Genomic DNA, 72,089 nt, shown 5'->3' with positions numbered 1-72,089 from the left:
GTAATATGTTCGCATTTTACTAAAAGTATACCAGGAAACCTGTCAATTCATTCATTAAAGGCCTGCAAATTCCATTTTTAACTGGATTGCGAATAATTTTTTTACTCTCAAATAAACCTCAAATTTGCAAAAAATATTGAATTTTGTTGGTACCTACAAACGGAACAGTCATTAAAACTATCGATAAATAAATGTAGGTAATTAAATTAGTATTATTTTCACGTAAATAATGCAGCAAGAAAAGCAGTATAAAAATGTTAAAAAAGTGAAAATAATAATTGTTTTTCATTCAGGTAAAGTAAGGTAGCCTGTGGCAAATTTTTCCCTTTCAATCTGTTCCTTGCAAAAAATAAGCAGTTTTGTTACGAAATTCGTGGACAAACCAATTGCGAATAACCAAAACCCTTTCAGTAGTGAGTCATGAACAAGTGACCTTGAAGGCTTTAACAGTATTCCAACAAATAAGCTGTAATTTCATCAAAGTAGAACTCTATAGCAGATCAGTAACCCCATTGACTCTGGACTCATTTATTTAAAATCTACTTCAGTAGTTTTAACAAAATAATAATAAAATAACTAACTAACCATTTCACCGTTGAAGGCGGAGGAAGAGAAGACAAACCGCTAAACAACTAAAAATAACATTAAAATCCAAATTCCTCTAACACACACTACAAAATATGGGATAAAATCTCTTAACTACGAGTATATTGTCAACAAACCTATTTATTTATTTGTACTGGGATTGTACAGATGATCTAACGGGAGAACAATCCAGTTATACAACTAAATACACAAATAGGTACACACATCTACGCAGACACAGGATACATAATTTTGCATACATCTAAATAAAGATTTAATTTCAAAAATAAAAATACAAAATTATATAAAATTTCACTCAATTTACAAATACAAGAAAAGATAGCTAAGAGACAAAAGAGACTTGAAAGATTTAAATAGAGATTTTCAGCACAAATCATCAAAATATTATTATTATTATGAATCATCATCATCACTTTTGGCTCTACAACCCCTGGTGGGTCTTGGCCTCCTCAAGAGTCTTCCTCCACTCATCTCGGTCCCGCGCCAGCTCTCTCCAGTTTCGAAGCTCCGAGGCAAACAAATCTTTGAGGACGTTGTCGCTCCATCTTAACCTTGGCCTTCCCAGGCTCCTTCTCCCTATCGGTCTTGAGCTCAGGAGGGACTTTGGTTCTTGATGCTCGGTCATTCTATTATTATGAATACATAATATAATTAGCCCAACATATTTTTTAGCAACAGTAGAACATATTTTTCTGAATCCGTATAAATTATGGACGAAAGTGTCTACTTCAGCACACTCTATCTTATTATATAGTCGACACATTTAGGTCAGAGGGCAAAAAATGGCGATATTCTTTTAAAATGTATTCAGGTGAAACATGGTATGGCGTCTTAAACAATGGGAATTGGGAACATTTTTTTCAATGTTATATTAATAATATATTAGATCAGTCAATTGGCTTCCAATTTTAAGTGCATTAATCTTAAACTATTCAAGATGTACGTCGAATAGATCTGAATATTCCATACTCTCTTCTTCTTCACCAATGTTAAGGATCATGACTCTCGCTCCGATTGCCCTCATGAACCAGTCCTCTACCAGATCCAAGAACACCAACTTTCTGGACGCCTGTAATACTTCATCAGTCAAAATCATCAATGATTTTCCCCTGCTTCTCCTGTCTTCCACTTTGCCAGTGACCAAATACTTCTCCACGCACGAGTTATCAGTTTGCTAATTATATTGTTGTTACAAATATCTAGTTGAGATAGTTCTGAAAGTTAGTCATAGATGGCGTTGATCGCACTCTCGGTTCCCGAATGGTTCCGAAGGCACCCGAAGGGTAGCCGATTGACAGACCGGGAGCTCATTGTATTTCATCTGCTTCAACAGAATAACTTATGGACTCAAGCAGATTGGACGTGTGTCCAGTAATCGCAGACATTATACACCGACCAATATGTCAAAATATTTTGAAATGTCATGGCAGACAGGTTGTCAATCCAACGACATATACCACTATTTGGACACCTTAATCCCACTGGCTGTTAAGACTCTTGTGCTGTAGGACATAAAAAATAAATAAAAAGGTACCCACGCGGATAATTTTGCAGAAGTCGAAACAATAGACGGAAACATGTTTTACGTTTTGGATTATTCAACCATAACTATTCAATCAAGCAAATGCGAGGTGTTTTTCGTAGGACTCCATTACATATTATTAGAAACGTGACAACACGATGTTTGCAATGGTAAAAGAGATAAAAGATTGTATTTTTAACGGGGAGTGTAAATATATTTGCACTTTAGATTAGGTAGTATTAGCACAGACCCGTGAAAAATCAGGTGATATTGTAATTGTATGATTTGGGAAGATAAAAGTATTTATTTTTTAATAAAATTGAGACGCCTCGTTCTAGAGGTCAACAGCTCGGCATTGGAACGATTTACCGACCTTTTTGTTTTCTCCTCTTCTCTTTAAGACACATGTTTAATCCTTACTTCCAACATAAAAGTTTTTAAAAAATTGCTGAATCCTCCATCATAAGCATTTTTTTCTCAGTATAAGCATTTTTTTCTCAGTGTAATTATCATGGTAGTAATATTTCAAATATTGTCAGGTTATTTCAATAATTACCAACCTCCAATTTATTAAATTTACGTTTGTTTTTTGGAATGCCCAGTTGTGAAGGTTTCACCTTATTCATGAGTCAACGCTTCTAGCAGCCCATAATTATTCCATCATCAGGGCATACGTTAGTCCTGCCATGATGATGTCCAATGTAAGGTTGTCCGAAAGTTGTCTCGAGAAGGAGGAGGGACGATAATAGGTACGATTCAACACACCAGAAACACAACCTTCAAAATATCATTATCATTAGGGATAAATATATTGCAGGTACAATGCAGAGAGAAGTTAAACATGTTTATATTCATTCATCAACTATGCCGCAGAAAATTTTTGTGTACGAAATGGCAAAACCAATGAAATGGATTTATTAAATTTTATTTATTTGATATTATAGAAACAAACAGTATATGAGTTACATTGTTTATTTTTATATCTTAATTACCAGGTGACGTGTGTAGTATATAGGTGTATGTGTAATGTATGTGTAATGTATGTGAGTGGGTGTGTGTGTGCATTGTAAGCGCATTGTACACTAATTTATTTAAATAAAGTGGTTGAAGTAAAATATATTTTTTTAAATTAATTAGGTAGGTATTAGTAGAAGTCTCCAATATTGTTCGGACTTTATTCTGGTATTTCGAAATCTCATATAAACAGTGACCTTTTCCTTGTTTTGAAGATCAAGTGTGAAAAATTTCATCAATCCCGGAATAAATAGAAAGATTTGTATTTAAAACAAACCCACAAATATTCTTCTTTACATAAATAGTCTAGCTGAAGTCCCGGCGTTTCCCGGGCTTAACACAAAGATTTCAACGTCAAGTGTGCAAATATCATCCAGAATTATCAAAATTCTGATTTAAAGGGTGGGCAAAGTGGGTGTGGGTAGTTTTTAGAATTCTTATGTAGACAGTGACCTTCCTCCTGCTTTAAATGTAGATTTTTTTTAAATTATAAAAAATGAAATAACATATGTAAATATCCATTTCATGACTTTATTTTAGCTACATACATTATTTTAAAATAAAACGGAAACATTTTTTTTTTCATATCTTCAGTAAGAAATAAAACACCAAGGCGATATGGGTTAAATTCCTCTGCTAGCAATTATTGTTTTACTAGTATTTCAATGGAAGATGCTCCGAGGAACTTGCGTCATTGATTCTTTTTGGCAACGGAGCATGGTCCGGAAACACACCAAACGCGCACCCAACATTTGTACACGTGAAAACGGGTCATTTCTGCGACTTTTCTTGAGTTCAACAATTTGCCGATCTCCGAGTTTCATCTTTTCTACAACATAAGTATCTTGAAGACCCTTGTTCACTCTTTCCTCTCCTCCAAACGACCCTCCACACAGCATCCCCAAAGATGACAAAATGATGATGATGTCCCTACAGTGTCGAACCCATAAATTAGCAAAATAATATTAACGAGTTTCTCGGGTGATGCCGGGTGGTAAAGCCGGCAATAAATAAGTCGGTCCTTTTTTGTCTGGATATTGTAATGTTGACAGTTGTTTGGATGTATGTAAATTACAAAAAATGGCTTTAAAGTCGTCGTTAAAAAAACAGTTCATAAATTAAATATTTACGATTGACAGTTTTGCCGCTTTCCATGGGAATAATTCACGTAAAACCAATAATAGATAAAATACATAAACTAGTTATAACGCCGTGATTTATTAATATTTTATACGTAAAATAACTCTTGGCCAAAATTATTCATAAGTTTACTAGGACTGGTAGATAACCTGTAGGTAATGCTAAGTTTAAAAATTTATTTATTTCATGCAAAAAAAGTATGCAGTAGATACATTATTAGTATTATTTCAACCGGCTGTTATGGCGGGTGAATGTTACAGATAGAAATTGTGCAGTAGATACATTATTAGTATTATTTCAACCGGCTGTAATGGCGGGTGAATGTTACAGATAGAAATTGTGCAGTATATACATTATTAGTATTATTTCAACCGGCTGTAATGGCGGGTGAATGTTACAGATAGAAATTGTGCAGTAGATACATTATTAGTATTATTTCAACCGGCTGTAATGGTGGGTCAATGTTACAGATATAAATTGTGCAGTAGACACATTATTAGTATTATTTCAACCGGCTGTAATGGCGGGTGAATGTTACAGATAGAAATTGTGCAGTAGATACATTAATAGTATTATTTCAACCGGCTGTTATGGCGGGTGAATGTTACAGATAGAAATTGTGCAGTAGATACATTATTAGTATTATTTCAACCGGCTGTTATGGTGGGTGAATGTTACAGATAGAAATTGTGCAGTAGATACATTATTAGTATTATTTCAACCGGCTATTATGGCGGGTGAATGTTACAGATAGAAATTGTGCAGTAGATACATTATTAGTATTATTTCAACCGGCTGTTATGGCGGGTGAATGTTACAGATAGAAATTGTGCAGTAGATACATTATTAGTATTATTTCAACCGGCTGTTATGGTGGGTGAATGTTACAGATAGAAATTGTGCAGTAGATACATTATTAGTATTATTTCAACCGGCTGTAAGAAATAGAAATTCGTTCGCAATATGCATATAATAATTGTTATCAACTCCTCAGGCTAATTTATTCAGGTTTGGAAACAGCTCATATAGTCTCATGGAAATCGTTGTGTCTCCTTTACCGTCATAGTTAGGAGTATGAACTAAACGATGTTCGAGAGAGAAAACACCAAGCTTTATATTCAAACATAGAAGTAAACCCCAAACTAATTAAAATGTACAGACACCTCTATGAAACCAAAGGTTCAGACCGAAATTTAGAAAAAAATTGAAACTCTGAATGAAACTATGAAACAATAAAAATGTGAGGTTGCTGTAATGTTTAGGATACATTCGTCTAAAAAATAGTGTTTTTTTTTGTTATCAGTAATTTTAAGTCAGTGATTAAAAAAATGTAGGATGAGCCGTTTTTTAGTTGGATTTTAAAATTTTATATGTTGTTTCTTGTTAAAAAAATTCAAAGCGTATTTTATCACCTTTCCAAAATAGTTAATTAATAATTTTCGGGTACGTTAATATACGGTTGATCCTCTCCGCCTACCTCTTTGGAGAAAAGACATTGGGTTAGTTAAATAGAAGTGTGGAAGAAGGAAAACATGAGATGATCAAGTAAATCGATCTGATAGAAAAATATCTATCTATTATAAAACAATGTATTTTTGTGTATGAAGCAATACAAAGAAATCATCCTCTGTGTCAATCCTTGAGAACAAATATCAGAATGGTTTAGTTATGGTCGTTTTACACAATACTTTTTTTTGATACCTATCCCTTATGGAAACTACATCGGATCCATATGAAAAATCTTTGCTCTACCTCTACAGTCTACACGATCATTATTTCCATACTTACGATTTCGTACAAATAGCCTTTAGAGAAATAATATGATGGGACGAAGCACCTTGAATACAACTATATTTCACATAAATACATTTGTTATTTGCCTTTGCCTTTGCCTTTGCCATTGTCATCAACAAATTATCGAAAATACACACGAAATAAACACAATACCGCACAGTAAGTACTGTATTCACAATACAATACTGATCTTGACGTCATCCGTGGTCGAGGGCTAAGGCAATCCGGAGGTCGTGGGCTTTAATTCGGGCGTACGGAAGTAAAATTAAACTGAATAACCAGTTCTGTTTTATGATCCAGCCCTCGATAGGTTCATTTGTATTATTTCGCAATTTATTCATTTAAAATAACATATAGTATAATTGCGGTACGTTCCAGAGTGGAAGATACTCTCAGTATCGCCCTGGTGTAAGATCATTCGGAATTAAAACATTGCTTTAAATGGCAGACGTCAGATGTCAAATAATGTCCTCTATTTTAAATTGAACGAAAATCGGTATAAAAATAGAAGACGTCCCTTTTTTCTTCTGGAATCCATGAGAAAAGACGAATCGTGTAAAGAATTAGCAGTGACGTATTGAGCTTTCATATCCTCTCACTACAAGTTTCCATTACGTCTTTATAATTAATATTTGACTAGGCGTAGCGAATAGCCGAGTCTTGATTTGACTCCGTCCGTCTATACATTAGTTTTCAATCCTGTCAAGATGGTTGCCGTGTTCGATAGTACCTTTTTATTCCGCCAGAGCGCATGAGCGCTACGACCGGTGCGAGCTGTCAAGTTGGAGTAATCAATATTAAGTTACCTATCGGCAGTACACAATAAAAAGGATTGCTAATTTATTAAGAATCTCTCTAAATTATTGGTAAAAACTATTAAAAACGGTATTGCAGGCCGTTTCCTCGTGCAATTTCAATAAATTCCTAATATATCGGAACACGTGTTCATACGAATTTCGAAAAGGTTATGAAATGAAATGGTTTACTTAAAGCTTAGGCGATGCACTACGTCGTGTAATATATTAAATTGAGCCGCTATAAATAACAACCCTTACGTAGATGGCGATAAGGTTTAAATTCCCGCTTAACACCATCCGCCTGTTTTGATTTATGCAAGAAAAAAACATGGCCAAAAAGTGCCTTTTATTTTATTTTGTGGATGTACAGGCATAAATTTTTTTTTTTTTCGATCATTTTATAAATAACTTATTTTGTCACATTTTACAATAAAATCATAACCTAAAATAGATTCGTAAGTAGGAGATTTTGAACTTTAAAGCAGTTTTCATAGGCCTTTACATTATTTTTTTCTGGGCTTATAAAAAGACTTATCTAAAAAATGCTCGATTATTTCAAAGGCCAATATGTATTCTACTCGCAGTATTTAATTAAAGCATCTGAAACATTTCTAGGCGAACAAATTTTCAAACCAAAAACACATGATTTTGAATTACTATGTATGGCATCGCCTTAACCTATAAATTCATTCGTTAAGGGCCTGCAATCCCATTTTAACCGGATAAACAAACAGATTAAGAGATTTATAAATTAGCAATACTCATTTTTCTCCATGTAATTTGAATATATGATTTTTATGAACATGTGTTCCGACATCGTGATAATACATTCGTTTTTTACTTAAAGATTAACGGTAAATCTATTAATTTATTCGTTAAGGGTCCGCAAATCCGTTTTTACCAATAATTTGAAGAGATTCTTAACCACTCGAGCATTTTTTGGCATATTATTGCAAATTAGAAAAAAGGATTGCTTGGCATAATGTGCCAAAATTATAGAACCTTAAAATATGGGATAGACGGCGAAATCTAGGTGAATTCATTGGCTTGAAACCGCAGTAAGCAGTTTCCTATTAATATTTTTAAGAATGGCATTAATTAAATTAAAGTAAATGTAAATTATATATTACAACCTCGAGTTGTAATTTAATTAGCAATATTCATTTTTCTACGGACATTGTTGGTTTTCCAATAAGAGGTGTTATTTTGAATAGCCCGCTATTTCGGATGTTAATTTTGAAGCAGTCATTTTTTGACATTTGACAAGTAAAAACTACGCCATTAATAAAAATGGAACAATACACGCTTCAACAACGCATTGAAATTATTAAAATTCACTTGAGTGAATCAAATGCAAATCATCTTGAGTGTTGAGGCCCATTTCCACCTCGGTGGCTTCGTCAACAAACAAAAATTGTCGCATCTGGGGCTCGAAAAACCCAAGAGTTATTATTGAAAGGCCTCTCTATCCTCAACGTGTGACTGTTTGGTGCGGTTTATGGTCCGGTGGAGTCATTGGACCTTACTTTTTCGAAAATGAGGCTGGAGCAACAGTTACGGTGAATGGATTGCGCTATTGAGAGATGATTAATGATGTTTTATGGCCGAAATTGGATGGTATTTATCTGGACAACGTTTGCTTTCAACAAGACGGCGCTACGACGTGCCACACAAGCAACGAAACCATTGATCTTTTACGATTAAATATCAAAATAACACCTCTTATTGGAAAACCCTGTATAACTAACTACTAGTAATTTTCACAGCCATAACGCGATGTCCAGCATAATAAACAAATGACGTAGGTGGTCTTATTAAATCACAATAATTAATAAAAACGTCAAACATAAACGCGTAAATACACAAGTCCATAAAATAATAATGTTATTTAATCAGCATATTTCTATTCCTACCGCGCTCCGTTCCGTCGAAACTGAATAATAATAATAATAATGATATTTTGTCATTGATTTCTTTATTAAAGTGTCCGTTTCGAATAGTTGCACGTGATGGGTGTTGGTCGTGTGTGTGTGCCGGGTGTGTCGCGGTGTGTGTGCGCAGCTAAACGCGCAAACCCACGTCCGATGTTCCTACCCATATTTACATATTATTTCTCAGGGAATTTAGGCAGGACAGGAGTTAGATATAGATATAATATCATACTCATAATGGAATATGTTTCAGTGCAACTTTTATGTTGAAGAGAAACAATAAATTTTTTTTATCCAAATTCATTTCTTGTTAATATCACATCAGATAAACTCAGGATCTTTCACTTCCCGGATCCTCTAATGGGCGTTTTACACGATCTTTTTTTTGGTTTGATCGAGGATTAAACCTTCCTCCCCAGTTACTGCCTCTTAACTGCTGCGATCTTTTAAAATGTCTTTTAAAATTTTAAAATATATGTAAATACGAATTTTTTTATGTTTGACTTTGGGTTGAACTTTCTTCCCCAAGGACTGGAGTAAACAACGCTAACACCTAAGCCAAATTGGATAGCACCGACGTTTATTTCGTATATTAACTTCAACAAGTAAACTTGTATACCATGTATTGTTTTATAGTGCTTTCACACAGACGAAGTATCGAATTTCGTAAGTCTAAATTTAAACTTAAATGTACACAGTTTACACTCGCGCAGTGCAAGCGAGTTCCCTAAAGAGCTTTGGAACATACTTATGTATAATGTCAACAAATTTTAAAAAAAATGCGAGTGCGCACGTGTGTGTGCATGATTATCACCAAAATTTGTTAGAATGCACTGTCATCGACGGCGAGTCCATGCGCCGAGTTTCAGCTCGATCGGATGTCGGGAAGTGGGTTTAATTCCACTTCCAAGATTCTATTAAAAAAAACGTAATTCATTTAACTTCAAAAAAGTAAGGTGTTCTATTTTGGTACAGATTTTAGTACCACTTTTCATAAACAGTTTAAGATTGCGGACATTGTTTGACAACGACTGTCATCTGTCATTGTTTTTTGCATGTTCATGTCGTGTTATTTTAAAAATATTTAAAACTTTATGTGTGTTTATTACTGATTCTGAACGCTTATTACTGTTCGGTTTTGTAATTTTTAATTTCGCGTGTATTTTTTATGATTTGTCGACAGCAACGGTAAAGGAAAATTAAAGATGCTTTCATGGGATTTTTAACTACGTTCAAAATGTTGCCATTTTTTGACAATTTAGTAGGAACCGTCCCCAAATATCATTTCTTCTCTAATGGCAACTATCTGCAAGTCGTGGGTATGAAAACAATGATCATGTAAAACAAAGGTTTTTCATCTGGGTCCCGATATAGTTTCTACACGGAATCTGTATGAAAAAAATCATTTATAAAAAGCAACACTTTATTTCAACTTAATGACTTATGAAAACAACTATTTAAATCTGGGATATAAGTAAACATGAACAAAAATGGTTTTATCTTTGTTAGTTTGGATTGTTTTAATAATTTACACGTATCTCCTGAACCTTAAACTTAACTTTGATTGAGAAAAATTGAACTATAAATCATCTTTACCGTCTCCCACCGAATAAATAATTGTTTCTTATAGTAATTTCGTTGAAACCGAGCGCTATTTATATATTTTTGCGTATTAAGCGTGAGGTGGAATTTGACAAGTTTAATTTTAGTATTACCCAAAATTACTATCCTCCTTATATTAGCTTAAATAATTATTCGTTTTCCGATTTTATGTCCGGGTTAAATCTTCCCCATAGGAAAAACTAAACCCTTCCACACACTTTTCCAAAAATGATCATCTATTCAATCAACATTATGCAAGTGCATTATATAAGCAAAATAAATACAAAACAATACAAGAACAACACGTCAACTCACCAGAGATCAAATGGGAAAATAATTCACCGACTCCAGATATTTTCATATCAGAGGGTTCGGCTCGGTAGAACTCCTAACTGGACCTATAAATCCTACTGATCCCACAACATAAATATTTATAAAATCTTTCGTTATCCTACATGTATTAAAAATGACTGATTTTTGCATTTTTATATATAAATTTTTTGATAGATCTAATACGCCTAAATTTTTAATGAGAAAGCTAGGTATAATGCCAGTAGCCGAAATAACGAATGGTAATATTTTATAGTCTGAGAATGCCAAATTCTTTTTATCTCATTTCCTAAATCTGTGTATTTTCTTATTTTTTCACTAACAATTTTTGAATATTACAGGAAGTTATTTTTTTTAGTTTTGTCATTTTTTTAATTTTGTCTATATCGGGTCTATTATGACTAATCGTTCGGTCTGTTAGTATAGTTTTATCATAATATATTTTATAATTTAATATTGATGTATCATTAGTATTTAACGTATTTATGAATAATTGGGATTTCTATAGTTTAAAAGTTCATAATACAGAAAAATTATGGGGTCGTCGGAAGACCCTTTTGGTTACAGACGTTTTGTTTGGCATCTTGGCCTGTCAAGAGTAAGTGTGATATAGACTGTATAAAAATAACTTAATATATTTGATTTGCTGCGGGAATCGATCGTTCCAGAGTCTACTTTGTCTGTGGGTGTTGTATGAGGAGTGGAAAGGTGTCGGCTATGGGGCTATGACATATCTTTAGGAGTTCTTCCGTACTTGCCTATGGAAATAAGGAAAACTATAGAAAACCTTAATCAGCATGGAACAGAGCGGCCTTCAGTGACCGCAATATATGAAGTCCTGCATTTTGTGGTTCTAGTGTAATTCAAATAATCTCATGTGAATAAATATTTTGCAATTCAAATCAAATTATCAATCTAAAATTTGCCACTGTATTTAATTCGCCTATATTTGTACACGACGCGCGACGCACACATCGCAAACCTTTACTGCGACACGTTCTACAATCCTCTGCAGGGCGGCGTAACCCGTGGCTGGCGAGCCGCTGCCATTTTTTTTAAATATCGAACAATGAGCTACGCTGATTTTTGGCTATACCATTTTGTGCTTCTTCCTTCTTTATCCAAGGTTTCGGATAGCGTTAGAGTGTCCTTCATCGGGGCAGATAAGAGTGGAAGAAGGGATACTAGATGTCAAGAGTCGATCAGATAGAAAATGTTATTAAAAAAACCAGGTATGAATGTGCGTGATTATGCATGAATGTGAATGAATGTGTATTAATGTGTATGACAGCGTATGAACGTGCATGAATGCGCTTGTATGCGTTTTAATGTGCATGCATGTGTATAAATTTGTATGGATGTTTATGAACAAGTTTGTTAATTTTTTTTTTAAATTTAATTAAAATCAAATTTAATAATATAATTATTAAGTTTTGCATGCATTTTTTGGTTTTTCTTATTATTACAGCTGTTTCGGCTTTCAAGGCCATAGATTGAAAGTTTGAAAATGGCCTATTAACATTAAAAAAATACTTGCAGAACTTAATAGCAGAACTTAAAATAATAAAGAAAAGGTGTATGTTAAAAATCATCTCAAAGACGATGTACAAATTATTACGACTTTCTGAGCCCTGTGTAATTATTTACATTCACACTTTTATTAGAAAGTCTAACTTTGTAGAAGATACGATTTTACACACAGATAACAAAATATTAAAATCACTGTACATTACATGATTATACAGTTGTTATTATATCCTCCATTACTACTGATATTACATTTATTAGAAAATTGGTGGCAAAAGTAGTTCAGAAGTAGTAGCAGTTCAGATTTTTTTAAACTATATATCAATTATTTTTATTTGTTTGTCCCGAGAATAAACTTTTTTTTTGTTTTTCCCAAAAGAATTGCATAATATTCTGAAAGAATATTAAGAAGCTCATTTATTTGGACGGAGGACCGGAATAAAAAAACTTATGACTTCTATAAAGGGTGTTAAGGGATGTATTTGACTTACTTTAACCAGTAATTCCTGACATTATTTGGAGTAAAAAATATGGTTAGAAATTTTGGTTTCCGTGATTTTTTTATGTTTTTTTTCAAATTTTTTTTTTCCAAAAACAATTGAAAAAAAAACTTTTTCACATGTCGACACTGATCACTCAGCCGAGTCCCCGCCCAAACTCTCACATCGACCCTAGCTGTCCAATTCCCATTGATTTTCTATGTTTATAAGGAAAAAAAAAACATCGAAAAATTCACCGGAAACCAAAGGTTCATTTTCATTTTTTACCCCAAATAACGTCAGAAATCGTTGGTTAAAGTAAGTCTACCTTTCATCTTTGTTCTTATTAGTGCCAGTAGTGTTTAGAAAATGGTTTCAATGGTAGAATAAAACAGTGACGCCCGATGAAACGATAACGCTCTACCCCTGCACCGGAATCAGATACGAAGTCGAATTAAATAGACGTAATGCAGTTTTTTAAGTGACAATGTAGATATCGTGATACCACACGAAGTAAATGGTAGGAAAAGTCGAGGATGCCCATAATTTGTTGTATAATGAGACATGAGTAATTGATGAACGAAGAAACGGGTGTATGGACAATGTATGACTTGAGGTGAATGGTTGAAGACATCGAAGACGCTGAAGGAAGACATGGCGTGATCAAGTGAAATAAATACTTTAATACAATAATATTATTTCCACCTTAAAATGCACCCAGTTGGAACTCCATTTATAAGTCCCTGAGTAACGCAGAGTATACGTCAGCTAGTTTTAAAATGCTTACGGATATTGTGTCAGCGCTTTATTAGCAGCAGACACATAACCTGGACGGATGATGAACCTCGTGCTGGCACTGTTGGTGGACGCGGTAGACTCCACTGAAGACTCTCGATCTTCTTTGTTGAACGTCACAGCGGTGCTGCGAAGGTCTGGTATCTATGTGAGGATATGGTGTCAGCGCTTGATTAGCAGCAGACACATACCTCGATGGATGACGAACCTCGTGTTGGCACTGTTGGTGGACTCTCGCTGCAGCAGCTGATCCAGTTTCTTCATCACCTAGGATTCTTGCTGCAGAGTCTCCATCTTCTATCTTCATTTCACCTGTTCTTGTTCTTCATTTTACTTTACTTAACTTCACTTTATTTGGGTAATATTTATATTTTTTGTAATACCTGCATCAACTGTAAAGCACCCCTGAGGTGATAGTTCACAAAAGCGGCGCTACAAAAATTGTCCAATATTATTATTGTTATTTATTTATTTATTTATAACACGCCCTAGTGGGCTTTCCTTTAAAAAAATACAAGCATTTTGTATCAGAGTAAACACTTAAAAATTAATACAATAAAGAAGAATGTAAACATAATGGCAAAAATGAATCCTCACGCATATAATTGAATTTAAAAGATTCAACAAAACAAAATAGTAGAAGCGGAGAAGTTATATGGGTACATAGGTCTATTTGTGTCTAGAAGAATAAAAGTGATAGAATATACCACATTTTTACTGATTAGTTTTCAAGTGAAATATATCACCCAGATCAGAATATTTGTTTCCGAGATTGTGAAGTCTCGGAATCGGAGAATTTTGGTAAGCTAGTGTCCTTGTGTTATTGAAGTAAAAAGGTAAGAAATGTCGGCATGATTTTTTGGGAACATGGATATTGATACATTGAAGTAATTCGGGACAGTCAATTTTAAAATGTAGTATTCTTTGTAACAGTATTAAATCTGTGCTTATTCTTCTTACTGAAAGTTTCAATAGAGACATTTTATCCAAAAGGTAATTGTAATTTATGTTTTGTATAGGAATATGCAATTTATTCACCTTAGAAACTTCCGTTGAATCTTTTCAATGTCATGTTTTGTTAGATTTTATTCATTTGGTCAAATATTTGTTTTGTGAAAAGGTTGACCACTCCCGCTTCACAGCATACTAAAATCGTACATGTACGATCCTTAGTCCGAACTAGCTATATTAGTTATATATATATAATCTTATGGGCTATATTTCTGTAGGTGTGTGTCTGTATGTGAGTGTGTGTGTCTGTTGCGAATATCTTTCCTCCAGAGCCAGCGTCTTGGGTGGTCGGACCACCGGAGTCGCCCAACTGGGAGTTAGCGCCCGTCTTGCTCCGGGTCTCAGCGAGACGCGGATCAGATATGACCTGATGTAGGTGCAATAGTCCATCCATAGTACCTTCATCGATGGTACGCCCCATGGCCGTATGGAATTAGCGGGGATTTGCGAAAGGAATTAGGAAAAATTATTTTTTGAGTTTTTTATATTTGTTGTGTCATTTTGATGTGGAATTAGCAGAAATATAGGTACTAATAGAGGATTTTGATGCAGTTTTTTTAGATCCATTCATTCTGATGTAATGTTATCATTTGTTTTGACTTTGATTGTGAGATTTTTATCACAATTTTACGAAATTTTGTGGATTTTTTATAAGGGAGGATTAACTATGATGTTTTTTCTTTTATTTTTTTTATATGAATACCGTCTGGAGCTAGTGAGACTATAACATCCCCAATTAAAGTTTTTTTTGAGGCTGAAGTTAGAGGGGAATGAAAGGATATGTGGAAGAGGTGGAGAAGTACTAGGCTATTCAGATGTTGTCACCAAACATGGCTAAAGCCATTTCAAGCAACTTTTCAATTCTGAATGGTGGACTTACCCCAGGGCGATGCTGAGAGTATCTTCCACAAATAATGTGAAATGGCACAAATGAATCAAATAAAATTTACTTGCGCACGCCGGGATTTGAACCCGTGACCTCCGGTTTACTAGTTGAGAACCCCTCGACCACGGAGGCTGTCGTTTGATGATTCATGATGTTGTTTGACGGTTTTCAATATATATTGTCTCATTCTGATAATCTTGATAATGCATTTCAATAAATTATTAAGTAATATTATTTATTATACTTTTTGCTAACACTACTTCCTTAGAGGAGACCCCGAGGAAAATAATTTACTCACTAGGCCTATATCATCTTTGGGGATGCTGTGTGGAGGGTTTTTGAGGAGAGGAATCGACCCATAATCCATCCGATCAGTTTGATAGATTCCCCTAACTTGACAAACGGATTACAATCATTAGAGTACAGGCGTCAGTTTGGAATGCAGTCCTTGTTCTACAGGTATTTCAATCGAAGATGCTCCGAAGAACTAGAGTCATTTGTACACGGCTTTAATTTTTCACATGAAAACTGGTATTTTCTACTACTCAAACGATTTGCCGGCTTCTGTGTTTCCTCCCTCCTGCAATATGGGTCTCTAAAATACCCATGTTCACTCTTTCCTCCCCTAATATCCATTTATATGTTTCATCACGATAAATGATAAAAAAATAAAATAAAATGATATTTACTTGTGCGCTCCGGGATTTGAACTTTCGACATCCGGATTTGTAATCAAGAGCCTTATTGCTTGACCAGGGAGGCCGTCTACACCTAATGATGTGAAAAAGCGTGTGAGCAAACGATTTTCAGTAAATTTGAAATGACAATAATTTTTGAGAGCAGAAAACCGAAAAAGTCTGGTACCTACGTAAGTAGTTCTAGTTTTCACTGAAAATGTCTGTTACCTACGTAATTAGTTCTAGTTTTCACTGAAAATGTCTGTTACCTACGTAATTAGTTCTAGTTTTCACTGAAAATGTCAATGCTTTGTTTAGAAAATACACTGTGAGCTATATGAACACTATAATTCTAGGTATGATTGGAGATTTTCACGGCCAAAAGTATTATGGTGATTTGTTTTTGGGGTATTATTCCGTGTTCCTCCTCTTCTTTCGCCAACGTTTCACCACAACCTTAGATTACACATCTGCCCTGATGATGAACACTCCAATGGTGTCCGAAACGTTGGCTAAAGAAGGAGGTAGCGCAACACGGCCTAATACCCCAAAAACAAATCACTATAACTATAATTCTATTTCGCGTGACTATTAATTTCACCTCACTTGATCGTAGGCATAGGCAAAAATTACAAGAAGCCAAAAATCCAATATTATTGTTTTATGGTAATTTGGATGACTCTTTCTGTCCTAAATCCCCAATCAAACTGTTAACCATTCAGGCTTCTGGCATATTGATCTGTATTATAAACGTTACAGTCATCTGACTTTTTCTAAGACAAATGTATTAAAAACATTACAGTCACCTAACTTTTTGCCGTTTCATATAAAAATAATTCATGAAAAATCCACAAAGTTTCACAATATTTTCTCAAATTGCGGAATTGGAACCTTTGGCTTCATAGAGGTGTATATTTCAATTATTTTGTAGTTATCGTTTATATTTGAATATAAAGCACGGTGTTTTCTCTTTCTAACACCGTTTAAATAAAGGGAGACAAAACGATTTCTAGGACACCATGGGCAACAAAATACGGCATTGACCTTGGAAGCAGTCATGCCTTGGTGCTTTAAAAAAAACCTCCAAACATAACAATACAATTTCGTGATTATTTTTTATAGATATTATAGCCTCCTCCTTTAGCCTACGTTTCAGAGAGGATAGCAGTTTCCGTCATCAGGACAGTTGTAAAAACTAATAACCATAATACTTTTGGCAGAGAAAATCTCAAATCAAATCTGATAACAATACACTGTTTGACAAGTCATTATATATTCTGGCACTGCAGCAGGAATTGAACCAGCAACCTCTCGATTCAATTTCTCAAGCGTTGGTATATCATAACGATACGCAGAATAAATTAACTGTGTACTATTAACACTTTATTTGATACTCGGAACTCATCTCAACTCAACTAAGTGTGAAGTATGAAATAGTATAATGTGTTGTGTCTTGGAAAAATAACCATTTCAATGATAGTCTTTGAAGTAATGCTATCAAAGACACTCTCTCTATTTTAATTCTCACTAAACTGAGTACTGGAAGTTGTTCAAATTAGTCTCTTTGTGTTGCTAATTGGACGCAATGGGTTTATATATATATTCAATTAACAAGAACACTTCGATGGTCAGTCTTGTTGGAGTAGGCAGAAAATATTGACTAGCTGGGATGCTGAGTGGAGGGCTTTTTAAGGGAAGATACACGGAGAAAAAATACTATTATTGAATATTGCTAATTTATTATAAATCTATTCAAAGTATTCATTCTTAAGGCGATGCCATACGAAGTAATGCAAAATCATGTGTTTTTGGTTTGAAAATTTGGTCGCCTAGAAATGTTTCAGATGCTTTAATTAAATACTGCGAGTAGAATAAATCTTGGCCTTTGAAATAATCGAGTATTTTTTAACTGCTTTAAACTGTTTATTCACTGCTTTAAAGTTCAAAATCTCCTACTTACGAACCCGTTTTCGGTTATGATTTTATTGTATAATGTGGCAAATTAAGTTATTTATAAAATGATCGAAAAAAAATTAAATATCTATGCCTGAACATCCACAAAATAAAATAAAAGGCACTTTTTGACCATGTTTTTTTCTTGCATAAATCAAAACAGGCGGATGGTGTTAAGCGGTAATTTAAACCTTATCGCCATCTACGTAAGAGTTGTTATTGATAACGGCTCAATTTAAAATATTACACGACGTAGTGCATCGCCTTAACGAATGAATTGATAGATTTCCTGATAAACTTCTAGTAAAATACGAATGTATTATGACAATTTCAGAACACGTTTTCATAAAAATACTAATATTTCTGCATTTCATCATTGTATATTATCGAGACAATTGCAAGAGGACGAACACGTGTTCTGATATATTGGGAATTTACTAAAAGTTTATCAGTCAAGGGCCTGCAATCCGATACCTGCTACCGATAATTAACCGGATTACCAAGAATTTTAGAAGAGGTTTTAATAAGTTTTGTACTCATTTGCTCAATGTATGAATACATCATTTCCGCTGCAGTGAAAGGAGTGGGTCGAGAGAGTCCAGTTGAAGAGGTCAAAGGGTGTCCATCAACTGGCCTCTCCCGATCCAGCCCGCCACGCAGCTGGTGAGCAGACTCATCTGCCACCAAGACCTGGACGAACCTAACCCCATGACCTGGACATCGCTGCTAAATGACTTATGACAAAGATTGTGGTTATCCAATGAATTGTTGATTTATGTCTTGAATTTTCAATCTGTTAAAAGGAATAATTATTAGCTAAATAAAATGGAAAGATAAAAGGAACATTTCTGAAAAAAAAACTATGTATTAACTGCGAAATTTAATATAATTAATAACTCTATTGACAGTCCATTCCTCTTGCTTGCTTTCTCTTGTCACCATGACTTGTTCAAGATACCACACGGCAGAACAGATGGTCTAGTACAGAAATTTAAGAAACAGCCGAAATAGGTAGGTATACTCTTTAAATAACCTTAAAAAAAAATTGTACACCTATCTTTCCAAATATTAAGAACGTTAAAATAAGAAATCTTGTACTGTAAATGGTTAATTAATATGTCGTACAAATATTTAAATAAAAAATTAAAATAATAAGTGAATAAAGTAAACACTATAGTATTGTTAATGAGGATATTGCAATCACACTGTTAAGATTACAAATATTGCATGGAAGCTTGATAGCCCCCTATGTCAATACAATATTAACAAAATACATTATATATGGTGAGTTAGCGATATTTGCAAGCACGGTCAGAATATGATTCCGACAGTCGGTTCACGAAAACCGCTACTTTTAGCACGGCAAGCTGTCAATATACACGAATTTTTGGATAATTTTTATTAATAAATGAGGTGAACTAACTAAGCTCTTAGAACTGAAAGAAATCGTATACACGATACATAGACTACATTAATTAATCTAAGACGCGATCAATTATATTGTATCGGTAGTTGTGTCCATCGATCCGATATGTTAAATCCTCTGGTGTAGTGCTTTTAATTGATACTTTTGCAATATCATTGAATACTTAATATCCAGCAGAAGGAACCGAGCTACATAAATAAACAAAAATGACACTCCCCTTCCATCAACTGAAATAAATACTAAGTGTGTGGTATGAAAACTACGCAGACGTTAAACGCCAGTTATTAAACACATTCCATTTAAAAATACGCTTCATTTGATGCTCACTCCTCGTCTTCTAATACGCAGAACAACATGGGATAAATCAAATATAATTGCCCATTAGCGGCCAGCCAATTAGGAACCAATATATCATACCAAATTAACGGCAGCTTCCATTGATGCGAGATACAGAAGACGAAGAAAGGGAGGAACGGGACGAATTTAGAAAATTTCTTTTGATATTTGACTCTTCTGCAATGGTTTTATGAAGAGAATTATTGCTATTATTTATGGATACAACAAGATCTCTGTTGAATGGGGCCCAATAAAATATACGCGGTTAATCGGAAAGTACCTACATAGCCTTTGTTGTTCAGTTTAGGAGGTCTAGCATGGAAGATTAATAAAGCCCTATGTCAATACGATATTGACTAAATTTGTCAGTTAACGATATTTGATATTTGCGAACACGAGACATATTTCGACTGACGATAGACAAATTTTAGCGTGGCCTCGTAGTATCAGATAAGCTTCGGTTAGCTGTCAGTATATACATATGTTTTTAATAATATCGCTCGTTACGCAAAATTACTGGCTTATTAATGAACGGAGTTGAACTAACGAAGCTCTTAGAATTGAAAGTATTAGTATACGCGGCGAGTTGAATCGTTCTGTCAAATGACGCTACATTGATTCGGGCTTAGAGAAACGAAATTTGTTGACATAACAAGTTGTGAATAAAGGTCTCATTAAGTCCTATTAAGGCAATGCACTACGTAGTGTAATATTTAGAATTGAGCTGCTATCAATAACAACCCTTACGAAGATAGCGATAAGGTTTAAATTCCCGCTTAACACCATCCGCCTGTTTTGATTTATGCAAGAAAAAAACATGGCCAAAAGGTGCCTTTTATTTTATTTTGTGGATTTTCAGGCATAAATATTAATTTTCGATCATTTTATAAATAACTTAATTTGCCACATTATACAATAAAATCATAACCGAAACTGGGTTCGTAAATAGGATATTTAGAACTTTAAAGCAGTTTTCATAGGCCTTATACATTATTTTTTTCTGGGCTTATAAAAAGATTAATCTAAAAAATACTCGATTATTTCAAAGGCCAAGATGTATTCTACTCGCTGTATTTAATTAAAGCATCTGAAACATTTCTAGGCGACCAAATTTTCAAACCAAAAACACATTATTTTGCATTACTACGTATGGCATCGCCTTAAAACACAAATAACTTTGTTTACATCACTTTAATATATTCAACCTCTACATGTTTCATGAAAAAAGTTCACCTCATCAGGAGTTATTTATGTTTTAATATAATAAATAATGTCATCACAAAGTGATAAGCTTTCAGAAGAAATTTTCTTCGAAAAATTGATTAAATCCCTTTTTAGTGTAAAAAAGTCAATGCGGGCTGCCAATGCAGATTAAGGTTAGTATTTCAATTCAACATTGTTAATTTATTAACATGTTTTCGTAACTGTATGACATTTGACGTCTCAGAATGTCAGTTCATAGATAATAAATACCTCCAGTGTTTCTAGCATGTGTGTCGATTTATGATTTATTGCGTTATCAACATCGGTCTTACTATCAACTGCGCGACCGTGCTCGGGAAATCGGTATACGCCTATCAATGCGTGTTATCGAGTTTACTGTGCTGGGTACCCCTGTATTTATTCTTTTGACCATGGTTGATGGAGGTAAAAATATACTTCTCACCGACACGAACTCATCTGCATTTATTTTATTTTACTTATTTAGTTTATTTAGCATTTCTTTATCATTATATCATTTTAAGACGATACACCTACGTGTAAGAACTACGCATACAAAATACATTACAGAATTTGTTCTTGGTTCTCTTCGTTAGGAGTTCTGTGCTGAGGTTTTGAATAGATGGTTTTCAGCGACTTGTATGGTTCAACTTCAAGGCTTGGGTATGGTATTTTCCGGAACTTGCACGACCATTAAACCAATACTAGTCAGCTATTTTTTGTTGATTTGTTGGACATAATACAATTGTTAATTGATTTAATTTATTTATTACTTATTAGGAGTTTGTTAAGGCATCATCCCACTTTAACAAAATCAAAAAAAAAAAAAATTGTGGATTTCGAATACTGTCTAAATTTCATAAAGATCAAAGAGTCTTAAGTATTATTTTTTTACGGCGTACTTTTACTTAAGCGAGCAGGTATACGTTAGCTTAGCTGCTCTGTCTCTTCTTAAGACTTTCAGCTTATCAGTTGATAGATTTTCAGTAAAAAAACTTTTTTCTCGAAACCACTTTTTACTTGCGTTGTTGATTTTTCCTCCGCAACTAATGAACCGATCATTACAAAATTTTAACTGCACATTTGTCACATAGATGGCTACTGCTGGAAATAGAAAATTTTTAAGATTTGATTTTAGGTACTTTTAAAAATTAAAATTATACTCAAAATAGGTTTACTATTCGAGACCTTTTGCTTCAAACGCCGCCATTTTGTTATTTTTATAAAAAAAATATATAATTCTAGTATGAACAGTAGCCACAATCATACTTAACTTAAATATTATTGGTTTTTGTATTTCAAATACATCTACTCACATATAACATCGACGAAGCTGACATTGCTTTTTTTTCATGGAGTTTATCGTCAATTACGAAACAATTTTCAAACGTTTAGACTTTGCCCCCAACTCTGATACTTTGGTTCCCTTTTGGTCACCGAGTCCATTTAGATTTCCATTACATGTGATTGTTAGCATTTCTTTCTTGAATGATTTTTATTTATTTATTAAACTTACAGATATAATATTAGTCGAAGTTTTATATATTGCAGAAATTCAATAATAAATATCAAATTATAACAATTATTCACGGAGAAAAATCACTGATTGCTAATTTATTAATAATTTCTTAGAATTATTCGTAATCTGGTTAAAAAGGGGATTACAGGCAATTAACGAATGAATTTATAGATTTTCTGATACACTTTTTTTAAAATACCAACGTATTTTAATTTCTTCTATATTTCACACTTAATTTATTGTTTTAATGTACTGTATTTATAATCAACCACTACAACACTGGCATGTGTAGCTTGGTTTATTTCATAGAATTTGAACATTTCATCAGATTTCAAAGTAAATTTTCAAGCTCTTTGAAGGTTTTTTTCAAATTTTGTTATTTTTGGCCAATTATTTCACAAATCTGAAATAATAACAGAACTTGAATAGTACTTTCACAGAACTTGAAAATTAATTTTGAAATTTGATAAACTGTTCAAATTCCGTGAAACAACCGGCCTTAAATACATAATTGATTTGAATTTGTTTCTCTTAGGGCCTATGTAATTTTTGGGGATGTTGTTTGTAAGGTATTTTCGAGAAAAGGAAGGAGTGAACCTGGGTCCTGGAAGGGACCTTCGTTTTTGAATAACAGTGGGCGCACTGTTTGTATAAATAAAAACTAGATTTCGCATTATAAATGCATTTGCATATATGGATAAAACATATCTTTCATCATTATTGCATACATCAGTCATTTTAGTCTTCGAAATATTTATATGGAGAATTGGAGATTTTTCTATATTTTCTGAAGAAATCGGTTATTTTTGAAACCGGTTAGATAAAAATTTTGTGCAACAATACAAATGCTGTGTAATTTCCCAAAAAAATCCAAAAGATTTGGGTTCCAAAATGCAAAAATGTTCTATTTGAATTTCACTTTTGTCTTCAATAGGGATGGAAATAAACCCAAATCACCACAACCGATCGAGCTGTAACTCGGCAGATAGACTCGTTGTCGATGACAATGCATTCTATAAACTGGTGGCAATAACGTATACACACGCGGATATACGCATTTACCTGAAATCGGATGACCTTAAAGCAATTAACATACGAAATAAATCTCGGTACTACCCGATCGGCATTTGGCGAAATTGTTAGCGCGGTTAACTCCAGTCCCTGGGAAGGAAGCTACAATCCTCAGTCAAAAAAAAAATCATGTTAAAAAAAAATAACCAAATAGTATAGTTATTCGACTTTATATTTGTCTTTTAAATTATGGTAAATATTTGTTTACCTGTAGTTTTTAACGGATACTTACCTACTTACTTACTAAGGTGAGTATTTTTTCATTAATATTTTGGAAAAATCTTTATTAAAATCTGTGTCTGTAATCATTTATTAGATAACAATACCTCTGCCATAGGTAACCCAAAGTGGGGCACTACGTTTGGTGGCATAGCAGGGGTGCCTGGGTTCATGGCGTTAGGTTTGTCTAGGTCTTGGCGGGTAATGCGTTTTCTCACTTAATGTGTGGCGGGCCTAATCGGGAAGACTGATTAGGGGAGACTTTTTGACCTCTCCAACAGGACTCTCTCGACCCATCGCCTTGCACCGCAGTGGGAAGGATGTATTCATACATTTGTCACTCTGGACACGTTGACGCCCAAATTCCTCTACCTACATTTTCCTTCCCAGAACTTTCTCCCCTTCTTTTCCCCAAAAAGACCCTGCAAAAAGCATCCTCAAAGATGACAGGCCGTGAGGAAATTTTGGTGACCAGATCTGAATCTCACAACACACCCTAATTAGGGATGCTACTAGTTGTGATTCTCGTCTAGATTTTTTATTTATTTTAGCGAATCATTCAGAGCACCTATTTATCATGAGAGATGAAAACAATTAAAAAAAACATAATTTTTCATTGTAAACTTTGTGTTCAATTTTGGAATAAAAAACATTTAAATTTAATTTTAGATTATTTATTTTTCATTGTTTTGAAATAATGAATGTTGTTAATCATAGATACATAATATTTATATAATTTTAGGTACAATATTATTTTATTAAGTTATTACATTACAAATTACAAAGACATCTACAAAACAATGCATTATTCTACTGTGAATAAGAGATCAAAATATTACACGAGTAATTTACATTACATTTCTACTTACAAAACATTATTGCTTAATAACATTTAATTAAATAGATTCTTATGAATTGAACTAATTAAATAAATCTATAGGTTTTAAGTATATCTAACACAGACTTTTAATTTCTTTGATAATTTTTACAATTTCTTATTTCTACAAAACATTTAAAACAGCACGATAACAATAACAGCTAAGGAAGAGAAAAAAATACAGATAAACAGCAAACACTCCTAGTAAAAATGAAATAATTTCTATATATACAATAGTTACAGACAAATCATCTTAAAGCAGTTACATTTGAATGGATTTGTGCACTCCGATAGTATTGAAAGTATTTTGGAATACCCGCAGTTCCTTCTTACCCCACAAATGCCCAAAGATACTTGGTGCATAGGGAATTAATCAATTCTGTTAAAATTTAGACTCAAGAATGTATGAATGTAATTCTTGGAAGTGGAAACCAGCCCACATTCTGACATCTAATCAAGCTCTCAGCCGACAGACTCGTTGTCGATGACAATGTATTCTATCAACTTTTTGTGATAATCACTTTTACACACGCGGATATATATGCATTTCTCTGAAATTGGATGCCATTACAGTAGTTGGTTCTGACCAATCGGGATTTGGCTAGATTGTTAGCGCGGTTGACTCCTGTCCCCGGGTAGGAAGGTTCAATCCTTAGTCAAACGAAAAAAAACGGGTATCTTTAAAATTATTTGTCCGTACGATAGTTATAAGGCTAATTTCGACCAAATTTATAGTGTGCTTATGACTACGATAATACATGTGAATACAAACTATTTTCAAAAGTTTCTTTGTTAGCAATTGAGTTAAGTTATGCACTTATAATATCTATGTTTATTTGTACATTTTTGTCAATAAACTGTCTATGCATTATGTGGTACCTATGTACATTGGACACACCTACATATTTTTTCTGTGTATGTGTACCCACTCATACCTATGCATGAATGTTAATTATGTAAGTAAATGTATGGTATTATATATCCATACAAAAGTAAAGCAGGTATATAGAAAAAAAAACAACTTCTAGAAGAGAAAGTTTCAAAGCTTTAGAATTTACATTAAACTCTTTTACAATATTTGCCAACCAATTCTAGTTCAAATATTTTACAAACACGATATAATAGGGATGAAATTCCGTTGGGTAAGCTCATTTGTAACAGCTTACTTACTTAAATTTATTTCTCCTACCGTTTTCGAAACACAGAAAAAACGCTCTAAAATATTTACAAATAGATAATTTTTTAGATTATGTTGCTAAAAAATCAAAATCAAAATCCATTGAGAGATCTCCACTTTTTCAGCTTACTGGTAATTTAACGTAAGCTATTTTCTACAAAGGATTATCGACCGAATGCTGTACAAAAACGATAGAATAAGAAACAAAAACCATCGGGTAATCGCTGCATTTGCAGCTTTTACTGATAATTTTTGAAAGCCATTTTCATTTTAAAATATTGCCAAATGATTCCCGTCCGAATCTTACACAAAAATGATACAATAAAGACCAAAATTCATTGGGTAATTTACACTTTTGCGGCTGGTAATTTTATAAAACGATTATCTTAAGTTTTATTATTGCCAAAGGATTCTCGACCAAATCATATACAATAATGAGGAAAATCCATTGAGTAATCTCCACTTTTGCAGCTATTAATTAATAATTACCGGTATTATATTTAAAGCGATTTTCTTAATGTTTATAATTGTCAAAGGATTTTTGACCGAATCCTACACCAAAACGATACAATAAGGATAAAATTCCCTTGGATAAGCTTCATTTTGCAAGTTACTGATTTTTTTTTTGCGATTTTCTTAATTTTTTTCAAATCACGCCACCTGGATGTCGGTCATCTCATCTTCTTCCCCTTCGGAGCAGCTGGCGGTGCCGTGGTTGTAGAGTCCCTGCGCCATCAGCTGAAGGGCTAGAGGGTTCTTCTGTCCGCTGGCCTTCTTGATCTTGGCGCGCTTGTTCTGGAACCAGATCTTGATCTGAGCCTCGTTCAAACCGAGTTCTCCAGAAAGCTGCTGGCGACGGCGTTCGTTGAGATAGCGATTTTCGGCAAATTCGTGCTGTGGACAAAATGAAAAGAAAAATATTAGTGATTATAAAATTATTATCTAGGTACTTGATTACTTTTGACTTGATTACTTTTCACTTGATTATTTTTTACTTGATTACATTATACTTGATTACTTTATACTTGATTACTTTATACTTGATTACGTTATACTTGATTACTTTATACTTGATTACTTTATATTTGATTACTTTATACTTGCTTACTTTATACTTGATTACTTTATACTTGATTACTTGTACTTAATTACTTGAATACGTTGTACTTGATTACATCTTGCTTAATTACTTTTTACTTGATTTCCCTGTACTTGATTACTTTTTATTTAATTATTTTTTTATTTGATTACTTGATTTTACTTTTTCAAACCTTAACTCCACATAGAAGACCCCGAGGAAAATTATTTCCTTTATGGTATATGTCATCGTTTGCAATGCAGTGGGAGGGGTATTATAAAAGAAAATAGTTTTTTAGAGGAAGTTCTGGTAAGGTTGGAGAGGACAAAAAGTCTCCCGATCAGGCCCGCCACGCAGTTGGTGGTCAGACGAATCCGACACCAAGACCTGAACCAACCTTACCTTGGCATGACATATGGCAGAGGTGTTGGTTATCCATATCGTATCATACATAATCTTCTGTTATTCAGACTCTTTACATGACCCGACTCAATTATCTGGTTCACTTTATCGTTCCATGTCTTCCTCGAACGTCCCCGACTTCTTGTATCATTTACATTCCCTCCATATATTCTCCTTACAATCTTTTCTTCGTTTATTCACCTTACATACCCAATCTGGTTATTCAATCTATACATGGATAATTTTATGCAAGAATTGAAAGAGTTAGGATTGGGCGCAAATTTGAGTAATCTGAGAGTATGTTGCCTGTTGTATGCTAATGATGCGGTGCTGATTGCTAACAGAATGGAAGATCTACAGTCTTTCGTGTCTAGGATGAACGATGTATGTGTGAATAATGAGTTAATGATGAATGTAAGTAAGTCTAAAGTAATGGTGTTTGAAAGAGAAAGTACGAAAACAGTGTGCAATATAGTTGTGAATGAGGAATACTTGGAGCAGGTGGATGAGTTTGTGTATTTAGGAAGTATGTTTACGAGAGATGGGAAGGCTGACAGAGATATTGAAAGAAGGGTAAATCCAAGTAACTCCATTAATGGAAGACATTAAATTTAAATTAATTAAATTTCATCACGCTTACATCAGCTTTGCATTTTTTGCGGATCTTCACATTTCTTCATGATCATACATGATTTTACCACACATGCGCCATAAGGATTTCATTTCTCCAGCATTACGTCTACTTTCATCCTTCCTCTGTTAGTACCATGCCTCACTGCCATACATCAGGGTAGGTACCGGCACTCTATTATGGACAGCTAGCTTCACTTCTTTGTACAGTTTTTTGCTAGCGCCAACAGAGTTTAATTTTCCACTAATTGCATTTACCCATCTTTCAATATCAGCCTTTCTCTTGTAAACATACTTCCCTAATTCAAAGTCATCTACCTGATCCAAGTATTCCTCATCCACAACTATATTTCTCTTTCAAACACCATGACTTTAGACTTACTTACATTCATCATTAACTCATTCTTCATACAACAAATAAATGCAGTTAACAATAATAATAACCATTAATATTCAATCATTACAATAATAATTATAGTGTGTTATCTTTGCCGGGTAAGCCGGGTGGTCAATTCAACGAACAACATCTCAATCACAAACTGTCAAGTTCATATTATCAACGCAATATCTATCATTATAATTTGCATTATAAACGATTAGTTTATTTAAACGTATAAAGATATAATTACTGCAGCGCTCGCCACCTCAAAGAGTCAAAGGGTTATCTCTCTCCCTGTTCGCTAATGAATAAATATAGTGACTATTTAATTAAATTAACTAGTTAACTAATCGGGTACGCAGACAAGATAAAACGACAAACATAATATCTCCTTTTCACAATTCATGCCAAGTGCATAGTTTTTTTTAAAGAAAGACAAACATTTAATAAAATAAAATAAAATACTTTTTGTTAACCACGAGTTTTTAATAATTTTTAGAACCGACCGGTTTCGCTTTACTCAAGCATCTTCAGGGTACAAATTATTACAGTAAAGCGAAACCGGTCGGTTCTAAAAATTATTAAAAACTCGTGGTTTTAAAACAAAAAGTATTTTATTTTATTTTATTAAATATGTCAACCCACAAAGTGATTGCTTTCTACAATAATAAAGACAAACATTCCCGGATAACGAATAACCTGATAATAATTTCAAAATCTCCGACTACCACCGCAGCTTGCAGAGTAACATGATGGAGGACTAAGTCAGTCGAGGAATTGAACTCACGACACACCTGGGTGGAGCCCGGACGCGATGCCAACTCAGCCACTGAGCGGTCTTTATAAATAATAATTGTTTTTGACTGTTTGACTGTCATAGAAAAAGTTTAAAATACTTGATGAAAATTGAACATCTTTTTCTGTATTCAATTTATAGGTCGTGGAAACAATTTTCAGTTCGCATTTTCCATCGTGAGCTATGGATCGTTGACATGTACATAATTAGATTTTTTAAATTTAGTTGAAACTCTAACAAAACTGGGTTGTAATTAATGTTTGACAATCCCCTTTCCATTTTCAATGTTCGTTAATTATGTCAGACCTGGTTCTACACAACTTGATTAACAGCCCTGACATCGTCGCCACTATTAAATTTCACGTAAAGACCAAATGTAACATTCTTCTGCGATACATACACAACCAACTATCAGACACACGCATTACCCAATAGGGTACATGATCTGGGACTCAAATTTTGGGGTAGGTACTATTGATATATTTACTGACTCCATTTACAAAATTAAGCGGAATCTATACCAGCACTTTGTTGAATCCTACAAATTACTAGCGTTGGTAATGTAGTTTTAGTGATTTGTCTTATATGTAGTATTTTTCTTGTTTCTATAATATTTAAAATTAATGTTACATATATTAATAATGTTGTTTCATCCTTGGTTTATCAGTTTAACGTTACATTACGCTTTAAAAACTTTGTGTACACTTCTAAATAGCTCACCAGGTATATTCTGGTTTTATAATTCACGTAAAAGCACAGTTGGGCGTAAAACCAAAAAAAAAATCGTGTTTGTTACATTTTATGTTAAGTTAGGTTATGTTCGGTTGAACAAGGAAAAGCTTATGTCTTGTTAATTTTTAAATAATTTTTTGAATCAACGATGTTTCACATAATTTACAAAATTTATTTTTAATTTTTTATGAATTATTCATTAATTGCTATTAAATTACTACGTATATACATATATATTGTGATAGACAGATACACTCTATTGGTAGAGATAAGTTACTTGTATAGTAAAATGTTTTTATTCGGGCAAGTTTTTTCAATGGATAATTTGGTTGACAATGCCTACCTTCAATCTCTGCAACTGGGAGCTACTGAAAGCAGTTCTGGGTCGCTTATCTTCCGACAGATTTGCCACAGGGGCTACTACAGCGGCTGGGGCTGGCTGTTTGGGTTTCTTCGCTCGTCTTGATCGTGGCCCTGAGAACAAATCAAAACAAACACGTTAAAATATATTCATTTCAAGTCATTAATCGAAAATTCGTGATACGCAATACAATATCTAAAACCATAAAATACTAGATTAAGTCCCCAGCGTTGCTCAAGCTATACGCTGAGCTTTTCAAAATCATATCCTAAGTATCAACATTTTGAAAATAGGATGGGTGGTTTTTCTAAATCCTTTGTAAGATGGTGACCTTTCTCCAGGTTTGAAGGTCAAGTTTGCAAAATTTCATCATTCTCGAAACTATAGATTTAAAAAAAAAAAAAACGAACACACAAACCGGGAAGTATATTTTCTTTTCCGTGTTCAATATGAGGCAATACTGTTACACTCATGTTTAATTCTTCAATTAAATCTCTAACCGTGCACGAGTTTGTAATGAAAACTGCAACGGGCGCATGATAATTATAAACCCGTGCGCGATTGAAGGGAGCGCGCCTTAAATTGAACACGAGTTTAGAAAAAGAATTAGCGTAACAAACACGTGCGTGTTTCAAGGCAGTTCTGCCTGCTATTGAACACGGAAAAGGAAATACGCAATTTTATATATAATACATATATTACAAAAATAGATTTAACCTTACAATATTCCCCAAAGTATTGATACTATGCAACTGCTCAGAGCAGCTGGACTCTTGTATGTCATTGTATTAAAAGTAACCAAAGCGTTATATCCATCATTTTTACCATGCGAGAAAAATAAGAAAACATCCATGAAATAAGGTTTTGTAAGAATTCAACCCCATATTCAAAACAAATAATCAACCCTACTAATATCAGATGACTGTCGTAAAAATACTCGTATAATATCACCCTCTCCTCTGATTGGCCAAAATCTTAGGGGTTGAAATGCGATTCACAGGGCATACTAACTAGTTCACACACCAGAACAGATATTAACCGCCCTCCCGCAGCACTCCCACCCTATCATAACATATTATTAATAAGGGGGTGGTGATTTAGGTCGTGATAGGGGTTGGAATTATATTCAGGGGCTAATATTCTGCTATGTGTGGTTAAGGCGAGTTGTCAGGATTTTAATATGTGGATGAAGATGAATTAATATTAAATCATTAATAATTAGCAAGGTGGAATATTTATTGTACATCATCTAGAAGCGATGAGGTATGATTAAAAACGGGACTGCAGGCCTTTTACGAATGAAATAACAGGTTTCATGATAAACTTTAGGTAAATTTTGAATATACTATCTAACGTGTACCCGGTGTTGCTGGGAGTTATCCTTAGGAGATAGACATATATCGTCGCGGACTTTTCTGTAGATCTTTTTAAGATATACAATTCCGTAGTATATTATTTTGATGTATCGCCTGGGTGCGCGACCGCCAAATTACCATAGCTAAGTGAACATCAATGTTTAAAAGAATCTAATCACTCTGTTTATTTAAAATGTATCAACAACGAGTATCAACCCGATCGCTGCCATTTGCAAACTTCTGTTGCTCGATGGTACTGACATAATCAGGTGACACTTAAATATTCAAAATCCATCGCACGTTTAGGCCTGTAGTGTATTTGGCCTTGCCCACGTCGAATTTCTTGTGTTCTTATTTATTATTTGCCTAGAAGAATGTGGAGGGTGTCAAGTAGTCGGTGGCAACCCGACACCCTTCCTTTCGGCAGCTGCCATTTCGGTAGTAGTCAGGGCCGGTCCTATGTAGGTGTAATTGGAGCATTCCGCTCCGGGCGCCGATTTGTCAAGGCGCCAAGAAACGAAGGCGCTGCGCTGACACACAAAGAAAACTTACCGGTATAAAACACTGTTAATTTACTTAAAACCTGAAAGATTCTAAAAAAAAAATCTTTCATAACATATCGTTTTACGAGGACGGCGGAACACGTGTTCATAATGATATTGATAAACTGATATTGCGGCATTCCGTCATGACATTTATTAGGAAACTGGCGCACCCCGCAATGTTTCGCTATTGCTAATGTCATTCTCGGGCATTTCCGACTTCCTCCACCATTCACTACTGCATACCACAATGTCACTGTTAAAAAGCTACATTACATAGACTTTAATTCAACTCCGTATCTCATTCCATAGCAGAGATATTGCGTTAAGTATCCTCGGGCGTCCCCGACTTCTTATACCATTCAAACCACCCTATAAACACTCCTGTAACTAATAAAAATTAACTTTGAAATTTTCAGCAATATCAGTGCAGAACTTTCGGGGATTTATTTATTACCAGGATCATTTTTTACAAGCGCCTTTTGGTTCAGGGCCTGTCCTGGCAGAATGTAGGCCGTCCTGGCCATTGTAGTAGCGGGAGTTGCGCGGCGGTCGGCTGTTTGCGGCTACGATATTGCTCTCGTGTCGAGGGGTGCAGATCGAATTCCGCCGAAGTCAACTGATATGCAGCGTGATAGGGGTGAAGCCGGTAACGGAGAGGAATCGCGATGTTTTATTGGATTTAAGTAGTTCTACAGAACTTCTTCTAACACAGAATTTAGCCGTTCAAATAATAGAATGATAAAACATATCGTTTACATGCCAAGCGTATCAGATTTATTCTTCACGAAACACAATCTTACCCAGTGTTTTTTTTCAATCTAGGGCGCACGACTCACCGAGGGGCAATTTGATTGTTTTGGGGGGCAAGACAAAAAATAATAAATAAATTATTATTAAAAACAAAATTGTTAAGTAATCACAATTGTCGAAAGCACAATTTTTTTATATACCAACTCTAGGGCAAATTTGATGTGAACACGACGCAAGTTTACGTTCAGCTCCGTGGTCGAGGGGTAAGGCTCTCAACTAGCAATCCGAAGGTCGCGATTTCAAATCCTGGCGTGCACAAGTAATTTTATTTATTGAATTTATATTATTTCTCAAATCATTAATTTAAAATATTATATATAACTTGCGGTACGTTTCATAATGAAAAATACTCTCAGTATCGCTCTTTCCCATCTCCTCTCCTCAGACTACTTTCAAACTCATAACATGCTTCAACTGCTCACTGGCTCCAGACGGTCAGGAGCAGTTGAGACTCTTGTACGGTGTTCACATAAAAAAGGTAATTTTTTATTTCATTTGTTTATTTTTTTGTTTTTTAGTTCTTTTGTTAGTTTGATTATTTACTAACGCCCTTTGTAGGCTTTAAAAAATTACGCCTGGCAAAAAGGGAGGGGCATGGGAATTTTTTAAACGTGGAAGTGGTGCATGACATAAATAAGGTTGAGAAACACTGAGCTAATCCATACAAAAACTGAACACATTAAAAAAATGTAGTTTTTTTTACATTATTAAAGCATCTTTAAGACAGAAACTGTATTAAAGTCCAATTTTTTAGACCTTTGAAATTTTATTAGAGTCAGATACTCTGAGTATCGCCATGGTGAATGACCACCATTCAAAATTGAAACGTTTTTAAACCTACTTCCCAACCTTTCAATTTTCCATCTCCATCCTCTCCTCACTTCATCGATCTTCACAAATACTTACCCCAAATTAAGAATGCCATAGTCCTACTGTATCCGAGCAGTTGTTCATTGCAATGCAATCACATATAAAAAAAAAATAATGAAAGAAAGCTGATTGAAACAAGACATGTAGTATGCAAGACGTAGTACAGTAAATCGATTAACATTCATTTCCGTACCATCGATTCCTCAATGGCACGAATATCCCACTCAATGACCATAAACCGCCATTTAATCACACGCATCCTACAAAATACCATATTCAATCAATTACAGCGATTATTGGGACCATTACGCAGTAATGCATTATCACTCACAACCACGGGACCGATACGCAATGATAATAACGACCAACAATGCGTTCGGTACCTGCAATTACTATTGCATTAAGTCAAGTCGTAAAATCGAAACAAATCGCCCCAAGTCTCGAATCAAGTATCGAAGGGAGGAGGTATGCGTTCGTAAACGAGGTGATTGAGGAAAATTAGTATAATCATTAGCACCAAAACATTAAAAAAAACGTAAAAAAACTGAGAAGGAAGCTTCTAGAAGTGTGATCTTTATTTTTTTCTTGCATAGCAAGCGTGGCAAGACGGAACGACGCATTATTGGGTCATCCTCGTAATTCTTCAGCTCTTTCCGCTGAAACCCTCCGCGGAATATTTAATTCTATTTTCACTAAAATTGGCAATGGATCTATACTAAATGGTATTCAGGACAGCGAGCGGGCTGAAGAACTTGCAAGGAAAGGGGCGAAAGCAACACTTGTGATAGGTGGGTAAAATCCCAGCACTGCAAAGAATGGGAGAGAGCACCTGGACTGAGACAATCCAAAGTAGGTACTCATAAAAGGAGCAGACCCTAGACGATCCAAGAAACTACTCGATATGGACAGAAACTCGCTGAGGGAACTGGTAGGACTACTAACGGGACACTGCCATCTCAGGAGACACATGCAGATATTGGGAGTGGAAAACACCAATAGATGCAGGAAATGTGAAGAGGATGAAGAGACTCCAATTCACCTATGGTGCCAATGTCCTGACCTGGTGGGAACTAGGCTCAGATACCTGGGGAGACATACAGTAGAACCAGAAGACATAGCCACATACCCAATAACAACCCTGGGGAACTTTATTAAAGGGACTGGGTTGTTGTTAAAGGGTTGAGGTATATAAATGGGAGATAGCACAATGGGCCTATGGCCTAAGTGCTCACGGGAACTACGTGTAAACCGTCTCACCAATTCTAGAACGTTCTTACAAACAGACGATATTCTCAAGTTAAGCAATTAATTAAAACGAATTAACAATCATTCCAAGCCTCGCGATCATTCCTTTCCCCCTTTGCTAAATTCCATTATCACAATTTTGCGGCTCAGTAATCGCGTAGCCATCCTGCTCAGACTTATTAGAACGACTAACAACAAGCAAGGGGCGCTTGGGCCTCCCGTGACGGAGATTATTTCCGTTATTAGGATGGAGAGGGATGCTTGGACTGCCACGGAGAGCACTCTCAGAGGGGATGAAAAGCAAATACTGTAACAGTAGATTAGCGGTATCAATTTGTGAATTCAATGTTACGCCCCTCTGGAGTTTTGCATTTAAAGGGATGATTCCTATGGATGGGGGAGTGAAACGTGTTCATATTTTATACAAATATCTAAGGTATATTTTGAGATAATATCTTGATGATAATGATATGTACTTGTAGGGAGAGAAAATTGATATAATTGTATATTTACACGGAGTATTGCTGATTTAATAAATTCCTGTTAAAAACGGGATTGCAGGCCATTTCCTAATATTTTTTGAGTACATTAATAATATATAGGAACAAGTGCTTATGCACCTGCGTTAGTCCTTATAATATAAAATGACGAAATGCGTTTTCTTATGTCGCGATAACACGTTCGTGTTTTATTGAAATTTTGTGTTGATAGAAAGCATTTTGATCGACATCGAGTCTATTTGACGAGTTTCAGCTCGATCGTTAATTTCTGAACATACCTATTTGATGATTTTTGTCAGAAATGCGGATAAATTATTGAGCTTTGAAGAGATATGGGCATACTCGCACGCCCACGCAACGCACTTCTACTGCTTTTCTCTTCAGTGGTAGATGGGTACTTAACGTTCAATATTGAATACTCAACTTATCAGTTAAAAACTGTACAAATCACCAAATAAATACTAGAAAAACGTACGTAATTCATATTTGAAAGCGTTGTTACGTTTGTGATGTACTTAAGCTTAAAAGTTTTTTGTTGTTGATATATTCATGGAGATAGTGGGATAATCAAACAGATACTGGTGAAAACATGGCGAAGGCTTGTTAGGTAATGTTTCCAAGTAGATTATGGTACCGTACGTAGGTAGGCAGTGAAGATACTGTCGATAAAGATAGAGTATAGGTTATGTAGGTTGGTCGGTAGGTCTGTTGTTTGCTTGCTTGTTTTTTTTCCAATCGCTCTGAACGTAACACAAAGAATAAATTGGCTGTCTGTGTGAATAACAAAGTTTTTTTTCGTTTAGAAGTGATTTCAGTGGCATACTGTTCTATTTTCATTCAAATACTGACCAGCAGATAAAAACCCGCTGCCGTCGTTAGAGAAACTTTCAACGGTTCTTTTTTTAAATAACAGAGGGCGCCACTTCCGTTTGCAACAATCCTAAACCTTACAGTCATTAAGAAAATAATACCTAGATGTACTAGATATATATCGTTTATACTTAAAAACACAATATAATCTGTCATTTTATTACTATATTAAAATCCCTTTCTCTTATTTCTTATTCTTATTTTCTTATTCTTATTTCTTATTCTTATCTCTTTCCTTCTTTTACATCCTTCTCTCTTTTCTATTTGATATAATTATGTTATATATATGTTAAATTATTATTTACACGCGTTTTTTCTCCGCCTTTTCAACACGAGCATTTGCTCTAAAAAAAGGTGTATCAAGATATACTAAAAAGAAAATAAACTCAATGTAATATAATACATAACAAGTAATTGTAAATTTAATGTTATATTTGTACTTCATCATAACTTGAAATTACCTAATTAAAAAAAAAATATTACCAAGTCAAATAGATGTTGGCAAATAATCCAAAATATCAATTGCGTGATTGTAAATATCTGAAATACCAAAAACACTCATTTTGAGTCGTTATTGGTCGATATTTGGAGTCATAAATTTTACCTGGCCTATCAAATGTGGCAACTATTTTCAATGAGCAGTACGATTTCCATCAAGAGCTATGGGGCTTTTAAATCTACTACACATATTCCAGCAAAAAAATACAAGACACCGTATTGTGGCAAATAATTTTCGGTTTGTTCCTCCATCTTTAGCCAACGTTTCGGACAGCGTTACATTGTCCATCATCAGAACAGATGTGTAAACGGAGAAACACGGCAATTGCCAATTTATTAAGAATCTCTTCAAATTAGTGGTGATTCCTGTTAAAAACGGCATTGCAGGCCTTACGAATGAATCAACAGGTTTCCTGATAAACTTTTAATGTCGGAACACGTGTTCGTGAAAATCCGATTATTTTTCATAAAATTCTTTGTATCGTCGTGATTGATGATAATCAAGACAAAGCGATAGCAATAGTAATTTTCCTCGGTGTAGGTTGTGGTAAAGTGTGTGTTTATATTTATGTTTACTTCAAACCATAACTGTAATCCTGTTATCAACGTCCGCTAAATAACGAGGAAGCGATAACAACACGGCATAGTTACTCAAAAATAAATCAAAGTTTTCAATCACCGATATTTTTTTCTTAACCTCGGCCGCCACTGCCCGAGTGGGTAGGCGGCGAGTGGGGCAGCGGTCGTTACGTTGAATAAACATGACCTTTCACGAACGAAAGTGGACAATCACAATAGAAGCCTTCCAGAACAGTTATGTGAGGAGAGGGGGAAACGCTACACTCGGACGGAATACATAACCGAGGATTCCCAAATTCAACGTGACTTGATTTATTTATTTTCGTTTTTTCGGGGTTGGTTGTTTTACATATTTGTTTATTGGATTGGATTAAATTATTGAAGTGGATGATGGCGAAAACTTTTCCAAAAGCGTAAATTAATATAAAATACAGCTAAATAAATAATACAGCTCGCGAAACCGTATAAATGCACGAGTGCTAATGTGTGAATGTTGTAGCGCTAATATCTTTAATTAGTATTCCTAAACGAAACGATCACCAGCAGACCAAATTTCCAAAAAGTTTTTTTTTTTTAATTTGCTCAGCATCGGTGAAATGCCAAGAAATGTTAATCCATCTAGTGAATTTTAAATCAATGCCATTCCTTCAAGTAGTAGGTACAGTAGCGTGCATCGTGTAATGATTCAATTGCAGTGTCCATCGCATTTATGTACATTAGAGAGAACCGATCACAGTCGCGTAATTACTTAAATACGCCAATGAATTATTGAACGGCTATGCCTGATGGACGACTGTTCACAATGCGATGGGAGGAATTGCACAACGATTTGTGTACACCGGCTCTACGATCGAATTTGTTACATTCAATCATTATTTTGAAATAACACCAAATCTTATTTATTTATCTACAGAAGAGTGCGGGAGGGCGGCGTTGTTTTTTTTATACAATCAACAGTTTTATTCCGAGATTGATAAAATTTTGTACACTTGACCTTCAAAACAAGAAGAAGTAGATATTGCTTCATGGACTTTCGAAAAACCATCCCATCCTCTTGTCCCAGCTCTTAGCATAATTTTGATGAAATTTGGCACAGATGACTTCAAAATTACTGTCTAAATCTGATTTTTAAGAACTGTGCGTAAAGCCCGGGCTGCGCCGGGGACTTCAGTCAGTATATATATAAAGAAGTGCGTCTGTGGCGGTGGGCAGTGTGGCGGATGGCCTGACTTTGTTTTATATAGAAGTCTACAGTTTTATTTCCAGATTGATGAAATTTTGTACACTTGAAGAGAAAAATCATGGTCTATATCTGATTTTACAAAACTCTGTGTAAAGACTAAAAATCACTTCCCGGATGCTTTATGTAAATTATTGTACTAAATGTAAAATAAATGTATTTTTGTAAATTTTATTGCATTTCAATGGCCTAATTGTAGTTTCTTAGCTTGTCTTAAATCTATTTAGAAAATAATATTGTGTTCTACAGTGCGGCTTTTGATCAAAGCTGTACCACACAAGCTTTCTAACTGTACGGTGCCTGGTAAAAATGGCATCTTCATTGCAAGGGAACGTTTTAAGAAAGAAGTGGGGAAGAGAAAGGTTGGAAAACACTTCACTATTCAGATCTGGTCAATATCAAAGAAACAGAACGATACTTGGAGCTTCGCATCACTCTGAAATAAGGTGTAAAAACGCTTTTAAATCGTAATCTTTTGAGACAAATATAACGTTCACCAAAATCCTTTAAAAAATCTTCAATAATTGGATCAATTAAACTCTCAGTCGAATGATGCGAGTCATCACTCCCCCATTCGTCAATATTTCAATACAAGAAACATACAGTGTATGTACTGTTTAGACTAGTTTCGAGCATCGCGGGGCTCTTAATCCGGGCGTCGACGGAGGAGCCTTTCTCCCGCGGCGTCGAGCGTCGAGCGTCAAGCGTCGAGATGCTGGCGTCGATAATTGGACGCTTTTACGCCCGCTGTTGACTGATTCGGCAATTATTTATTGTTAACAAGTAACTGCAGATGGAGAAAAACATTTAGATGATGTGTTTTAAACTACATTGTATCGAATCGTAATTTTAGTAGCTTTTCTAGCTAAATCTTTAAATGTGTTTCTTCATAAAAATAAATGCTTAATTGAATCTGAGTGAAAGCTATTGGATACATACCAATAATTCATATATTTAAGTCATTGATTTGGTTTTGTAAAGTTAATATAATCTCTTGTATAGTAGCTTGATTATTCGCAAAAACGGACAAAATTCATTCGACTTTACGCTGATCTATTTGGTATTTCACAAGACGGAACCTGGTATTTGCGTCAGTGATCGTTGATTCCGGAGCGCAGCCAGAAGCATCACCAACACGAGTCCAGCATTCTTTCACAACTAACATTTTAAAAGGCAGCAAAGGCATCTCTAAACGCAGTTATTTTAAGATAAATCTATTGGTTTCAAGAGTAGAATCTAACACATATCTAACCACATATGTTCAACTTCCCTACATTCCCTTCTCCAATATCTTCTCCTCATTGATTGAGTTGGAGTTATAAAATAAAATTCGTTTGCTGCATCCTCTAAAAATATTCATTTGTATAATCCAAAGATGGTCAGAATAATAACTTATCTCGAATAACGGCAATTTTTATACAGTGGTGAAATGATTTACGAACTGGATTACATTATGATGGACGAGCTGTTGGGGGAATTATATGAAATAAATACCATATTTTACTGACCATATGAAGTGCTTGCTTTGTTAATTAATTTATGTAATATATACCTTTCTTTGACTGTTAATTTACGAGTAACTAGTTTTTATGACCGGCTGCGAAGGTATTCTTTCGCGGTTACATCATTCCTTCAACATTTGACCATATTATATGATTGATTAATTGAGTGTAAATCAAAAATACTAATGTCGGTTGTGTGTCTGTCTGTAAGTCCGGTTCAATAAACTCTAGAACTCAGATTTTACTTTGAATTTGAGTGTCATTTTTTAAATTGAAACTGACTGGGTGAAAAATTCACACAAGCGGTACCCTCATCAAATATTTGAATAGAAAATAATTTTTATTGTATTTTTCAAAATCGGAAATATAATAGCACTTGATTTTCCACGCCAGTAACATAATCATTTTTTGGCCAATTTCTTTTTTATAAATTTCATAGTATCTACCTACCTATCTAACCCAAAAAATGTTTTTAGTAAATTTTAAATTTAAAGTGTGTATTTCTTATGTTTAAATTTCATAGCGTTAATCTTGACGAGTAAATAAGATTTCGTAATTTTTCAAGAGACTTCTCTTTTCAGCTAACATGTAATTATCAATCCTAAAACCATATCCCTTGATTTTTCACGGGTCTACGCTAGTAATATATGTATTTTATGCTTAAAAAGGGTATGCGAACTACCAATGTACATGTACATTGTTATTATTTTAATTCGATATTATCAATTTATTAGTATTTTTAATTTTTATTTAGCCGTCTGACTTTAGGAGTGTCAATTTTTAGAAAATACGTCCAGTGTTACCAGCGTATTCCAATTGATTATCTAATTAGTTGATTTCATTATCTATATCGGTTTGGCTATCATCAGCGCGACCGTGCTCGGGAAATCGGTATAAAATCATCGGTAGTTACGCCTATCGATCCTATATTGTAAAGTTATCGATTTCGCTGCGCTAGACAACCAACTCCGGGCAGTTGGACCTCTTGCCATTATAAAAATACAAAATTCTGTCAAAAATGAGTAACTGCTTGATGGTGGCAACTTCAAAACAAAAACATAAATAAGTTCAACCGACTTTTCTCGATACGCATTCGAGCATGTTAGTGGGTATATAAATCTTACAACACTTCCCAAAATAATATATATTTAAATTTCACATTATATTTTTAAGTGGTATAAGTCACTCCATCGTCTACCATTGTGTGTGTAACTGTTTGTCGGTCTGTTACGGTACTGGCTGTTAAGTGATCGCTTTTAAAAACACAGTGCGGCAAGAGGGTATTGTGTTTTTGGATATTTTTAAACCGAGTTTAAAAGTGTTGAAATTAACTGTAATGTTTGATGATTGGCTGACGGATTGGTTGGAATACAAATTATAAAGATTTTCGAAGTAAGAATTTTTCATTAGCGTTTTTTAGCATGCTATGCTCTATTTATAAATAAAATAGGTCATTATTTTACATGGTTGGTTGAATCAAATCGATAACTTGACCATGATAGAGCAGTGGGCTTCTAGGATCAGGACACAAAGGCCACCGGATAAAAACCCGGCAAGGATAAATACGTACTTTAATAATAAATTCATACATTTACACTTGCGATGTCAACATTGTCTTGAGCGATCTGTATTCTACATCGAAACTTGTGTATTATCTGAGTGCCTTTTTTTTTTGATTTTATATTTACTCCACACAGGAGGCCCTGAAGAAAATAATTTTCCTCAGGGCCTATGTCATCTTTGGGGATGCTGTGTGGAGGGTTTTTTTGTGGAGAGGAAGGAGTGAACATGGGTCTTGAAGAGTCCCATGTTGTAGGAGGGAGGAAACACAGAGGCCGGCAGTTCGTTCCACAGCCGAGCTGTTGAACTTAAGAACGAATCGTAGAAGCGACCCGTTCTCATGTGACAAGTGTCAACTGTGTACAAATGTTGGGCGCGCGTTTGGCGTGTATCCTGACTACGCACCGGTGCCGAAGGGATCAATGACGCTAGTTCCTCAGAGCATCTTCCATTGTAATACCGATATAGACTACTAGATCTACTAGATCTGAACAGATCGGTGTTACACAACCCTGCTCTTTCAACTGCTTTCCCTTCCTAATTTTTCAACGTTGCTCGCAGATTTTCAGCAGAGTAAAATTTCAGATCCCCATTGCCAAGTCGTTTTCTATACCACGGTTACAACAAAATACATATATATTATAACAGTTAACTATTGTGGAAACTGGATAAGGCCCCGTAGTAAGTGTTTAAAAGAAAAAGAAGATGTTTTAAAAGGTATATATGTAAATATAAACTCTAGAAGGAGCGCGTTAATATTTAAAAAAAAAAAATCAAATGAAACAAAAAAACTCTCGACAAAATTTGTCAAAAAAAATCAAAAACATTTAATGTCAAACCGATATTTCTAACGGTGACCGGATAAATCATCACAATGATAGTTCATAACATCTTAAAAAAGTTATATAAAGTCATGAAAGTGATGAAACAAAAACTTTATTAACTGGGTTAATTAGGTTCAAAAAAAATTCATCGTTTAATGACTTTATATCACTTTTTAAAAGTGTGTTGAATTGTCACTGTGTTGAGTTATCATAGAACCATTTTTAACGATTTATAACAAGTTTCTCTTTAACTCTTTCAGTTTTGAGTTCCAAAAAAAAAGTTATTTTTGAAGATAATATCAATACATTTTGTTATGCCGAAACGTTAATCATATGAAATTCCTACGATAGAAAAAAAAATCTAAAAAGTAAGCTCAAAAAATTATTAAAAACACATTTTGTTCTGTTATTTAATATGTTATAGGAATGAAAAAAATTTACGGTGTATCTTTAAATGAAACTAAAGCATTTGTCAATATATTTTTACCCTATTTCAAACGAGTCGTGTTTTATTAAATATTTTCACAATTTCGTTTAATTATTATCGTTTTTTTTAATATTAGCGCGTTCCCTCTAATATTTGTATTTACATATCTCCCTTTCAAACTATATTTGAACGCTTACTACGGGGCCTTAAGAATTTAAACTGTGGATTTTTTAAATATCTATAACATGTTAAATTACAGAAATAGATAATAATATGATAATTTTTGGAGAATATTTTGCAATTTTTTTTCTATCGAGTAAATGCTTGGACATTATCATTTTTTTTTTCTTTTTTAAAGCCTAAAAACTTAAAATATGAAGAGAAATAATATGTTATATATCGGTAGAAATTCGCAATGTGAGGTCACCAGACAGCAAAATTACGCATAACCAACCAATTGAATCTAATAAAAGAAAACCCACGCATTTCGTGTTTGTGTGTTTGTTTGTTTGTTTATGCATCTCTGGCATTACTGACAGTATGTATAACGATATGCATTACACACGGCACAGGCGCGGCGAAACAGCTGTCACTTGATGAAGCAATTACCCTCATTAGCGGAAACGTAATGGGGCACAATTCATTGTGCCTACATTCAGACCGCAAATTATATGAACGGAATTTCATAATTCCATGAACGCCACAGAACTATGGTGCCTACGGTCTGCAACTGTTATTATATTACTTATTTATATCTGTTGTACTAACTAGATGTAGTTAAGTACATTATTGTGGAAACTTGCAAATTGATTTGAACTGCTTGCTTTATAAGATTGAAGAAATAAGTATTCGAACTTCAGTTTTGTTTTCTTGCATGAATTAAATGGAATCATCTTGGAAGTGGAAATTAACCCATTTCTCGACATCCGATCGAGCTGAAACTCGACACATAGACTCCATATCGATGACAATGCATTTTATCAAATTTTGGTGCTAATCACGCGGAGATAAATAGATTGTTTCCCTCACGATAAATTAACAAAGCTTATTGATAGAACGACGATACAAAGAATTTATGTAATATATAATTATAGGTAGGTACATCATAATTTAATTATGATGTAATGCAAAAATTTTCGGATTTATAAGAAACGTGTTCCGACATCCGAAGCCTGGAAAAAACAATTTGAAGAGATTCTCAATAAATTAACAAAACTCAATTTTGGTTATTTTTTCCGTGCAATCAGATATGAATGATTTATCTCCTTCCCCTCCTTCCATACTATTGTATATACAGAGTTTCTCACAAACTCTTTTATTAAATAAAACTCCGACTTAACAAAACACTTATTATTAGGTATTACCAATAATTTGCAGAGATTTTTTAATAAATTAGCATTACTCATTTATCTCAGTGCAGGAAACACAGCTAAATTCATTTCAAATAACGTAAATGGTCGAATTCTTTCGCCAGGGCAATACATGTATCTAATCAAATTTAAAATCAATAAATAAAAAATATGTATGAAGATTCACCCCACTGTTTAGCTACGTATTTTCCGTTTAAAACGTCTCAGCTGGGGCGAAAACGCGACGACACAAAAAACGCAGCTCGTCTCTTTCTCGTTTCCAAACCGGTTTTGGAGCAGCATCGAACCGGACACCTCTGGGTCGGTAAGCGATATAGCGACCAACTTGACAACCGGCAAGTACCTACTTCCCCTGATCAGCCGGTATGAACACACAAACATTCGATGGGGAAACGCACAGACTGTTGGATGAAATAATAACACACATTATCTAAAACGGTTATTTTGTGTCAGTGGTAATCAATTCGATTGGTCGATCCTTTTAGACTTTGATATTATAAGATGATGTATTATAAATTAAGTTTCTCGCGATTCAATATATTTATTATAAACGCTTTTACATGTATATATTGTTACAGGTAAGTTGTTCAAAAGTACAATAATAAGGACGGGTTGTTTCGGAGAATTTGAACAATTCATCAAATTTCAGCGTTCATTTCTGGGTTATGTGAAAGTCTTATTCAAGTTCTGTTATTATATCATCATAGGCCAGTTGCATGACAGAACTGAAATAATAACAAAACTTGAAAAAACCCTTCACAGAACTGGAAAATTAACTTTGAAATTTGAATAATTGTTCAAATTCTCCGAAACAACCCATCCTAAGTGTATAGTACATAACATATTGAAATGAGTAAGAAAGATATAAGCAGGTACAATACAAGTTATCATATATAGTTCTGTTTTACAAAGAACTTATAAATAATTTTATATAATAACAAGAGAAAAAAATAAGTATTTAAGGCGATGCACTACGTCGTGTAATATTTTAAATGGAGCCGCTATCAATAACAGCCATTACGTAGATGGCTATAAGGTTTAAATTCCCGCTTAACACAATCCGCCTGTTTTGATTTATGCAAGAAAAAAACATGGCCAAAAAGTGCCTTTTATTTTATTTTGTGGATGTTCAGGCACAAATATTTAATTTTTTCCGATCATTTTATAAATAACTTAATTTGCCACATTATACGATAAAATCATAACTGAAAATGGGTTCGTGAGTAGGAGATTTTGAACTTTAAAGCGGTTTTCATAGGCCTTATACATTATTTGTTTCTGGGCTTATAAAAAGACTTATATAAAAAATACTCGATTATTTCAAAGGCCAAGACGTATTCTACTCGCAGTATTCAATTAAAGTATCTGAAATATTTCTAGGCGACCAAATTTTCAAACCAAAAACACATGATTTTGCATTGCTCCGTAGTGCATCGCCTTAAGGTACTATGAATTTAGTCAAAGAGCAATGTGTAGTGACTTTGTTGATATATTTATAAAAAAATAATTTTGTGTTATATCTGTTTGGTTTGGATGGCTATAATTGACTGAGCATAGCTAAGTCCTGTTTTAATTCGACCATTTGTAATTTCAATTTTTATTTATTAACCAATATACATATAATACATAATTAAACAATATATATAATATTAGTGGTAACAATACCTCCCTAATTGAGAAATTTTCGTGTTTAGGGAGGGAGCACTATCAAATTGACAGTACTATACATACTTATCAGTTGTTACAATTTGGATGCATGAAGGATTACTTTTTTTATATATAATAAAAATATAAGTAGCAATTGTTTTTTTTTGTACATACCTAATAAAAAATTATTTTTATACATAATGAAAATTATAAGATGGCATTTATTTTGTACATAGTGGAAATATAGGTTGGCACATCGTAACACATACTTAAAAATTATTTAATAGTAAAATGTTTTTTGAGTTTTTGTTTAAAAATTTTAAACAAAAAGTTTATTAAGTTATATTTTTTTATTTATTTATGGACTCTCTTTTCTGAAGAGATATATTTCTGTCGAGATATATGGAGAGGGGTAGATTTGATCTTACTTCATAAATACTTGGATCAATTAAAAGAAACCTTCTTTATATGACCGTTAGATAATTATTGCTCCTATAAAGGGCAGTGGGTGCATCCGGAAGCGCAGTCGCGTGCAGACGCGCCGGAAGGACGGAAGTAGGTACTACCTACCCACACACACACACACACGCACACACACACACACACACAAGTAAGGTAGGTACCTACACAATGCGCTGAAATTATTGCCGACCAATTTCCGGTCAGTTAGTGATTGTGCATTTCCTACCGCAATATTACGTAAGTACCTACTTCCGGTTGTAATTTGGTACATTTTGGATTTTTTTTTTAAATTTGGTGTAATTAAATCACCATTTTCGGTTGTGATGCTGTTTGCATCTCCGATTCAATGAACTCTAGAACTTGACTTTTTTTTAAATTCAAGTATCGTTTTCAAAATTGATTGTTGGAACAATTCAGACGAGAATTGTAAAAACCAAATTATTTTAATTAATTAATTCATAATTTTTGTGCTTTATTTTTGGGATATTATGCCGTGTTTTGCTACCTTACCCTTCAGCCAACGTTTTGGGCAGCATTTAATTACACATCTTCCGTGATGATAGACACTATAAAGAGACCAGATTTAAATATGTCCGAAGGGGATAGGGCCGTATTAGCTCAGTGGTATAGCAATGCCCCGGCAAGACTGAGGTTCTCTAGGGGTTCAGTTTCTAGATGCAATCGAATCTTCTTCTGATTTTTATGTTTCACATTTTTCGTTTGAGAGTCAATGTCTTCAATAATGAAAATTGTACAATTGTTTAAATTTATTTCGTCGTTGAAGTGATCAAGGATATATTGGCTGTTGAAGGTCACTTAGTGTAATGAACGTATGTCTGAATATAAGAAAGAGACATTCGTGTATTAAAGAGAACGTATGATTGGGCCGAAAAGTAAAAACTGCAAGGTCTTCTTTTGTTTCATATCTTTTTACCAGTGTCCTTCTAATAAGATGTACCAGACGTGCGACAATAAACGTACACATAGTGTAACTGCACCCCAGCATAATTATTATTACAAACATAATCATCATTATTATACGAGATCATCTACTGATCTCTCCAAAATAATACATACAGTATACAAAGTACAGTACAGTACTTAAGATGAAACAGTCCGTTACAAAGTGACTCAGTCAAAAGTCACCACAAATATAGGTATAGGTATAGTCGATAGAATGCTAAAATAAAGTGGGAACTCAACGACATAAGTGATGAAGTCGTGTAAAAACAATATTTAGAGCGCGGCTAGGCGTAATTGACGGACATAGGTCGACTTTGCGCTAGCAGGCCTCTAGAAAATCGATCTTTCTTTGGGATTTATACTATTTTTTTCTGATGAACGTATTACTAAAATCTCAAATGTTTCTAAAGGGATACCTCGGGAAGTTACTAATTCATAATTTAAAAAAATTAAAACTGGTGCGGACCGCTAATTTTATAGTTGAAAAACGTTTTATATCCTTAGGAATCCCTCTACAAATATTTGAGATTTTAGTAATAAGTTTATCAGAAATAATTAAAATGTGAGCGTAGAGCAAACAACCGTTATTGGATGTCGCCTTAAGGCGATGCCATACGTGTAATGCAAAATCATGTGTTTTTGGTTTGAAAATTAGGTCGCCTAGAAATGTTTCAGATGCTTTAATTAAATAATACAGATGCTTTAATTTAATTTAGAATACATCTTGGCCTTTGAAATAATCGAGTATTTTTTAGATAAAGTGCTTTAAAGTTCAAAATCTCCTACTTACGAACCCATTTTCAGTTATGATTTTACTGTATAATGTGGAAAATTAAGTTATTTATAAAATAATCGAAAAAAAATTAAATATTTTTATGCCTGAACATCCACAAAATAAAATAAAAGCACTTTTTCGCCATGTTTTTTTCTTACATAAATCAAAACAGGCGGATTTTAAACCTTAATTTAAACCTTATCGCCATCTACGTAAGGGTTGTTATTGATAGCGGCTCAATTTAAAATACTACACCACGTAGTGCATCGCCTTAGGATTGGTACCTACGAACATGTTAATAATCAACCTCCAATTCTTCGGGCCACCCGCATTCGCATTATTAACTAATTATCTAATTAAATTGTTATCTATTTACCGCCTACTAATCTGTCCATCTGTTAATTAGATAGATACGTCATAAGTACCCAGGTAGGTGCGTTACTACTTACGTAATGGAAATTACAGAAATGGCTCGGAGAAAACCATTTAGTACCTACCTATTTACACGTAGATACTGACTTAGGTGCCAAGTGCCAACACCAAACACACATTTATTTATTTATTCATATTATGCGCCTTTATTACATATAATTATAAATTTTATATTATACTATTTATAAATATTATAAAAACTGGTTTCTACGAACATACCTGTAGTTATTATATGACCACATCCGTGGCACAGTGGTAAGATTTTCGACTCTCAACTCTGATTTCATTGGTGCAAAATGCAAAAAAATACCCTGTTAATTGGAATTTCTAATAAATATAAAATCGTAGATATAATATTTAGGAAGTTTTTACAATCGTATATTTGTCGCTATAACGCAAATTGTTTGAATACTATTCAATTGTGTGGTCTCCATAATATAAGAAATATTGAACTTGATAGTATGGAGTGCAATATTTCTTATACAAATCAATAGTGTGGTCTTCGTGTGATAATATGGAGACCACACTATTGAATTGTATTTGTCGATAGTACACAGCTTGTTAGAATACAATTCAATAGTGTGGTCTCGATTTGATGGTATGGAGACCACACTATTGAATTGTATTTGTCGATAGTAGGGGAGACCGAGGGGTTTTGAAACAAAGGTGAGTTGAAACAGTGCCGATTTCTCCAAACTTAAAACCGTTGGCGAATTGGCAACGTCGCTTTTCAACCGTTTACCTCCGCCTGCTGGCTCGTCAGTTCACTTCGGTGCTGCTAGTCGAGCGGTTGTGGAGTTGTGCGTGCCGTGTCTCAAAAATCGTCAAAAGTAAGTTTTTAACGTTTTTTTACGATGCCTATATTTTGATAATGGTTTCGTATTTTGGTTTAAGTTATATGTGTTTCGAAAGCTCATTAACTAACGATTTATTACATATGTTTGGTACAGTTGATTTTTGTGTATTTGCTTCTTGATTGTAGATTAAATAAAAAAATGGGAGGTTTTTTCGTACTAAGGAGATTTGAAACAGACTGTTTCAACTCTCCTCGTTTTCAATTTTATTTGTTTATTATTTTACGGGCACAAAATAAAATATTTTTTTGTTGATTTAATTTGTTTATTTTGTTTCAGAATGCCTACTTTTTATAAAAGAAAGACTGACAGAGGTATGACGAGTCTCTAAATATATGATCTCGCAGCAGAAGAAGTAACTTTGCGACAGAAAAGTCTCCGTGACGCGGCTTCGAGTTACAACCTGAACGATACCTCCCTCTATAGGTATATTAAAAAAAATTGCTTATGAAGCTAAGGAAATGGCAACTGCTCCAACGGTTGGATATCCCGAAAAGACCGTTTTTAAAATCTTCAATTTACCGGCTACTCCTCCTCAAATCAGCTACGAAACAGAAGACGTACCCAAGTCAGCAAAAAACTCTGATAAGAATTCACCTGATCTGGCAATATCTGAAGTAATGCTTAATACTATCACGATGCCTTCAACCACTGAAGATATAATGCCTGTAGCATCTACATCACGAGATACTTCAGTTACTGTGACAGCAATTCCATTCTCACCTGAAACTCTTAGACCCTTGCCAAAAGCTCCACCAAGGAAAGGAAATCAAACAAACAGACGCAAAGTAAAATCCGCTGTCTCAACCGACACTCCCGTAAAGAATGAACTAGCTGTAATCGAAGCAGCTAAAACGGCTAAGAAAAAGGTGAAAAAACCTAGCTTTAAAGAAACAAAAACAACAAAAAGATCAAAACCAGGCACTAAAATTAAAAAGGTCAAGGTTGTCAAGAAACGAAGAGGAAACGAAGACATTGCAGAAGAAGAAGAATCCCATTGCCTTTGTTGTTTAGAGCCATATTCAAATAGCAGAGCCAAAGAAAAGTGGGTGAAATGTCTGGAATGCAGCAACTGGGCTCATGAAGCTTGCACTAGTGGGGAACTTTCTTATGTTTGCCACAACTGCTTTTCAGACTGACGTTTTTTATTTTCATAATATTTTTATTTCTCTTAGTTTGTTTTGTACTTGAAAAGCTTAATTTTTATTAGTAGGAATGAGGAACTTTCTTATGTTTGCCACAACTGCTTTTCAGATTGACGTTTTTTATTTTCATAATATTTTTATTTTTGTCAGTTTGTTTTGTACCTACTTGAAAAGTTTATTTTTAATAAATACCTTTAAATTATATCATCATTTTTATTTAACAGCCCTTAATACTTCTCAAAAATAATATGTTTCAACTCTCCTCGACCCCTGTTTCATCTTACCTCGGTATGAGGGGAGTTGAAACAAGTTGACTTGTTACGGTTAAGTCGATTTTTAACCACAATATTTAAAGCTTACAATTTCTTTATGTTAGTCATTCGCAAGTGTAAAGAATGACCTATCGATTGTTACTAATATCATACGATTTCTGTCTACAATATTTGGTGTATGAAACAAAATGTGAAAATTGTTTCAACTCCCCTCGGTCTCCCCTACACAGTTTGTTAGACCACACTATTGAATTGTATTTGTCGATAGTACACAGTTTGTTAGACCACACTATTGAATTGTATTTCTCGATAGTACACAGCTTGTTAGAATACAATTCAATAGTGTGGTCTCCATACTATCAAATTCATATAAGAAATATTTAACGTGTGCAGCACAAATTTTTACGATTTATTAACTTGAAAATTCACATACCTATTCAACACATAAACAATACATTCTTACTAAATTCGATTAAAATACATAACCTAGAAAATAGAAGAAAAATAAATGACTTAACTTTTTATATAAAATTATTCATTCCCAACTAGACTGTTGTGAACTCCTCCTGTATCTCATCGACTAAGTACCAAATCGATCAAACAGGCTAAATATATTACTCTACAATAATAATTCCGGGTCTAACTACCACACACACACGCACCTATATCTCGCCCCCATACACTTGGAAATAAACTCACCTCAAATATCGACACATTTAATATAAGTTTATCATTATGCAAGACATTCCTGAATGATGTTTTTATGTAGCATTTTATTTGAGAGTAGGCATCGAGTACGAGCGATTATATATTTTTTTTCATTTACTTCTTGTATACACTTGTAAATTACGTATTATCAACCTGTTCTATTAATTTATATTATTTTTTTGCCATTTAAAACTGGTTTATTTATTTTTCTCTTTTCTTATATTATGTACATTTAAATGGAAAATTATATGTAGGTACCTACCCACCATTATAATATTTTTTTAATATTTTTATTTTGTTGTTTTAAAAATAAAAAAAATCTATTGTCACTGTATTATGAAGAAAATCAATTAAAATAAATATCTTGTAAAGATACATCCCATCAGGGCGTTTAAATTAATAAGTGTTTTTTTAAAAAGATATTCCATTAAAATTCTGTAGGTACACATCTCTGGTTAGATGCATTCTAGAATATACATAATTTTACAATTTGGTCACGTGTCTTTAATTATCAAATTAATATCATTGAAAAAGACCAACGCAAATTTTTGAGGTGTATTAATTTTAGACTTACAATTTCTTTATGGTTATGTGGCATTATAACCTCTCTGCCTACCACTGTTGCAATGACGTGATGGTTACTTATTTAGCTTAAAGTTGTCCCGGTTTAGCGCAGATCTACGAAATATTCATCTCAATTAAACGTTAATTAATCTGTTATTAGATTACTTTGCAAATCGGTTCGAATTGAAGCATCACGATTTTCAATAACTAAGTACTTTTAAAATCTCATCTCTCTATTTATAGCTTGACGTGGATATCTTTGGAGGAGGTCAAAGAAGGAAAATAAACATTATTTAGAGATGTAATATCGACCATAGGTACTAGTGCCAACTGTCCCCGAAGTACCTACGACCAAACTGTACGGATTATCAAGGCAACTATGTAGATAATAAGAGTTATGAGTTTGGGAGCAGGTGCAAAAGTGGTGCCTCTGTTCGTAGATGCGATTTGCAGTACAGATGGTCGATATTCCTGTACCAGTTACAAGGAACCTGTTCCTTTGCTGTCGACGTTATCTTTGGAACTGATTCCTTTTGGAATATGTATCAATAAATGAAAAAAAAACATTAGAAAAATGTGTAAAAACGAAAAAATATTTTGGATTATTAAAGAATCAACTTCCTTTCTCCCAATTTCTATTTCCACCCCCTCTCCAGACTCCAGGATGCCCCACACTCCCTTGTTATTCTTTTTGTTTCTGAGGAACCGGTTCCAAAATTAACTTGATAAAGAACGGTTCCAGCAGCATGGGTTAAATCAGTTATCAATTGAATCTACCACAAAAGATCATGCAAATAATTATAAAACCATTAAATGATTTTCGTTTTATAAGTTCGCACGATACTGCCAATATTCGGCGAACGCCACAATTTTACTATCCCGGGGCAATTGGAATTGTGTGGTAAACACATAGCATCAACAAAATGAAGCTAACTGTCAATTCCGGGTACTAAATTACTAAACACAGTAAGTACTACTCGGTGCATAAATACCCACTCAGTACCTACTTACTCGGTGCTCATAAAGGCAAACATTACTCAGAAATTAATTACATATCACGGAGTGGAACTATTAAACTCTGGGCAACGATAAAAAACTGGATCTAATAAAATATAACTGTCTACTTGGAAGGCAATAGAAATTAAGTATAATCATCACTGGAACTGCACCTGATAATATGATAAACACTGACATTATTGTGGATTCTACTGCATTTTGCAGAAACTCGGTAGGCACAAATGGATCACGCTTTGACGATTAATATCTGTGATTTAAAAACACAGTATTTACAAAACACATAAATAAATTAAGACAAAAAACTACTAAACTACGAAGTGATGCAAAATCATACGTTTTTGGTTTGAAAATTTGATCTCTTTGAAACATTTGCTTTGACATAATCGAGCAAGTGTCAGATCTACAAACACTGTTTGGTTATGGTACAAGGTTTTCCAATAAGAGGTGTTATTTTGATATTCAAAGAACTATCGAGAGATGATTAATGATTTTTTTTGGTCGGAATTGGATGGTATTGATCTGGACAACGTTTACTTTCAACAACACGGCGCCATGTGCCACACAAGCAACGAAACCATTGATCTTTTACGGGAAAAGTTTCCGGACCGTGTTATCTCTCGAAGAGGTGATCACAATTGACCACCGAGATCTTGTGATTTAACACCTTGCGACTTTTTCCTTTGGGGCCACGTGGAAGAGAAGGTCTACGCCATCAGCCCAGCGTCGATTCAAGACCTCAAAGATGGAATTCGTGAGGCTATCGAGGACATAAGGCAGCCACTTTGCGATTTGGTTATGGAAAATTTCATGAAAAGGATATGGTCCTGTAGGCGTGGTCGTGGTGGTCATTTTACTGATGTTTTTCACTATTAACGGCATACCTTCCTCTTTATAATGAAATAAACATTCGATCATTTATATTAAAAAATAGCATTTTTCTTTGAATATCAAAATAACACCTTATATTGGAAAACCCTGTATTATTGTAGGTACAATTCGACCATATTCAACTTTTTCGTCATTTTTAACTGTACCGTACTTCGACTGAGAGCTGCCAACATTATCGTAATCTTTTCCCCTCGCATACCCAACTTCTACAGATTTATAATAAGTTTCTCGTTAAATCTTTATGTTTCAAAAAAATATATGTAAGTTTTGAAGATAAAATTCATACATTTGTTATGCCGAAACGTTGATTATATGAAATTCCCTCAATAGAAAAAAATCCCAAATTAAGCTCCGAATTATTAAAAACACGTTTTGTTCTATTATTTAATATGTTATAGGCATGAAAAACTTTACAGTGTATATTTAAATACAATTAAAGCATTTTTCTACAGATTTTTCGTGTTTTATTAAATATTTTCAGTACGTCTTCAATGTACTGACTAAAAGATCAACCCCTCCAAATGATACTGCCCAAAAGTGAATCCCATAGGTGCGGTATCAACATCAGCACCTAGGGCACCTTCCATCGTATTTCTTAGGTTCATACAAAACGTACTAGTAGCGCCAGAGCGGTAGACTTGCAAACCTTAGGAATCTACTAGTTGCCTGAGGCGCAGCACCTATGAGAATTGTTAACACCGTTGTTTCTCTCTATTTTTAATTTCTGATTGAATTCCCAATGAAATCCGCCACTGAACGTATAAAGTTCACGTTATCTGTGTTGTTATGAATAATAATTGTTGCAATAAAAAAAACATAGAAACTAATCAGAATGAACACTTAGAAATTAACCAAGTGCAACGAAATCCATTAAAATGAAGAAAACGATAAAAACATGATCTAATAAAATGCGGCTGTCTGCTTGGAAACTAACTGGATATCAATAAAATGACTTCTACGTTGAATAATTGAATATATGAATAATCATAGATTCCACCATAAAGCCGGACCTGCTTTCAAAACACGTTTTGTATAAAATCCATGGAGAAAAATGAGTATTGCAATCTCTTAAAATTATTGATAATCAGATCAAAAATCAGGTAAACAACTGATATATCGGAATAGGTGTTTGGCTTTGATAAATTATAATGATGAAATGCGAAAATATACGAATTTTGTAAGCTGTATCTACTTTTAAAAAATGTGCAATTTGGTTCACATTTTATCAATTACAAACTGTGATTTTGCAATATCATCTTTACGAACATAATACACAAGGTTTAAAAAGATTACGCATGTTACCAACATTTATGTGGTCCACACGCATTCAATTACTGCTTTTGTTTGTTAGATTCGCGGTTGTGCCGAAACCGGTTGGGGCGGTCACAAAAATAAAGTTATATCGTCATTTAGCAACGTTAAAAGGTAGAACGATAAAAAATCTAATAAATATAAATATACTTAAATTATATTATACGCCCATAACCACTCCTATTTAGGGCATATTGGGTATGGCCAAGTTTAAAAAATATTTTAAAAATTCGCAACCTCAAAATTTTACCCCCAAATAATATTGTCTAGAAGCAACATTTATAATAATTAGATCATATTTTAAAATCCGACGGACATATAAGTTATGTTTTTATTCTTTTCGACTGTGTGGACAGGTTGTTTTAATGATTTGGGTGACAATTATAAATTATCGGATCTAATGACTTCACGGCAGATGTATTTGTGAATATTTTTACATAAATTTACCAAACACTACTAGATAATAAGGTACGCACCATAGACATATGAATATTAGTCCTATGTCTGTGGTACGCACCTATATATTAAAAATACGAAGAATCATTTTCAAATAACTAGAACTAGAAACAGAGGGAAGTATCAGATGTGCGTTATATATTCAATTTTACCCAAGTGTCGCTCTGGTATGATTTGAGATTTTCACGGCCTCATTATAGTGATTTGTTTTAGGGGCATTATGCCGTGTTGCTCTACCTCCTTCTTTAGCCAACGTTTCATACAGCATTGCAGTGTCCATCATCAGGGCAGATGTGTTATCGCTCTGGTTAAAAGACTACCATTCAGATACGAAACATTGCTTGAACAGGGAGAAAAATTAATATTGCTGATTTATTAAAGATCTCTTCAAATTATTTGCAATCCGTTTAAAGCGGGACCGCAGGCTGCTTTCCTTAATCCAGCTTTTATTATATTCTTAATAATATCGGAACATGTGTTCATGCACCTGCGTTTGTCTTAATAATATATAATGAAGAAATTCGAAAATATAAGGATTTTTATGAAGAAATTTTATGAGGGAACCTATCAATTCATTCGTTAAGGGCCTGAAATCCCGTTTTTAAACGTATAGCAAATAATTTCAAATGGCAATATTTTTTTATCATGAGGTTTTCTCCGTAAAATGGTAGATACATATTGGTCGTGTTTAGTGATCTCTTTCCACTTCCTTCAGCTTCGTAAAATGCCCACACTAATTGGGGATGTCGCAATCTCGCTGGCTGCGAGCGATTGGGACTCTTGATCGATAATTAAAATGGTAAAAGCTTGAAAACAATTTAAATCAGCAAGCAGTTAGCATATAAATTTACAAAGCCTATACCATTTCAGTCACTGTAACGACTAAATAGATTAGCTTTCATTGTGCAAAATATTTTACAAAGCCTATTCCGTTTCGGTCCCAGATTAATAAAATAAAATCAATGGACTGAAAAGGTACAATAGGCTTTGCAAATTACTGCACAAACAAAACCTAATCTACTGGTAGTTCTGTGAATAATACCTACCTTGGACCTTGGGTCCAAAAAAGTATGTTTCCTTTTATTTTATTTACTTTAGTTTTATTTTGGTTAATAAATCATACCCAAAATTTCCACCCAAATCATGATTTAATTAGATAAACCATAAATATTTTACGTATTTAATATTTTTTCTAAATTCTTTTTCTTGTTCTACCATAATTTTGATAATTCCGATTTGACAGTTCATTGTAAGAACTCCGATCAAGTGAACTCTGGCGGGATAAAAATATCCAACACGGCCACCATCTTGAACCGGAACCTGAACGTAACTGTAATGTATGCCAAATGTAGCTGTATGTCAATGTGGTGTAGAGGCTGGAGTATTATTGTAGCGGGTGAAGATCGTACACAATAATGATACGTGATTTTGTACTGATATTTATTGGGGAGCTACTTGTAACAAAACAGGCACACAACTAACGTGCATCGCCTTTTATAAGATCTTGCAAGCATTCCATCTCGCTTGCACTCATCCACATTCATACAGACATCACAGTAACAAACAAATTTATAGACAAATGAAATGCCAAATGTTCGGTCAGTCAGTATAAACGGAATAATAACAATGAACTCACCAGAACTAGGTCTGTCGCTGTATCTCGTGCAGTAGACCCAAGCAGGCCACTGAGGGTTAGCCGCGTCTCCACTTTTAGCATCATCAGAACCTCCAGCCAAACCCTGCTGCGAAGACACATTGGAAGAAGACGTAGAAATCGAAGAGTTGGCAGAATCAGGTCTCCTGATGCTGCTCAAGTCATCTTTAGAAGCTCCAAAACTGGACGAAAATCCGTTAGATTTCACCAGATTTTCTTGTGATTTCAGCGCTTTCGTTGCAAAGTTTTTCGTACCGATTTGCGAAACTGTATTACATAAGCTTCCCAGAGGAGCAGTTTTAAAAGGTGAATCATCAACACTCCTCTCAACATGTTCACCATCTTCTAAACCCTTTGCAATCTCATAGGGTTTATACAAAATGCTGTGCGTCGGTCCTCCATGCTTCGGCCCCTCAATCTTATTGGTTGTCTTTCTGATGGCATTGCTACCAAACTCAGGTTTTAAAATGTTGGAAATAGAAAAATGCAGATCATTTTCTTCAGTATTAACTATCATACCTTCATTAAGATTTCGTCTGTTCGCTACAGCTTCATTAATTACATTATTTTGTCGTTGATGATTATCATTAATCAATTTAGGAGCGTTTAAACTCTGCTGTTGTAACTGCAGTTGAATGATATAATCGGGATGAATTGGCAAAGTGTTTATAATATATGGATTATAGTATGGATTGTACATTATTGGGGATGCGTGAAATGGATTGATCATTGGGTTGACTTGTATCAGTTCCTGTTTGTATTGGGTGTTGTTGGTGTTTGATCTGAGCTGGGGTGACTTAGATCGCTCGTACTTTGTGGTCATAGTGGAGCAGGTGTAGGGTTTTGGGTTCCTGTCGCTGGGGTCTGGAGACTTGGGGCTGGACTGGCGGGGGTCTGGCCCGGGGGTGGTGGCCTGGTTCGGAGAGCAGCGATCTTCAAAGGCCATGGTAAAAGCTGAAAGAGTTTTTAATTGTTAAATTTTGACAAATTTAAATTTATATATCTAGGTTCCTACACGTAAATCATTTTAAAGACACTATTACTTATGTAGTGATTTAAGTAGTAAGGTACTGGAGGGATTACAAAAATAATTATATTTAATAATAATTTTATTATTTAGAGAAAATGAAACAAAAAAAAACGTTAAAAACTACATTGTCAAATTGAAACGAGAATCTAAATTGTTTAAGGTGAATTGACTAATCCAAAATCTATGTGCGGGGGTAAGAGGGGACTGTGGGCGGGTATTCCAAACTAGCTAGAAAAACGTTCTCTACTTAAAACGATTTGCCTGTAGGTGCTTACCTACGTAGGTACCTACCATAATATGTCCAGCTATGAAGTAACTAACTAGGTATATCTATTTTTTGTAACTGTCGCACCTATGACATTTTTTGGGGCGTTTATTAATAAAAATAGATCACACATCGTACGATTAGTGAAGGTACCTACCTACCTACAATTCATCTATTAGAGGCTTTGCTTGTGTGTGTTAAAATTATATTACTATAACTTGCAAAAACTTAGGTAGGTACCTACATAAAAAATTAACAAACTAAAAAAACTTTTACAATGTGACCTTACAACGAGGTGCCCCAGTGAGTTCACATTCTTTTCAACAGTTGTAAAAAAATATAAAACAAATAAGTTATGGTCTTCGGTACATATTAGCCTCCCATAGGTACCTAAGTACCTACCCACCTATCTACGAAAAATTATCTTTTTTTTTTTTTAAATAAATGAAATATAAAATCTCAGTGGATGGCTAATAAATTTATATGTGCATGTAGATCTACATAATCAGTCTGTAGGTAAATATGCAGTAGCCTAGTTTGAATAATAACACAATATTTACTAATTATTATCATCTCATAATGTCCCTATCCGCGTTTGTCTATTTGTGAGCTCAATTCTTCTAAACAACGCAACGGATTTTGATAGGGTTTTCACAATCATTTAGAAAATTTCTTCCCAAAGGTTTTTATGTATAATACATGCATGTTATATTTATAGAAAGTAGAAAAAAGTTGAGCAACGGATACAAGTCAGATAAAAATCATTATAAGTTAGATAGCTTCATATTATACTGTATAAAAACGCCTAAAAAAATTAACTAGGTACCCGGTCTAGATTTACGTAGGTAAATGTGTAACATTTATATGCTAGATATGTACATAACCTATAAATAAAATAGGAAATCGTAGCAAAGTTTTTATCTGCAGGTAAATGTTCCATATTATTTGTATATCAAGGTAGTTACTGGGTAAGTACCTACTATTTACATGTATGGCAGTAAAGTCTGGTCAAAACTCTAGGTTCCTACGTAAATATGAGTTTAATATTTACATCACAATAAACAAATCAGTTAGTTTCGTAAAAAAGATTGACGCAATTATCGTTGTCAAAAAAGTACGCAAAAGGTTGGACAATACCTTAGTAGATTCTATAAATATAATGCCTATATCTTTCAATAAATCATTAATTTCAAACCTAACCTAAGTATATCCAAAACCAATTACAATATTTACAATTTGCACAAAATGGAAACCTATTTAGTTAAATAATCAATAATCTTTTAACTAGTTGACTAAACTCAAAACCAATCAATCATTTTCGTAGTTGGTATAATTAAGCGTTTAAAAACGACATTTAAAAACACCCATCGCTATTTACATTATGAATAACTGATTTGATCAACGCCATTGGAACCTTAAGCTTCAAAAACGTCGTTCAAATATCCCTCTTTGACTCTGTAATTAATTACGTTTGACACATCAAAACGTTAATTATAATAAAATCAATCACTCAATTCAATCGACCCTCCCACAAATGACAAACAACTATAAATTAATAGAATGTTAATTGATCAAAGTTTACTGACCTGTAAATCGGGATCTATTTGTCTTCAAATTTTCACTTTGAAACAATGTTTTTGCACAATTTTAAAGATGTCTTTACACAGGTTTTTACACATTAAAAATGTCTTTATTTATAGGTAGGTAGGTACCTATATTTACACAAAGATATGTGTCACTGTTTTTAATATTATGTAGGTTTATACACAATGTTTTTTTTTGTTTCACTGAATTTTCTTCCAAAAAAGTTCGCTGAATGTTCGAATTAAACGACACCGCGAAAAGCGAACGAAGCTTCGAGAATAAACAATGGCGACTTAAAACATTCGACCGGAGCAGCTATAATAATAAACAAGGGGACGTGGTACACGCCACAGCATAACGAGGACGAATCCAAATTGTAAATTGCACCGGACAAGACATGAACGCAAGACCACGTCTGCCCTCGTGACGAGAAATAGTATAACTATATTAGTGACATGACAGTTCCTTTTACAGAGCTGTTCGACTGGACGGGTTCGCTTTTTAGCCACGCCCGCCATCTTGTAAAACGGACGAGCTTAAAAAAACACATCCAAAACTACATCTATCTCTTTCCAATACGTCGTATTAGAGCGAGAAAACAATACAAAATCAATTTTATTACTTGTTAACATGCAGGTTGTTAGAAACATTTCTATTTCGCTCTTTTGCACGGTGTTAGACAGAGAAATCGATATTTTTCGTCGGGGTGGGAGGGGTCTTGTGTAAATATGACATTAACTTTTGGAGGGAAATGAACCTAACAACGAATGTATTAGTGATGGAGTAATCGAGAGATCGCAATAAGTACCTACTCAATCGAATCGCACGGAATGGAGACATTTTATTTAATAATCGAATTCTGAAAATCAATTCGCGCTTAACTCGTATTTAAAAAAAACTTAACAATAATATAATATTTGTATACAGGTAGGTAGGTACTTTCACAGGAGGGTAATATAAAATTATTTAAAATTGTTTTTAGGTTTTTTTTATGACTTTGAGTCCTTTGATGTAGGCAAATTTATTAGCATAAAACGTTATCTAAAATTAATCAATTTAATGACTCCTGGAACGTAGGCAAATTTATTACCACAAATGTTGAAATATTGATAGGTAAGTAGGTACATTCATGAAATGTATTTTCTTTGCCTTTGAAAGATTTTTAATGTTGTTTTGATGCCATGCTAAAAAACTTAAAATATCAAGTATGTAATAATATGTATATATTCCAATAGCTGCACACAGAAGGACTTGAGGAAAATAATGGTCGTCTTTGGGGATGCTGAGTAGAATTTTCAAATAAATAATTGAGATTTCTTTCCAAATTAAAAATACCTATTGGTACCAACGCGTTAATTTAAATCTGTGTTCAACTTTTTTTCACGACGCAACATAACAGCCGTGATTGCATGGCTAGGTACTAATGAGGTATTAGGCTTGTGGATGCTTACAAAATATTTTTTTGTAGGTATCCACAAGGAAGGTAGGAACCTACCAGTAGCGGTTCATAAGTGTTCGGTGTGCTAGAGGGGTAAGATTGAAAAATAGGATATTATTAATATTGTTTTGATGATATATAATTCTTTTTATGATGGCATTCAGCATTATTTCAGTTTGGGGAAGCATAGCAACTCCAAATTGAAAAATCTTCAGACAAAAAATTTAAATTATTGATGAGAAAAAAAAATTCAGCTACTACAACATCATTAATGTTTTGTTTTCGATCTTACCACTCACTCCAGTTAACTGAAGTCACGGAACGCTGCTGGTACCTACCTACTGAAGCGATAAAACAAAGGGTGACCGGACAAATCATCACAATGATCATAACACCTTTAAAAAGTTATATAAAGTCATGGAAAGTGATGAAACAAAAACATTTTTAACTGGGTTAAGTAGGTTAGGTTAGGTAAGATTAGGTTTAATTTTTTTAATTATTGAAGACAATATTAGCGATTTCTAAACGAAAATCTGAAAGAGAAACAGAAAAATCAGAAAAGGATACGGTCACATCAAGGACACGAACACAGGACCCTTGTCTTTCCGGGACACTGCTCTACCAACTGAGCTAATGGGACCCTATCCCTCCCGGTCACTTTTAACTGTATCATACTTCGAATAAGAACTACCAACATTGTCTTAATTTTTTCACCGCACATTTTTTATTGGCAACTATCTTTATGTATAATCGCAAGATTCAACCCGAACTAAATGCAATCTAGACAGCGTCTTTTTAGATAAACTTATCTTATTTTTTATTTATTTTTAATGTGCGACATCTATTGACTTTTCTGCGAGTCTAGAATGAATATTTATTTTTTCGGAATAACTTTATATAGTAAAACCTCAAATTGTAATATTTAATTATTGAAGACAATATTAGCGATTTCTAAACGAAAATCTGAAACAGAAAAATCAGAAATTTCTAATAACTTTATATCATTTTTTAAAGGTGTGTTGAATTGTCACTGTGTTGAGTTATCATGGAACCAAAACAAAGATGGGATAAATGGTAACGATTTTTTAACCTTTTGACGCATGTCATTTGTTCAATTACAAATTAATTCAAATTACATTTATCGTACAAATAAAATATAAAGTATAAAACGGTACCTGCAGCTTATAGTAACTAATGTAACCAAATACATCCTATTTTGTAGTTAATAATAAAAAATAGCTAATTAAAAATCTATAGCTAGAATTTAATATACCTACCTATATGATGGTTAATAATAATAATACGCAATAGTATATCGGATTTTGTGAAAAATATACCTTACAGTAGTAATAATATTTTTATGATTTGCATGGCGCAATTTTTTTAAAATTCACTTCAATGGCGCTGAAAAAATAATATAGGTACCTACAATATATTTCCACGATGCTCTATCTAACGTATTAATAACCTAAATCACCAGTCTCAAGCAGGTAAGTAATTGAGTAAGACGCTAAAATGGACCGATGGTACCTAGCGATGATAGGTGAAAATAATTATTAGGTACAAGTAGAATTATTATATTTTAACCCCTCCCCCCCCAACTATTTTTGGGCTTTTACGAGATAAGGGGAACCACGGGTGGTTGGTCCAAACTAGTTCGATAAACTGAAACTGAAACTTTCGATATCTAATATTGGTGTGTACAAAAATGAACATCTTTCACTCTAGAAATACCAAATAACACAAATTAATCAAACAAAATTTACTTGCGCACGCCGGGATTTGAACCCACGACCTTCAGCTTGCTATTCGAGAGCCTCCCTCGAGAGGTCGTCATTCTACCTAATTATTTTCACAAAATGCTAAAATCCTCTCGATTATTCAATATCGATTATGTACCCACAAAAACAATCGATCAACTAGAAAAATCCATCACCGATCGATATTTTATTTTCAAACAGTCTACATCAACACTAACATTATGACATAATTAGAAAAGTTCTACCTCTATTTTGAATTATACGGATTATGCAATTACCGCAAATAAAGATATTATGGTAATCACGACTGCGGAGAGGCAGATACAACGTGTGATTTAGCATTGATTTCAATGTTATTTAAATAATCTCGCACGCTAAATGCATCAGCCATTATATTGGACTGGCTGGTTTCGTGTTGAACGGCTTTGCAAATAAGGAAGGAGTCATTTTTTCGACATACTATTATTATTTAATTTAGTTGTAGTGGGTAGGTAGCTACCTATTGCTACGAAGTTAGGTAGGTACTTAATGCTGCGTTCAGACCGGATCTCTGCCGTGAGAATCTGAGGTCAATTTATAGAACGGTAGTTGAATGTATTCAACTTTGGATTTATATTCCATAGAAAAGCCAGTTCTTACTAATATATTTATTTACTCGGCATCACCCCTGATCTATTTCATAGAATCTATTTCATAATGAAATAGATCAGTGAGAAGAGGGTTTTCTATGAAATATGCAGCAATCGATTCTATGAAATCTTAATATATAAAATTTCAAATTTAAATCAGGTGTAATTCTGGCTTTACTGAAACAAATTTTGGTATTTTTTCTTCCTTTTTTCGATGCAATTGTAGCTAAGTGATTCAACAATTATATTTTAATGCGAATAACGTAAGTTTTCGTAGTAGGTACACGGAGAAAAATAAAAACCAAACTAGCTTTGCAAAAAAAAGTTTTGCTGTTTTAGCAGTAGTTATGGTATTTTTAGCAAAGCGGAGCATCACGAACTGAAGAACATGTTTTGCTAGACCCCAAGTTAATGTTTAGCAAACTAGTTTGTCTAAATCTGCCAAATGTTTTGGAGATCAACAGAGAGACAAACGTATTGCAGACGGTGCAAAACATTTAGCAGATTCCATATTGCCGCCAAATTTAGCAATACGTTTTGCTGGACTTCGGGTGTTCGTTCGACTTCGGCCCACTTCGGCCGTTATCGGCATTGCTCGTCTGGTCAGCTGTTTGTTTCGTCAATATTATAACTGCGCAATAGCGCATTTCATTGCGTTTTTCATCATGGCCGACAAGTTTGTTCGAGATACTTTATCCCTGTGGGGATACGACTCTGCGACGCTCGATAACTTTGAAGGTATGTGGATCGTTATAATATAATCACAGAATCATCATACCTTATACAGTTACATATAACACACCTATTCCAGTCCAGCCAAGAAAAGAAGCCACCAGTGTTGTGACAGATCCATCCTGCCTGGGAAGCCATTGCCAAATTGATTCAAATTTAGTTCTTTGATGCAAGTTGGCTTTGGCTTTTGAATTAATCTAACTCCCACTTCAGTCTAAATTCGATGGTGTATTTTAGTTGCTAGTAGATGCGGTTATTTATATGTGATTATTAGTAGGTACTAAACACCCTATGTTCCTTGTCTATACAGAACAAGAAATTGACAAGGAAGCATTCCTGGCGCTGAAGCCGTTTATGGTCGAAAAATTATTTGCCAAAATTCGACAACAGGCGAAGTTTGTCAAACAGCTTGATGCGCTCTTGGCTGCATCGAAGCTGGATGAGGCAGCAGCAACATTGATGGTCGCCCCTCATTACCTACCCCATACCTCAAGAGTAGCACACCAACATCGGCATCTAGCAGTAGCACTGAGGTTGGTATTGGGACCCACTAACTTTCAATACCTAACTTTTAAAATATTAACTTATTAAATACTAAATTAAATATAAAAATATTATTATAAAAGATTAAAAGCAAAAAGTTATAAGGTTAACTGATGTTAACTTGTTGTTTGGTTTGTTTAGTTTTGTTTGTTTTTTTGTTTTCTTAATGTGTTTGATATTTTGTTTGTTTTATTTTTGGAAAAGTGTGAGTTCACACTCTTTTCTCCCTAATTGGTGAAGCCAGACAGTGATCGATTTACGAAGAGCACCTTTGCTTTCCTTTTTCCATGCATCAGGTATAAAGTTGTAAAGTTTTGGGCCTAGGAATGAAAAATGTCTTTGAGCAAGTGAAGTTTTGGTTGTGGGTGGTACGATTGGATTCCTCCGTGAGTGTCGGGTGTCGTGAGAGTGGTCGATAGATGGGTAGAGATGACGTTTTTTATGAGTGTTCAAAATTATTTTCCTTATGTATAATTGTCTGACATCTAGAACTCGTAACTCTTCAAATAGTGAATCGCTGTGGTGCCTAAAAGGTTTTTTCATGATTACCCTTAGTAAGGATTTTTGGGCCTTTGCTAAGTGGTCTAAAACCATTTTTGCGCATCCACCCCAGCCTAATGATGCATAGTCTAATAGTGACCCACACATAGCGTTGTAAATGAGTCTTAAATCTTTTAGACATAGGATATTTCTAATTGGCATAAAGATATGCGTCAGCTTTCTAACCTTAGTAGTCACAAGGTCTATATGTCCGTCCCATCTAAGATGTTTGTCGATAACAATACCGAGATATTTTATACTGTTCACGCATTCTAATTTATAGCAATTACAGTTAGTTGATTCGATGCATTTATGTATGAAAATATTGTATAATTCTTTGGGTTGGCCCGCTTCTGTCGCACTGAATCGTATAAATTTTGTTTTTTCTGAATTGAGAGTCAAAAGATTATAATCTAACCAATATTTAAGCTGGTTAATACCGTCTTCTGCTTTGTTGTGTACAGCATTCCAGTTTCTTCCTTCAAATATTAAGACAGTATCATCCGCAAATGTTATGATGTGATTGGAGAGATTACTGTTACATAAATCATTTATATAAATACTGAACAGAAGTGGTCCCAGGGTACTCCCTTGCGGTACACCAAATTCTATAAGGGCGGGATCGCTAACTGTATCATTAATTTTAACTTTTTGGTATCTGTTCGCCAAGTAACTATCCATCCATTTGAATAGCTGTCCCTGAATGCCGATGGCCTGTAGTTTTTTCAGAAGTATTTTATGCGAGATGGTATCAAAAGCTTTTGCCAGATCAAGGAAGAGAGCGATGGACTTAACTCCCTGGTCAATATTATTGGAAATAATATCAGTCAGTTTAGCAATAGCATCTTCTGTTCCTAAACCAGGTCGAAAGCCAAATTGGTTCTTGGAAAGGATCTTATAATTTTCTAGGTAGAGACTAAGACGATTTTTGACTATTTTCTCAATAATTTTTGAGATTGAATTTAGTAGAGATATAGGCCGATAATTTTGTATATCCGATTTGACTCCATTTTTGTGAATCAGTATGACAATTGATTCTTTTAAGTGGTTCGGAAATATGCCTGATTTGAAACTAAGATTACAGATAAATGCAATAGTACTAGCTATAAGTGGTTTCAACACTTTTAGCAAATTTGTTGACACTTTATCTGGCCCACAAGCATTCGATGTCTTGAGTTCATCTATCATTTTCATTACTTCATTAGTCGTAGTTTGAATTTCATCTGATTTACAATTATAAACAGTTGAAGGTATGTTGGCTAGATTGGATTCAGTTTTCTTACATTTATCGAGTATTTTGTTAGCGAGTGAAGCTCCTACGGAAGTAAAATAATGATTTGCAAAATTAGCCATCCCCTTGGGGTCAGCAGTGTTTGTGTTTTTAGTGTCTAATGATTGTATGAATGACGACTTATTATTTTTTGTTTTGGTGATTTTTCGAAATATATCCCAGAAACGTTTCGGAGTTAATGTGTTTTCGTATATATATTGTTTGTAGAATTTTTCTTTTGTTGTTTTAATTATTTTTTTGCACAAGTTCCTATATTTCTTATATTGTTCTTGTAGTAAAATATTATCTGGTTGCCTTTTCGCAATTTTGTGGAGTTGGTTTCGTCTGTGAATAGATTTGACAAGGCCAGGGGAGATCCATGGCATGAGTTTAAATTGTTTGTTTGGGATACATTTGTTGACAGTGTTATTAGATATGTAGAATTGCAATTTCTTAATAAATTCGTCCATTGCTTGGTTAGTGTCAGTCTGATCTAGTACGTTATGCCACTTTTCTGTTCGTAGCTCCTCGAGCAGGCTGCTGTAATTTATTCTAGAAATATATTTGTTTTTAGCAGCAGAGGAGGGTTTATTTCTTAGACCGAGCGCCGTGGTATAATGGTCTGAAATTGTTGTGTGTATGACAAACGAGTCTATGAACTTAATATTTTTTATGTTAATGTGATCTAAGCAGGATTTGCTCGTGCCTTGTACTCTAGTGGGGGTGTTAATTGTTGGAGTGAAACCGTTTTCGCTCAGAAAACATAAATAATCATCGCATTGACGGTGATTGTCTAAGATTATATTGACATTTAGGTCTCCAATGATTATTTGATGTTCTGAGTTGTTTGTGCTGTTAATGATGGAATGTAGTGAATTAAGAAAGGTATCAATATTGTTGAAAGATGGTGATCTATAAATTGCAAATATGCACACATTTTTGTTAAGTACTATTTTTAGACAATTTGCTTGTGATAAAGCGAGCTCGTCAACTTGAGCTTGTATTTCGTTCCTGACATAGATAACAATTCCACTGGATTTATTTATTTTTATAGATGTGTGGTATTCAGTGTAATTTTGTATTTCTTTGGAGGTATAGTATTCATTAATCCAGCACTCAGTCAAAACTAATATGTCAAATGTGAATTTAAGTTGGTCAAGAAATATGAGAAGATCATCAATATTGGTAATACTTCGTATATTCTGGTGTACAATTTTTAGACTGTAAAATAATAAATAATCCAATATTTCTCTCTGCCAAAATTCACACTGTGAATAACTCAATTAGACCCTACAGAATCTATACTGCCCTATAAAACCGGCTGCTACTGATTTCAGGAACTATCCAACATCTGTGGAAAGATTATCCCAGCCTGCATAAGCAACAGGACACTGAGTCCGAAGGCTAGGTCAAAGCTGTGCATCGCGATCGCGGCACACATTCTCCACGCAGACAACAATCGAATGTAAGCACACATCAGATTTTTAAATGTTGATTTCCCTTCAAAAATGTCTATCTTGTCGAGAACTTGAACCCTGGTCTACGCATGCCACATTGTTGCTATGTATAGATACCGACTAACTTTATAACTGTTAACAGAAATAACTGCAGACATGACATTTCTCAAGTTAATTAAGGTATAACTGGTAGATCTCTGCATGGTTAAGTAGTACCTAATGGCTTCATGCATTAACTGAAAATGATAGATCTCTAGCAAATACAGTTCTATACCTATCATATTTAAAGTATAGATATCGTTCTGAGTATTGCAGATCATCGAGCAAACGAAACATCTCCATTCAACTCAAATGCACTGTTGTTTTGATTTTTTGTCAGCCCAGTAGGTAGTACAGGTCACCAGATTTGACCAATCATGGTAAATTTTTTTTAAACATAAATTCCATCCTTTTAATGTTAATTTCAGTTGATCGGTTTTTATAAAGAAAATTATAAAAACGCAGTCATTCCCATAATCTGCAGCTGTCTTTGTTCGCCGCTCGGTCATTTAACGCTACATGTTAACTGTTTCGTTTACCAATATACACATGTATAGTTATTTATAATCGTATACTTATTTCCAGCATTGGGGAAAGCGAATATTTAGCCTGGATCAAGGAGATATGCCACTTGTTCCCATGCGAACAACAAGAAATATATTACATACCATACTGCAAAGGGCCACCAAAATTGGCTGCGAGAGGAAAGCTAGTAAACAAGGTGCACAGCCTAAAACGAACCTTAAAACAAGAAAAGCAGGAGGGTGAGTTTATAACTATAGTTCATAGGTAAATCATTACCTTCCCAAAAATCTAATTGTGGACAAGAAATGTTATTTTTTTATACCTATTTCAATGTCTGTTACAGCATCCTCTGTTTCTGCAGCTAAAACTGCAACAGAAGTGACAGCTGACATAGCTGTATCTGAGTTCAGCGACGGTGACGTGAAAGAGTTTCTTGGATTCCTCCAAGTTTCAAGCGAGCCTTGGGGAAAAGTCAAAGCCTATTGGAAGAATACCTCAAAGGAAAGACTTCTGAGGTTGAAACAATCTCCGAGTACTTTAGCAAGTACCCGCCGCTAAAATCCCCACTTGGATACGCTTTGGTAAGATAATATTCTGTATATTAAATTATTGTTTCCAGAAATTGATGAAACCTCATTTGACGTACCTAGATTACAATATCTACAACACGGGCCTAATCACGATCTTACTTATTTCAGCTTGAAGACGACTTTAATTACTTATACCCGAAGCAGGGGGACAAGCTTCTTGTAGGGTGGCCGCGGCTTTCCAAAGCCGTGTTGAAGTTTGCTTCATCGAAAAGGTCTGAGCAGATTCAGGCAATCCTTGCTGACAGCAACTGTAAGTAGTAACTATAGTACACCTATTATACCTACTATGAAAGTATTTTTACAGCTTTAGCTGAAAGATTAAAGTTTAAATAAACATTTTGAATTGCAAATCATTTTCGGTTTTATTTTGTTACAGTGGGCACCGAGATCACCTCGTTGAAACTTTTGGCTACATGTTCCCTGTCCTCTCTTTAAAAAAATCGAAGGCCAAGACGTCATGGCGGCCAAGCCAGTTGGAGTCGCAGGAGGGCTTCCTGCTTCACATTCGCGTGAGTTTTAAACAAAATTTCTATCTGCGGGTACACGGCTCGAAAGAATAGACACTTGTGTTAACAAAATTTCATTTCATTTCATTTATTTTTTTTGTTTCATTTTACAAGTACACGCCCTTTTGTAAATTCTTTCTAGATTTACAGGCTTTGAAACTAGTCATTCTATAAATATAAATACACATTTATTGCATATATCCTAACCTACATTCCCACAATATTTACAAGTGCAATCCTTTCTGCCCATAAATTTGTCCAAACTATAAAAACAACGTGATTTAAAAAAATCCTTTACCTCTCTTTTAAAACTGTTTCTACTTTTAGTCACTTCTTTTAAAACCTTTGGGAGCTTATTATACAGAATTGGTCCTATGTATAAAATATTCCTTCTTCCAATTTGTAGCAACATACTCTGAGTTCTAATTTATTCTTTTAATCCTAGTTCATTTTTTCCTAAAATAATACCCTCTATTACTTTGTTTGCAGGTAATGGGCGAGTTTCAATTCAAACTCGACCAAAAAATGGCCAACATGAGGAAGTGGAAGCAGACAATTCAGCCTTTCGTCCTCGTCGTTGGTGACACCGAAAAAGCGTTCTATGTAGTTATCAACCACGAACTTATGTACAAGTTAAATTCGGCGGTACGTGCCGTAGATGTAGCATTTAAATGTTTCCAGGCCCTACATGCTTGTTACCCAATTGAGTCCAACTCTGTGTGGTTGTGGCTGCAACAGTACGTTTACAAAATACGTACAACTTACGATAGAGAGTGTCCTGCAGTAAACGCACTTATTGCTGACATAGAAGGTGTTAAATCTGCAGTACCGAACGTGTAACTATAATATCTATCTATATCTATAATACTATTTACTATAACTCGTAAATACAATGCCTACGTGTTTTGTGTGTAAGTCAATCCACACATCGTTTAAACTTCTTTTGCGCCATTTAACGGCCATTCATAACGTTCACGAATTTAGCAGGGTTTTATTTGTATTTTTATCATGTTTGTATTTATAAATGTAATAATACCTGTAGATTTTCTTAAAAAAAAAATAAAAAAAAAATTAATAAATCTGTTTTACTAATAATACATGCAATACCCAGTCAGAGTCCACATTTTACGACATTTTAGCAGATGTTTCTTGTTGTATCTCAATAAATATTAATCCTTAATTGTCTTGATGAGCCCAGCTGTTTTAATTTTGCTATTGTTGTAATTGTAATGTTGACATGTACATAAATGTATTAAAATGTTAACAAAGTGTTTTCTGTACAGCATCTATGGACAAGATAAAGGAGTAGCAATATGTTGTGCAGGTCTTGAAGAATGTTCTTCAGGAGCTGCATAATGTTAAGCTGGTCTTTAGCAATAAAGTATTTGAAGGTTTGCAATATGTCTTGCTAAACTACCAAACCATTCTGCAACATTCGCAAAACGTATTTTGCAGTTCGTGCAATATGTCTTGCTAAACTACCAAACCATTCTGCAACATTAGCAATACGTATTTTGCAGTACGTGCAAAAAGTTTTGCTAAATTACCAA

The 72,089-nt window shown here is 34.2% G+C and overlaps 1 protein-coding gene and 1 long non-coding RNA gene across 2 annotated transcripts; one reads left to right on the top strand and one right to left on the bottom strand.

The window, feature by feature from the left end:
* Positions 1-24,647: 24,647 nt before the first annotated feature.
* LOC149410854 (segmentation polarity homeobox protein engrailed-like) lies at positions 24,648-60,928 on the bottom strand. Its single transcript, XM_089648110.1, has 4 exons — positions 60,513-60,928; positions 57,614-58,585; positions 30,271-30,401; positions 24,648-26,804 (listed from the first exon to the last, which is right to left on the bottom strand). The coding sequence occupies exons 2-4, from the start codon at positions 58,575-58,577 to the stop codon at positions 26,562-26,564; spliced, it is 1,338 nt and encodes a 445-aa protein (XP_089504236.1). The 5' UTR covers positions 58,578-58,585; positions 60,513-60,928; the 3' UTR covers positions 24,648-26,561.
* A 7,829-nt stretch (positions 60,929-68,757) lies between these two features.
* Positions 68,758-69,907, top strand: LOC149410853 (uncharacterized). The gene is made up of 3 exons (XR_016304991.1): positions 68,758-68,887; positions 69,504-69,682; positions 69,787-69,907. It is a non-coding gene; the product is annotated as an uncharacterized LOC149410853 (long non-coding RNA).
* The last annotated feature ends 2,182 nt before the right edge of the window (positions 69,908-72,089 follow it).

This window comes from Hesperophylax consimilis, chromosome 27 (assembly GCF_061612785.1).
Source record: "Hesperophylax consimilis isolate HC1 chromosome 27, BYU_Hcon_1.0, whole genome shotgun sequence".
Lineage (NCBI taxonomy): Eukaryota > Metazoa > Arthropoda > Insecta > Trichoptera > Limnephilidae > Hesperophylax > Hesperophylax consimilis.
Note: the sequence above shows the minus strand (reverse complement) of the source record. Positions and strands in the feature narration are given on the sequence as shown.

What these genes read in the sequence shown, in the direction of transcription:
- LOC149410854 (XM_089648110.1), bottom strand. Translation starts at nt 58,577, where the DNA reads ATGGCCTTTGAAGATCGCTGCTCTCCGAACCAGGCCACCACCCCCGGG. An exon ending in CAGCGACAGACCTAGTTCTG is followed by an intron (nt 30,402 to 57,613) that starts GTGAGTTCATTG and finishes ATTTGTTCTCAG; the next exon opens with GGCCACGATCAAGACGAGCG. An exon ending in CCCAGTTGCAGAGATTGAAG is followed by an intron (nt 26,805 to 30,270) that starts GTAGGCATTGTC and finishes TTTTGTCCACAG; the next exon opens with CACGAATTTGCCGAAAATCG.